This window comes from Hordeum vulgare, chromosome 5H (genome assembly GCF_904849725.1).
Source record: "Hordeum vulgare subsp. vulgare chromosome 5H, MorexV3_pseudomolecules_assembly, whole genome shotgun sequence".
Taxonomy (NCBI): Eukaryota; Viridiplantae; Streptophyta; class Magnoliopsida; order Poales; family Poaceae; genus Hordeum; species Hordeum vulgare.
This window is the reverse complement of record NC_058522.1, coordinates 550,755,345-550,827,433: the sequence shown is the minus strand read 5'-3', so window position 1 is coordinate 550,827,433 and position 72,089 is coordinate 550,755,345. Positions and strand designations below refer to the sequence as shown.

Sequence of the window (72,089 nt, the reverse complement as noted above, 5' to 3'; positions counted from 1 at the left end):
CCGTGAAGTAGGACCTGGGAAAACAAGCCAGTGGTGAACTGAGGAGAGGAACTTTACTAACCCACTCCGTTGGAGATGCAATACTCTCGGATACTGTATGGTAGGATGACTATTGTCTTAATGTGTTCTAAAGCTTATATGTAAGCAAGATGCTGTCCTACAGAGCGATCTTTGGAGGAACACACCTATATGAGCTTGACTGCTGGTCACACTCTATGAGATTTGGGTGATCTCTAGTAAACTCATGAATAGGCCAGGAGTGTGACTAATATGCTCCACCCGAGGGGTCACCTTCGGCAGCCTAGTACTAGTAAGACTTGTGGTGAAGCTCCTTTACGCCAAACTGACAATTCAAGGCATAGTCCATTGTTCAGTTGTAAAGGGGTGTAGCTACTTGCTCTAGGTGAAGCTCAACCTTAACAGGTCTTCACTGAAATGCTAGTATATTAAAACAGTGATTGGAACGAGGGAACACGATGTACCCTTGAGATCTAGTGGGGGATTGTTGAAATTGGTAGTGGGCTTTAGGCCCATTAGAGAATTTCAGAAAAATCTCCAAGGGCCCATGTAGGTGGTGGCATGACAAGTGGTGGGAAGTTTAGTCCCACCCCGCTAGTGGAGGAGAAGTTGGACCCCTTTATAAGGGTCTCTCTTCCACATGCTATTGGAGAGTGAGAAGAGAAGGTGCCCTCGTGCACTCCTTCGCCGCTCGCCTCGCCACGCCACGCCTCGTCATGACGCGCCGCGGGTTGCGGGAATGAGCCGAGCCGAGCTCATACCTACGCGCTTATTTTTGCCGGTCAGGAACGGAGAATACGTAACGGACACGGCACAATCCGAGACGTCGGATCGTGGGCTGTTACCGACTCGGACGTGGGTTCGGCCCACGTCTCTCCACCCAGCCGCCTTTATAAGCACGCGATCGCCTACCCTAGCCGTCGCGAGAATCAGATCACATCTGCCTCACGCGTTCGTTTCTTTTACTGCTGCTGCCGCCGGCGACTCCGTCCCGTTTACCGCATACACGGTCGACGGGAGAGCAGGCCTCCGAAACCTCGCCTCTCCGGTTCCTGTACGGGAGAGGGGCGATTAGGTTTTTGGGGAGCGATCACGCGACTGCTCGCCTCCGTCCGTCTGCTTCGTCTACGTCTGCGTCGCCCTCGTCATCGTCATGTCTTCACCAAGCGAAGCTGACCGTCTCCGCGAGAAGGCCGAAGCCGAGAAGAAGGCGGCAGAGGATACTGTCGCCGCCGCCGCTGCTGCTACGGCCAACTGGCCGGTCGGAGGGTATGATATGTTTATCTCTCTCCCGTTTCTGTCTGCACTAGTAATACTTCCTATATGCGTAGATGTTTCTGCTATATGTGTAGTACTTGCTAGTATACTCCGTGATCAGTATGTCATGAACCTAGTCAATGCCATGCTAGTAATTATTTCATGGATTAATCTACTCGGAAAATTGCCTATTTTCTCAACACTACTACTCCTAATAAGAAACTTAACCGCGATCGGGATCACAAATAGCTGTAGTACATGACACAGACGACCAGTCTTATGAGCGGTACATACTCTAGATGTGGACGTGATGCAAGCACATCGTGTGTACCGTGTACCGTGTCACTCAGTGTAATGCCCCAAGTGTAGAACATTCCCTATGTGGAACCTATTGCATGTGGGACCACCTTGTCAGAGGTCATGATGTTAAGTTGGTTCCATGAGTTCATGTGTATTCCTTACTATTTCCTTCTCATGCATGCATGCATAGCATATCATTGCATGTCCTTTTCTTATGTTGTTGCACTATGATTTCTTGTGGTGTTAGTAATAAATGTAGGTGGTGATCTTGTGGTTAGCTACCTTGTGATTTCATGTGTGATGTCATGTGATGATGGTGTGTGGAGTGTAGGAGTGATTGCTTGGGATTTTCAAAGCTCATTGAAAATTTCAAACCCTTTTCCTCTCCTATTTTCTCATGTTCAAATTCCATCGTCACAAGAGCTGTTTAAAATGTCTTGTATTTAGAGGTTATTGTGGGGATGATGATGTGATGATGTGGAGTTTTATTTTGGTCTTGAGGGTGTATATAAATCACAAAACAGTATAATTAATTGCTGTTTTGTATTTATTTAAATGCCCCATAAAATTCCTTTTGCATTATATTTTAAAAGCTTAGGTACTTTTAGGCCCAGGGACATTTTTGTTTGGTTTTTATAATCAGCAGTAGTTCTGAGGGTTTCTTTTCTTTCTCTGTTTTTTTTACCTAAATAGAAATAATCTCCAGGGTGGTTTTCTTTTCTTCCTTCTCTGGTGGGCTCCCTCCCACCCAGAGAGGCCCAGTATCTCCTCCGTGGCCCAACCTCTTCGCACAGGAGCACAGCCCGCGGCCTCCCTCCTCCACCTGCAAACGTCGCCGTTCCCCCTCGCTGCACCTTTCCGTCAGAACGAGAGAGAGAGGAAGTTGACGCCGTGCACAGACGTCGAGGTCCCCCCATATAAGCTGGGCGTCCGAGCCTTCCCCTCGGCCTAGGGTTCCTCTCCTTCCCTATCCCGCCGCCGCTACCTCTCTTCTCCCCCTCCATCTCTCTTCTCCCTCCTTTCCTGGTAAGTTTCTGTAGGGTAGCAGAGAGAACAGAGAGCTCCACGCCGCGTCTACCCCTGCGTGCACCGTCGAGCGGCAAGGCCGCCATGTCCGGGGGCTCGGGGTGGTTCCCCGCGACCCATACCCGGCGGTAGAAGCCCCGGGGAGCGACCCCACCGTCGAGCTCGTCCTCGTCAACGGCGCGAACCTGGTGTTCTGCCTCCTCTACTTCGGTCTACGGCAGGATGTACCTCGGCACGCCTTCTTCCCCTCCGGTCCGGCTTCCTCCCCGTCAGATCGGGACCCCCTTCCTTCCCAAGGTGAGGCTGCATCTCCCCCTTCCTTTCTCCTCCGTAGCTCAGCTCGGATCCGGCCTGTGGCGCATGCGTGCTCTCTGTTCGAGCAGCAGTAGTAGCAGGTGGCTGTGGTAGTGGTAGGATCTGCATGAGGTAGTGCATGTGGGTGTGTTGCGCAGAGGGGGCTTCCTCCCCCCTCGTGCTAGCAGCGCCGCGGCCAGGGAACTTTTCCCCGTCGACGTTGGGCGTGGGCAGTCTGGTCTGTGTTGCCGTCTCTGTCTCACGCGAGCAGGGTAGATCAAGTAGCAGATAAGCACGGGAGAGACCCTTCATCTACTTTCTTGCGCGTATTAGTTCAGTAGCCATTCGTAGCGCAGTGGTAGAGAGCCCCGTGATTTATCAAGAGGTGCAGGGATCGAGTCCCAAGTGGTGCACCTCCTTCCTTTTTGGGTTTTCTTTCTCTGGTTGATAGTAGCAGCAGGGAGGGGTTAACCTGCTCTGTTCCTCTTTCTGTGTCAAAACAATGCCAACAGAAGAGTGGTAGAATGCAGTGTGGTGTACCAGGAGGTACTGGGTTCGATTCCCAGGAGCCTGATGCATATTTTTGTTTTTTTACTGTCCTTTTATTTTGTTCTTCCTCTTTCTTATGCATAGACAGCAAGGTGTCCTATGTATTTTTTTCCCTGCTAGTGTAGATGGGTTAAGATTATATTGTGTGTGTGTTTTGCACACTAGTATAGTGTTAGTTCATGTTGGTGGCTTAAGTGATATGTGTGTGCATGTGGTCTTGTTAGTTCATGTGGTTGGTGTGTTTGCAAATAGGCATTTGGGCCTAGATGTTGTAGGTGAAGTTGATGGTGTAGGATGGAGTTGTGTTTGTTGTGAGTTCACACCACTTGTGGTTCCTACTAAAATGTTTGAGAGGTGATGCTTCCAAGTTACTTGCTTAGTATTTTTCCCCCTCATGTTGTTCTTGGGTTTAAGAGCATGATGTTGTTGTGAATGATGAGGAATATATGTGTGTGTGGAACTTCCCCACCTTTGCAAAATTTATGCACCTTCACATGTCTATATGTGAGAGGGCATGGTGTTTGTGTGTGGGGATAGTTAGTAGATGTGCTTGTGATGTTGATGTGCATGACACAAACATGGGGTTCAAACCCCCATGTCACTTTGTCATTGTGCACATGAACTCAACCTTTAGTTGTTGTCTTAGTAGGATACTTTATGGAGTTGCATATTCAGTTTTGTTGCAAGTTTGATCTTTGATTCCATGGAATAGGTGGAGCCCAAGGGCATGAGCTTCTGTGTGATAGTAGTAAGGGTTTTGCTTTACACCATAGTGGTGTCAATTATCTCTTGGTGTTATGTGTGTGCAAACTATGCCTAGACAAAGTGGGCATGTGGCTGAAAAAATTCCAGATTAGTGAACTCTGAAATTTCACTAAGTCTGGGATTCTGGAAACATTTTCTTCCCCTATAGATGAGGATGTGCTGGTCATTCTGTTGAGAACTGGCCTTAGTTCAGTGCTAAGAGTTTGAACCTGATATGTTTGTGAAGCTTCCTGTCAATTTTAAAATCATTTGGAGTCCAGTAGGTTGTGTTTTGATTGCTGTCAAAAAGCTTCAGAACAGAAACAGAAACTCAGGTGCAGGAATTTTCACTAAGTCCCTGAGATCTGATGGTTTTGGGAAAGTTTGTGGCATTGTATCTTCTAGAGTTTAATTCCTTTTGCTGTCATTCTTGCTGGTGCTTGTAGTGTACTTGGTTGGCAACAGCCACATATATTATTTGTCATGTTTGAAGACCTGTAGCTATGTTGCATGTAGCTCCCAAATAGCTAAGATGCGGATTATGTAGTTTTGTCATTTTGATAAAAGTGTGTGCTTAATTGGTGTTGTGGTGTTCTACCTTGCTCCAATTCATTCATGTTGGGTTGTTACATGTCTTGGCAACCTGGGAATATCAAATTTGTGCCAATTGTGAGTGTGGCGTTGATTCTTCCACGTAGAGCTTCATATCTTGTTCCGTTGATTCCCGTTGATCCGTAGCTCCGTTTGCAATGTTCTTTAGATGGTTTTGCATCATTTTCACGAGACGCATCTGTTCATGTCATTCTCATGCATGTAAAAATAGCTTAGTGTACAGTTCTGTCCAGAAACTTGCAGTAGTTTATTTTGCTTGTGCTAGTGATAGAAATAGTGGTGCATGCTCAAATTTCATCTCATGCATCATGTGATTGTTGCATCTTGTGGTGCTGCTGTTAATTGGCTGTTATTCTTATGTTGGGTAGCACCGGGATCGGAGAACGAATACGTGGAGTCAGGAGAGTACGTGCAGGACGATCCAGAACCATTCCAAGCAGAGGATATCACAGGCAAGATGATATGACCTTGATTCCATCTCTAGACTTGTTATGTTAGTTTCGTTTCCATGTCATATTGCTCGCTGCCTACCACTGAAATTAAATTGCCTCTTCATATGCCATGAGCCCAAACACCGTACTCCTTCCTAGCAAACTTGTGTGGCTAAGTAGGCTTGCTCAGCTACTAATGTTAGCATTGCTAGTTGCAGGTGTTTAAAACTCATGTGATGACATGAGCTTGATATCATTATATTAAATTTTGTTATTTATTTAATGCACCTATATACTTGGTAAATGACGGGAGGCCTAGCCTTTTGCCGGGTGCTTCGTTCCGTTATTGCCGCCTTAGTTACCGGTTACCGGTGTTTGATTCCATAATGATCGCTCCTAACACGTTCGGGGTTGTTATGGGGACCCCCTTGATAAATCGCGTAGTGCTAAGGCTTGTCCGGCAGGACCCAACTTTGGTTTTAATCTGCTAATCACATAATAATCTGCATAGGGAATAGCTACCCCGAGGAATTTAATCAACAACCCGGGCCAGTGCTCCTCATGAGTGTTGGCCCCACCTGAGCGATGTCCGGGGCCCCACTGGTCACCCAGAGGTTTAGCCATCCCGACGTCTAGCTCATCTGTCGTGTCCTGAGACTGAGATACGCGGCTCTTATCAGGGTCGTCGACACGACGGGAGGTCCTGCTAGCCTTGTCTTACCTTAGCGGTATATCTTGCGTATAGGAATCCCAGTGAAGCTTTGGTTTCCCCCAGAGTTGAGGTTTTCCTCTAAGGAATCCGACGAGATCACGAGATTCGTGATAGAGGATGCCTTTGCGGCCTGTGTTCGTTTGTGATGGACTAGTTGGAGCACCCCTGCAGGGTTTAATCTTTCGGAAAGCCGTGCCCGCGGTTATCTGGCAACTTGGAATATTTTCTTAACATCCGGTATTAGAGAACTTAAACATAAACTAATAAAACTGCCAACTGTGTGCGTAACCGTGACTGTCCCTTTGAAGATATCTCTTCGATCGGGAACACAGTGGGGTTATGAATGCCGTAGGTAGGTGTTCAGGATCACTTACTGATCAAGTAATCCCGACCGTTAGCGTAGACCACCTTCACTTATCTTTTGCGTAAGTTAGCCACTTATTCAAACATAGGATGCAACAGCCTGATACACTTCTCCCTTCCCTACCAGATAACATGACTAGTTCTGGCACCAAGGTCTTAGATTGCTGAGTCCCCGTGGCTCACGGATTCCTCCGAAACTCCCGGCAGGTACAGGTACCCCCGAGACAGATGATCCCGGTGGCACCCAGCTGGCGTGGCAGTACGACGAGGAGACAGACTGCCTCTACGTGAACTATCGAGAGGACTGAGCCGTGGTCGTGATCGTGGGCCTGCAGCAGGGTAGCATAGCATTTTCCATGTTTTGTAGTCCGTACCGGAACTACCTTGTTTGTATCTGTGTTGTACTCTGAGTTATTAATAAGAAGACAGTTAAATCCCGAATTGTCTACTTGTATTATTATTTTGTGCTATGTTACTTGCTTGCGAAACGCTTAGATGCGCTTCTTTCCTATTCGGGGGCCTCGACCCCCAGATCGGAAAGGACCGCATCTTGGTCGTTACACTCAGCCTCTGTGCACACCAGGCCGATGGACCAGCCACTGGCCGTCAACTCTATCACATCCCGTATAAATCGGATCTGTATCGCGTTTTTACTATTTAAGAAAAGGTAAACGTTTTCCGCCAGCGCGTCGGCCGAAATGTTCGGTCGGTCGCGTGGCTGGCGTTGGATCGACGCGCGTGCCCACCGCCTCCTCCTTTCCTCTCCCCCTTCCTCCATCTCCTTCCTCCCCCTCCTCCTCCTTCTCCCTTCTTCTTTCCCCCTTCCCCCTGCAACCTCAGGCGTTCTCGGCGAGCGTTGCGGCTTCTTCACCGGCAGCCGTTGTGCTTGACGGCGGGGATCTCGCGTGTCCACCGCCTCCTCCTTTCCTCTCTCCCTTCCTCCATCTCCTTCCTCCTCCTCCTCCTTCTACCCCCCTCCTCTCCCTTTTTCCTCCCTGCAACCTCAGGCGTTGTCGGTGAGCGCTGCGGCTTCTCCACCGGCAGCCGTTGCGCCTGACGGCGGTGACCGAAGGTGAACCACGCGAGATGCTGCAGCGGGGCGACGGTTGAAACTTTTATAATATAAGGTTGAAGCTTTTTCTCTCAACGATTGCAACTTTTTTCCTCGTGAAGTATTTTGGTTGAAGCTTTTTTTTAACGGTTGAAACTTTTCTATACACGGTTGAAACTTTTTGAGGAGTGACCACGCGAGATGCTGCAGTCGGAGCGGCATTTGAAACTTTTTTCATACACGGTTGAAGCTTTTTCTGTCAACGTTTGCAACTTTCACTCGTTGAAGTTTTTGGTTGAAGCTGTTTTTCTTAACGGTTGAAGATTTTTCTACACACGGTTGAAAATTTTTATCCAGCGTTTGCAACACAGGGGGTGAGATGCGACGAGGTGAAGACCGACATGCTGCATCCATGGTGCTTTCGACGGGCGGCCGAGGCGGCGACCGACGGCGACCGACGGCGAGGAGGCGAGGCGAGGCGGTCGGCGCGTGCTGGGGCGTCGGCGCAGGCGAGGACGGTTGGCGCGTGCTGGAGCGTCGGCGCGGGCGATGCGCGTGCTGGGATGGCGGCTCGCGCGAGGATGGCGGGCGGGTGGGGGCTCCGCGCGACCAGATCTGACGGCAGGGGGCCCTGATCTGACGGCTGCTGCACGACCAGCGCGAGCCCTCGGGCCGGCGCGCCGGCGCTTTGCACTGCCCTTACGAAAAACGGTTTTTATGGATTGACGAAATATAGGCTGATATACTGTGATACCTGGTCGGTCCTGTGCATTCTGGTAGATGTCACGATCACGCAGACGAACGCACTGCATACTATTTGGGTGACGAAAATGATACAGAGTATCAGCAAAGGTTAGAGCAACTCTAACGGATTCATTGTATAAGTGGTCAAACCCGTAGAAAATAGGGTTTTCATTTTTTCGGTGTCAAAAAACATATCCTCGGTGCTATGCATACAACGATGAGCAAGAGTGAGTTCCTTGGACTCACCCATTAGCGAGAAAGGAGAAACGCTTAAGGATATAATAGTATCGCATGTTTCCCTCATTAATAAACGAATCAGCAATATCATTCGGTTTAGTGAGATGTCCAACAACAGTTTGAATTTCAATCCTTCTACTACAGGGATTAACTCAGGATAAATAGAGAATTCATAATCCTTATTAGTAACAAGTACTCCCTCCATTCCTAAATATAAGTCTTTTAAGAGATTTTAGTAAAAGACTACATACGAAGCAAAAAAATGAATCTACACTCTAAAATATGTCTATATACATTCATATGTAGTTTCCTAATGAAACCTCTAGAAAGACTTATATTTAGAACGGGGGAGTATAGGAGAAGTGGCAAATTTAGGATCACATTTCGTTTTCTCCATCATAGATTTTTATTTTAGTTCGCATAGTAGTTTAAATAATCTATATCATTACAAGCAAGAAAGTCTTTAGAAATCTCCCCATCCATAACATAACCCTCAGATACATCATGCAATTCATATCTATTAGGAGATCTAGGTATAATAGGTGATTCAAAATCTTCATCAGTTTCTGCAATTTCAAATTCTCTAGCCTTAGGAATGTGAGCATAAAGTAATTCATTTAGTGGTACGGTTTCACTTTCATCAAGTATGATAGTAATATCATCATTAATTTCAGAAGTAGCATCATCAAGTTCATGCGACATATCAGGACGAGCAACATGCAGTAGTGTTATAAGCTGATTCCAAATAGTAGGTGAATCAAAAGCAGAGCTAAATGGCAGTTCCTTACCTCCTCTCGTATGAGAGGGAACGATCTTGGTTCGAGTGTCTTCCAGATTCTTCATAGTGGCAATTGGATATCTTCAAGTGAACACAATAAATAGAGCTATGCTCCCCGGCAAGGGTGCCAGAAAATAGTCTTGATAACCCACAAGTGTAGGGGATCGCAACAGTCTTCGCGGGTAGTATTACACCCCAATTTATTGATTCAATACAAGGGGGGCCAAAGAATATTTGTTGGTCTTAGCAGTTGAGTTGTCAGTTCAACCACGCCTGGGATATCATTCTGCAGCAAAGATTTCAGTAGCACGGCAAAATAGTAGTAGTGACAGTAGCATCAACAATTTTGTAGTAGTTGTAATAATAGCAACAACAACAGTAACTTAGGAAAATTAAGTATGTGTAAAGCGTAGGTCATGGATCAGTGATGGATAGATACGAATGACATCAATCATGTAACAGTTACACAGTAAAGCGAGACGGGGTAGCTCCAATTCATCAACATAATGTAGGCATAATTTTATATATATTCATACGTGCTTGCGATAAGGACTTGCATGGCATATTTTGTCCTACCCTTCCGTGGAAGCGGGGTCCTAATGGAAACTAAGGGGTATTAAGGCCTCAAACTCCTCAAACTACGGCAATCACCGGAAAGAATTCCAATTATTGTCACTTTAGGGTATGTGGATCAAGACACGTAATAGGTGCATACAGATTGCAATATAGGATCCAAATCACTCTTATATTCATGAAAACATAATAGGTCTAGATCTGAAATCATGGCACTCGGGCCCTAGTGACAAGTCATAGCAACATCAATCTTAGAACATAACGGATACTAGGGATCAAGCCCTATCAAAATAACTCGATTACATGATTAATCTCATCCAATTCCATCACCGTCCAGCAAGCCTACGAAGGAATTACTCACTCCCGGTAGTGAACATCATGGAATTGTTGATGAAGCAGGGTTGTTGATGACAACGACAATGAATCCCCCTTTCCGAAGCCCCAAAAGGACTCCAAATCAGCCCTCCCGATGAAAAACAGGAGAAGGCGGTGGCTCCGTCTCGTAAAACATAATGAAATATTCTCTCTGATTTTTTTTCTTTGAAGATTTGAATTTATAGGACTGGAATTGGGGTCAGGGGAGCCACCTCGGTCCCACAAGCTCACAGGGCGCGCCTTGTTTGCTTGTGGACCACACACAACCCCCGCCATCAGTTCTTTGCTCCATATTTCTACATATATTCCATAAATAATTCACAAAACGTTTTGTCCAATTTCGAGAACTTTTATTTCTGCACAAAAATAACACGACAGTAGTTCCGTTGAAAAGTGCGTCAGTCGTGGTTAGTTTTATTTAAATCTTGTAAATTATAGGCCAAAACTAGAGCATAAATGTTTGGAAAAGTAGAGACGTTTGAGACGTATCAAGTCTCGATGCACATCTTGCAATAGCGGCCGTTCTAAGTGGCTATGTGATCGATTAATATTGAATACCATGATCGACATCTTAGCTATGGTACTACGGCTAAATGATCTGTTCATATAGCTTTGGCAATGGGATCTTGGTGGGATGTGGCCTCTAAATGATCTGTTCCGAGAGACCACCCTCTCCCTCATGTCGCCTCCTATGAGGCGGCTCGAGGGCCAACCCTAGGTCGCCATTGCGCTCTCCCCTCCTCTTCCCCTCCCCCTGTCGCCATCAAAGGTGCTCATCTGCACGAGCGCATGACATCAAGGAAGGTGGCGGCGGGGATCTGGTGGTGCGGTGACGGTTGTGACGGGTGACGGGTGGTGGAGTTGTTGGTGGTGTGGTGACGGGTGTGACGACCTCGTCTCCTTTGCGGCAGCCTGTGCGGTCCCTTCGTGCGGATGGTCTCTACCAGTAGTGCCATGCGAGGGCATCAGTGTCTCCTAGTCCGACAAGGTTGGTACCCTGCTTGGTGGGAGTCTCGGACTTTGATGATTCCAACCCATGACCAGTGCCAGGTTTGGCCCCTCTTCGGCCTTCTCTGCGGTCTACCGTCTTCGATCGACGAGTCTCTACTGATGCCCTGCCTTGCCACTGCCGACGTTGGTCTTCTAGTGGTCGGTCTCTGCTGCGTGTGGGTCTGTTGTTGCTGTGTTTCATGGCAGCTTGGGCTTCCTGGTCTAGATTCTATGGAGACTCTCTGCCATTCGTCGGTGTGGCACCTGTCGAGCCTAGGTGAAAGGGTAGTGGCCCTTTGCAGCGGCGGAACATACCTTGTGATTGCTCTTGCTTGGCCCTTTGGCCGCAGTCACCGGCACGATACTTGCTCGGTGTTGCCCTCCATCTCTCTGTGTATAATTTCTTTATGTATCTTGTTCCGCATTGCTTTCATTTATCTGTGTGTAATTTTTTTGTAAACCTGACCGGTTGATGGTTTTGTTAATTCAAATTGGGCTAAGTTCGATCCTTTTCTTGGGCCCGGCCAATGCATTTGCTTTGAAAAATGATCTGTTCCATACTACTTTTAAGAAACTTGTCTTCTATCTGAATCATCACTAGTAGTTGTACTTCCTCCGTTTCTAAATATAGATCTTTTTAGAATCTTCACTACAAATTACATACAAAAAAATAAAAAATAAATACAGTAAAATATGTCTATATACATTTATATGTACTATGTAGTGAAATTTAAATGACTTATATTTAGAAAACGGAGGAAGTACATGGCACAGACGACCATTCTGATGAGCGGTACGTACTCTAGACGTGTACCTGTTGCAAGCAAATGGTGTGGTAAAATTAACAAATTTGATCCAGAAGCGAAGGTATTTTACAAACTGAACTACGTTTGTAAAAAAATTCACCCGCCTGACCTTTTATGTGGCGTCCGATAGTTAGGCGGCACACTATACTGTGTGACGTCGTTGTCTTAGGCGCCACACAGTGTAGTGTGATGTATATGCCTTAGGCGTCACACTAGGTCTCAGGCGTCACACAACGTAGTGTCAAACGCTACACAGTGTAGTGTGGCGTCTAAGACAAAGACGTCACATAAAAGGATCAGCTGGATGGATTTTTTTCAAACGTAGTTCAGTTTGTAAAATACTTTTGGGTCAATTTTTTCCACTTTGCCACCTGGTGTGTACCGTGTCACTCAGTCTCTGTGCAAACCAGGCTGATGGACCAGCCACTGGCTGCTCATGCTCTAAGCGTGCCTCGTAGGCTCGAAACGTATGTGCCGTGCCGTGCCGAGCCGACAGACCGACTGCTGGGCTGGCTCACGGACGCGTCTGTCTCGGCGGGAAAGCGCATGGGGCCGGGCATTCGTCTTCTTCCCCGCGTCCTGTCGAGAGTTGGGTCTGACCTCGACTCTCTCCGATTCCGATCGATCGGTCCGGTCGACTAACTCGTGCCGACCTCCACATGACATTGACAACAAGGAAACAAAGCTCGCCGCCCGATTGATTCAAACGGTCGCTCCTGCTACTACTACTAACTAAGCACATGCGTATACGTACGTATAGCTGGCTGACGAGGCCTTTCGCATTGACATCCACCAAAACTATCTGGATCCACTTTCTTGTTTGTTAAATTGCTTGTTCCTACGAGAAGCTTCGCGAGTAAGAATTCGCCTTGATACGGGTGCGATCGATTAGACACGGCCAACAAGCTGACAAAGGATGATGCCATTTTAGGTGGGCGGGACTGTCAGGTGCGAAAGAAAACCCTAGTAATGGTGCATGTTGAATGGCCGATGCATGATCAGTTAACCTGCTTTTGCTGGGGCGGCTTTCGTCGTCACCTGAAAAAAACCAAATACAGCAGTGCACGCGTTTGTCACCGAGACTTGTTGCGTGCCACGGTGCCAGGATCAACTTTACATTTGGGAAAACAAATAAATTGAGAAAGATCGATTTTCCACATGGACCATGCACCTCTGTTCTGGACCCTTTTTTTTTGTGTGTGTGTGTCTCCGGCACGAGGGCGCGGAGGTCAAACCTCTTCATCTTGTTTTTGCCGAATGGGGAATATCTAGCCTGCGTGGTGTAATGCAGGTAGAGTTGGGCCGGGCAACGCGTCACTAGTCCACGTAGAGTACCATGGACAGGTGTACGAGACGGGTTCCACGATCGGAAGCCTCCGGGGGGTCGTCATGTACGTACGTAAATCAGGACTGAGTTCGTGGTTCCGTCAAACAACTGCCGTCCAGCCAAAGTCCTGCCTCTATAACAAACGTCACAACACTTTAATCATAGCCAGCTATTGGCAACCTGTCTTTCATTACCATCACGAGTGTATACGGGGCACAAGGCAGGCTTAAACACTTGGTAGCACGCAACATGTCCAATCCAATCCAATCATGCACAAAACACATCAGCGTCAAAATCGAATGCCATCGACCCCATAAAGACGGCCCAAATTCAGGTAAAAACGGGTGTAGGCAAACTACATCTGTATAATGATCCTCCTCGTCTCCTCATCAATCATTGCTATCCTTTCCATAGCTGGAGCTCGCCCAAGCGCGCACGCACACGAAACGCCGTCACAGCCACATGAACGAAACCTCCTACGTCACTATTAGGAAAAAACATGCGATTTCCTGCAAAAAGGAAGGAAAACATAACGTGGCCAGGCAAACCACAACCTTTTTTACAGGAAACATCCAAACCCAAACCCACAAGAGACATGAACGATGGCAACTCTTCAACGCGGAAAGCATGTCCAGGACAAAAAACATGCCACCGCTGAAACACGATATCACACGCGACACGACACATCGCTCACAAGAAATATAGCTAGGCCCCTGATCATACACATCCTTGTCTACATCAGTCTTTAGCGTTCATATAAGACGATAGTTGAAAGCCTGCTCATCGTTGAGATTATAAATAGATAGAGAACTTTGGGCAGTGAGAAGATCGACGAAAAGAGGTTAGTCGCTGTCTCACAGGTAGAAGCTGGGGAAAGGGAAAAGAAATCATGGTAGCACTACAAGCAAAATCGTACCCTCACCGAAGGGTTGAAGGGTTTGCGGAGAGGTTCTTGGCCAACTTCAGCTTCGGAGAAGCTGGTGATCTATGTCTGTCCATGTCGATCCCGCTTAGTTAACTAGCCTTGGTTTTGTTCACGCCGTGCTGCAGAAATTTGGAACGGTACTGCTCCGCCAGCGATTTATCCACGCCTCCCGCCCCGCTCGCGTCTTTCCTCACCCTTTTCATGGCCTTATCTCTCTTCTGCTCGCTGTCGTTTCTGTTCCTCCTTTTTCTCCGCGCATCCGCCTGAGCATGTACCGTGGATGGCCCCTGATGAATCAAATGGAACAGAAGTGACAGCATTAGATTAACTTCACTGCATCTAAATGGGGTACTGCTGCAACATAAATTCGGTACTAACACTCGGCGCAGCACTCGGGGCTGCATCTGTTTGATTTCCATCTGACGCATTGGAGGTTCCCTTATTTGACTGCCGTGCTCGTTTTGCAGGCCTTTGAGATTGCCTTTTGTCTCCCTGTGTGCTTTCCACAGTGCTAGGACCTCCAGGAACTGACAGACCATCTGAAGGTCCTTTGCCAGAGTCGGATAATTTAGATGGTATATCTTGCGATTCTCGCTTGATCCCTTTTCCAAAAGGTCTCTTCTTATTTGCTGGACGAGGGGCATCAGTTGTAGACTGACCTCCCAGAGCCCTCCGCTCTTGTGCAGCCTCTTTTGCCCTATCATTGCGTTCTTTCCGAATCTTCTGGAGACGCATTTTTTCAACATCCTCAAGTGCAAACTCCACAATTGGACGACGTTCTGTACCAAAAGTTCCTGCAAAGACGTAAAGAATGATAAGTGATAAGTGATAACACAGACCAAACCATTCTGCGTTCGGCATTAAACATTCAACAGAATAGGCAATAAGAAAGGAGCACCAACAGGCAACATGTTGTTGGTTACAAATGAATATCAGAGATACAAATAGTCTGTTTTGATATTTTCATAACCAAATGGCATCACCAAATATTATCCCATAAAAATGTGAAACTATCAGGAGCAAACAATACCCCTGTCATTATGTACAAAAGAATATCAAACAGCGGTATGAAAATGCAAGACAGTCCATGGGTGTTAAAGTATGAGTGAAGATAGGCAACGCTGACAAACAGCACCAGTAAATAAGATGAAGACAGCAATGATGCACATTATTTCATAAATGTTTGCATGCAACCCAGCCCCAATGTGTTATGCAGCAAATATAGAAGTGTAGGTGCAATCAAAGGATGATACGTTACGTAAGCAAAATCAACTCACTGTAAAATGTTTTTGATATAAACATGCTGCATCACGAAGTAGAAACACAGGGCAGAACAATTGGCACAACATTGGCAGGTGCGAAAAAAAAGTTACCAGGGTTGTTGTTTAGAACCCTCAGAGCTACAAGAGCATGCTCATGTTCTTGAAAGTCAACAAAGGCTACCCCTCGTGAATGCTTCTGTGCAGCACCCTGACCTTTCTTTTCATTGTTTAGGATATTTACCTGCTCAAGACAAATGCATACACATAAGCTTCACAAAGATACCTAAAAAATAGCACAGAGAAACTTGGATGGTAAACCACAATTAAACCTTCCGGATGACAGGATTTTGCTTGGTAGCACGAGAAATTACTGCTTCTCGGCAAAGCTTCTTTACATCATTAATGGTCAAAGTCTTCGGCAAATTGTAAATGATAAGCCTTGTTCTAGAGACGTGGAATTTTGGAGATACAAGCATTTCTGCTTTTCTTTTAGCCAACCTACAAGATAAAATAGCAACCATTTCTTATGCACTGTTGACGAAATAACAGAAGGCAGATAACAAGAGAAAACAAGGTTCTGATCTATGTAATCAAGACATTTCCCTGCAAGCAAGGAGGCATAGATATGTAAAAAATTGTAAATGCAAGTGAAGAGAAGGCACTGCCATTACGGAAAAAGAGACTGAGAATGAATTCCCACAAATTCATCAAATTATGTAAAAATAACAGGTAGAAATTTTAAATTAGCATAACAAAATCGACACATTGAATTTATTGATACTACTTAATACGGATGAACTACGAAACAAGAGTTAAGAGCAACTCTTACCAACTACGTTTATTCATGTCAACATCTGATACACCTTCAGCAGCGGGCGTTCCAGGGAGTATTTCACCTTCCTGTTTCAACACTGACCTTTCAGGGACAGAAAATAATAGAAGTATAGAATGGAGTGCAGATAAAAGAGGTAACTGTTAAACTTGCCTTTGACAAGTACAGGTTGCGTCGATCCTCAATCTCATTCTTTCCCTTTTCCAGTTCCTTTTTGTGAGCTGACTCCTTGTCCAGCGCTTTCTTAACATTAAGTGGTCTGCTTTTTACAAAAATTCCTAATCCAGGAGCAGCATTAGCAGCAGAAACTGCTGCATCGGCTGCCTCTGCTGTAGAAAACTTGAGAAAACCAGTCCCTCTAGGTCTCCTGCACAGACAGTGCAAAAACTGTTGGAGTCAATGAATGCATTAAGTAAAGGTTCTGTGGTCGATACAACTGGTGAAGAATGGACACGATTAAATATTCCTGGTCAGATGGTTAAACATACTTTGTGAGTTTATGCAGAACTGGGAAGAAAGACTGAACCTTCCCAAACACTGAGAACCGCTCTGTTACCTCCTCATTGCTAATATCAAAAGGAAGGTTGCTTATGAATATTGTCCTATCCAGGCCAGTGTCTTCTTTATTAGGTTTCAAAGAAGGAACAGTGCTTTCTGTCTCTGCTACAAGTTTAGGTTCTGCCAACATGACAGCTGCAGGTTTCGAAGCAGGAATGATACTTTCTGCCTTTGTTACATCCTTAGATTCTGCCAACTTGACAGCTGCAGGTGACTGGGGTTGCTTCTTTTTTGGTGTGTCATTTTCTGTTTCAGAATCTGTATCAATATCAGAACTCTTTTCTGGTGTGTCATTTTCTGTTTCAGAATCTGTATCAATATCAGAACTCTCAACACCAGACCGCTCAGACTTCTCCGATGACTTGATCAAATTTTCAAGAACTTTTCTAGAAATGTCCGCTTCACTTTTGAAATCATCCTCAGGAAGACGATTCGAAGTCTCCTGATCAAGTTCACAGTTATCATCGCTGTCATCTCCTCCAACAAGATTATCTTCAGAGGATTCCTCGTCACTGCCCTTGTCAGATATATCTTCCAACTCTGAAAGTACATGCAGGTCTCAGAATCACAATAGTAACTCAAAGAACTCAAAGCATTGATTGACGACCTTATGAGAAGGCACGCAGTGTACTAATTAAATACTCCCCCCGTTCCAGAATATAAGGTGCATCAATTTTCAGGAAAGTCAAATGTTTGTATGTTTGACCAAGATTATAGAATCAAAACACGTACAATACATAATATACTCCCTCCGTTCCTAAATATAAGTCGTTTTAGCGTTTTCACTAGTGGACTATATACAAAGCAAAATGAGTAAATCTACACTTTAAAATATGTCTATATACATCCGTATGTAGTCTTCTAGTGCAACCTTTAAAAAGACTTATATTTAGAAATGGAGGGAGTATTAAATATGAAAATACTTTTCATGATGGATCAAATGATATAGATTTGTTATTGCAGATATTATTATATTTTTTCTAAAAACTTGGTCAAACCTACACATATTTGATTTTGAAAGAACTTATACACCTTATATTTTGGAACAGAGGGAGTAGTTGGACAATCATGGTACCATCGTGGTTTAGCTTTAGAAAACAAAATATACTCCTGTTTCCTGAGGAACTATATCAAGGAACCAGCATGGTCTTTAATCAAGTATCAAAAATGAGTGATTTCCAATCTAACACCGTATTGGTTTATTATATCATTCAGATTCAGGCAAGTGTAAATTTTGGATTAACTGTAGAGAAAACTATAGCCTTATGAGAAGTCTCTGAATGAACGAAAGTATAAACACTGGTATAAGAGTTTATATTTACCATCGCCCTTAGCATCCGACTTTGCAGCAACAGCATATACATTCTTTGGAACGGCCCAATCAACAGCTACTGTTCTTTTTGCAATAACTTTTCCATTAACATTTTTTATAGCCTGGTTCAGAGAAATCATGGCAAGTTAGGACTTCCTATGAATATTTACTCTTACTGCATAAAGTACCGACGACCATACATTTTCTGCATCCTGTTTGCGTGTGAAAGACAGAAAAGCAAAGCCTTTTGACTTCCTGTAAAAAGAACAAATGCAACAGAGTTATCACATATTACGAGTTGCTTGACTAACCAAGGGAATATAGGATTAATGAAAAACATTACCCATCATCAGATTTTTGTGGAATGGAGACATCCCAGACAAATGCTTCACAACTAAATATGTCCATGATCTCCTTTATAGTAACCTGTGAGAATGAAACATCCATGTATAGTTTCTCTTTCATATGGTCTAGAAAATAATTTTGGAAGGGACGAATTTGCATTCAGACAAGCACCTTGAATGGCAGGTTCCTGACTATCACTCTCCATTTCCTGATCTTTGAACCCTGAATAGCAACAAACAAGTTTCAGACACTGCAAGTAAATGAGCGAACTATAGAAATACAATTGAACTAATCGAACAGAAACATAATGAAATGGTTTTTCAGATAAACAAATGTGTATCTCTTTTTTTTTAGAGAGAACCACATGTTTCATTAATCGAAAAACAAGTTACAATAAGCAACACACGTGGAAACTAAAAGACAAACCGGGATAAAATGATTATCCTGAATTTGCAGATAAAAACCTAAAAGATCGAGAAATACAAAACGATCCCTATGGTTTCCTGCAACCACCATAGCGAACGGCCGCCGCCCAACTCCAGCGCCGCCGAGGCGAACGCCGGAAGAGACGCCAAGCCTCCACCATCCCAAGGTCAGAGAAAGCACCATCGCCAACGAGGCTTTGTGAGTCGATGAACAGGCCCGCTGCACGCAGCAAGGCACATGTCGCTGTGGCACGTCGACCGGGGGACGTCCCCGTGCTGTCTTGGACCAAGATTTGTCGCCTCCCATCAACAAAGTTGGAGAGGAACGGTAGATCCACCACCTTCGGACCGACATCCTCGCTCCAGAAGAACCACCTCGCCCTGGCCGCCAGCGCCGTCGCGAATAACCACGAACGCCAGCGACAGACCGAGAAACTGATCTCGCCAGATTTGAAGAACGTCGAGAAGACCAAGCCGTCGATCTGAAGGACCGAGCAGCACGCATTGCCATCAACTCCAAGACGCCGCCCTGAAGGTCGCCGCCAGTGTGGGAATAGAGTTGAGGCAGATTTATTTGCCCGGACGCCGCTCCCACCACCCCAACGGCGTCCCAAGAAAACACTAGACCAACTCTAACTACAAGCCGGCGTTGCAGCGCCGTCGCAGCGCCGTGGTCCCCACCTCCTCACGTCGCCGGAGTGGGCAACGAAGGAGGCAGGGACCGGTGGCGACCGGTGTTGCTGGGGCAGTTCCTCGCGATCGCCTTCTAGCGGGAGCGGTTCGGCGTCTGCCTGGAGAGTTTTGTGCCTCCGCGCTAACAAATGTGTATCTCTTGTGCAAAAGGGGGAAACACTCATTAACCAAGAATTGGATTTTATACAAAAATCATGGCACCGTCCACTTGGACAATAGCACCAATAGTCATTGTGATAAAATATTATACAAAAAAGAAACCAGACATTCAAAGAATTATAGACTTTGGCTCTCACTGGATTGTCGGTTTTTGGGCCAAAATCCCCCGTAAAGTAATACCCCTGCAAAAGAAAAACGGCTGGTCCGCGAATGCGTGATTGGTTGGCCGTTTCTGGGTTGTAAAAAATACACGCGTTTCCCAGATTAAACCCGTAATCAGCGGGGTTTTGTCATAGACCTCCGCCCACCGGTATGACTTACAACTGTATTTTCCGCATTTTTGTCAGTGGCAAGTAAATTACAGGTGTATATCAAATATGACCTGTGTTGGAAAAGGCAGCGCCTAGGTGGCACTTAGGCACGCTTAGGCGCTAGGCTACAACCAAACACCTCGCCTAGGGCATAAGCAGAAGCCTAGGTAGTGAAAACAATAAATTGTCCACTAGAGCGAGAACTCATGCCATATTGCATTGATGACCCAAATGGGCCATATTTCAATGGACATTGTATGATAGTTTAATCACTTACATGCTCTAAATTAATGCATGTGTGCATATAATATTCCAAACATGCCCTAATAGTCAAAACTATATGACTGCCTAGGCCACGCCTAGTACGCTTAAGCCTGCCTAGGCGCTAGGCAAAGGCCAGCCGCCTCGCTTATGAGTTTAAAATTATCAGGTGCTCCCAAGCAGGGCCTGAGGGAATCTCCTAAACTAAAAGTGGGAGAAACCATGATCTGGTTTCAGTTAGCTACAATTGAGGACGATTACTTCATGGTCCAAAATTCAGCTTTAGTTCAACCATTTCACAGACAGTAGCCAATGCCTGATAGAAGCTTCAGCTTGGCCCCAAAACAACACAGCAATGAGAATTCAGAAAATCCTCTTTCTGTAGCAGGAGTGGGGATGGGGGTAAGACAAGTAAGGGACAAGTCTTGTTAATATACGATAATAGTAGTCATACAAAGGCACTGTTATTTACAAGAAAAATGTGGGATAACTCAGCCACCACCGAATGACAGCGTAAACATGCTGATCCTGATTACAAGGCACTTAGGACATGATAACATATATACCTCCAGGGGAACTCTCAAACTGCAACTAAGTCATCTGATAAAAAAATTGTAGCCAAGAAGACTTACAAGTTTGAGGTGTTAAGGCACCCTGGAAGGCATAGCAGAACATAGATATGAGAATTCAAGATAAGAAAGGTTTGAAACCACTTTTAGTTACCGCACGTTCACTCATTTTTTAATTACCACACACCCTCCAATCTTTAATTACCATACCAAGGTGTAATATATCACTGAAGTAAAACCGAATGCTAAAGTATGTAGTACGTAGTAAAGAAAAACAGGTGGCAAAAGAAAATGATTTCAATTTTGTTTAGTTGCAGAAAAGGAACGAGACAATCAAACTAGATAATTAAGCAATGGCAGGATATTAAGATAAATACAGCACAAAAAGACAGCCGACCTCCCCACCAAGTTGACGAGCCCAAACAATTGCTCCTTTTATCTCCTTGTGATGCAAGAGGACAACAGCCTCCCAAGCTGATTTCACACTTGAAAAGAGTACTGCTGCCGCATCCGATGTGCACCCATCGCGTGCAAGCCCTGGAGGGGATGAATGCCATATTCTACTGTTAACATTTTTTTAACTTTGCATGCCAGTTATGCTAAATGAGCTAACTGTATGGTGAAGTACATAAAGATTCAAACATGTCTGAATTCATTCTATTTTCTTATTAAAATGCCACAACAATTATGACGTGGCCTTTTGTGATGCCTTACTTTTCTGTCATCTTAAGCCGACAAAGAAACCTTGACGGCACAACCTTCTCTGCCGTGCTCTTGTTTTCAGTCAAACAAATGAAATAAATAATACCGATGTCCTCCATTTAGCCAACCATGATCGAGAGGATGGTTAAGTTTAAACATTCTTCTCCAGTGAGGAATAAATTAATGAGAATGTAATGAAAAAAGGAGTAAGGAATAGAGAATGAGAACTCAATGGACAAACAACACATGTGTGCACGGATAGGAGAATAAAAAACAATAATGTTCTTTTTACCAAGCAAAAAGCACATGCAGCTGGAACTAGAATTGTGAACTAAGAAATTAAGCACCGCAAAAATAATCATGTTTAACAATTCAAGTTCAATAAAAAATATGCTAGCAACGTGCAAATACCAAATATGGACAATCCTCATGTGTTACGTGCACAGGGTACAAGTCATGTAGAGCTAACAGTTCAAAGCATAAGCATCATCTTCATCAGAAAACATGCATGCAGTCAATTGATGAGCATAAGAATGGGTCATTTGACGTGCAACTTTAAATAAGATTCAAATCTATCATAATCATTTGAAGATTCATATCAACAATAATGCCATTGAAGTTACCACGTGTTATGAATAACAGGCTTCCTTTTCACTCTCCCTGGCCCTGGGTGTGGTTGCTAGCAAGGTGCTGCTGCACCACTTGAGTCGAGGTAGTACCTGACTAGACCTAAGGGCCCCTATCTTAACTCATTACATAACAAACATGACATTTTAAAAGCAATGTGATATCTGTCACAATAGATTGGAATTACTTTTTTTAGACAAGAGATTGGAATTACTGTTGTAGCATGAACTCAAAGAACTATCACACCAGAACAATTATTGTGTTGACAGCATAATATACAATTAAAATTAAGGAAAACTAGGTGTGGGGTGCATGGGAAGTGAAAATAGAGCATGAATAGATCATACCATGGAGATCCATTTCCTCTTTTGGAAGTGGATAATTTACTGACACTACCGTGCCAATCTCTCCTGCCAGGCGGAAAACTTCACTAGCCATAGAGAAATCTTGAAGGCCACCAAATATAACAGTTTTGGCAATCCTAATCATTAGGAGATAAATAATTACAAGTCAAATTGAGTTGAACTGAAACAGATAAAAAATGCTACAATATTATATCTTCAACCAAAATAACTAAGAAATAGTACTTGAAGAGGCAGATTTAAAACAAGGGGAGAACAAATTTCAGCAACAATATGGCATGCCACATTTTGCGTAATGTGGTATTGTCCACTAAATATAGAAGTGTCCCAGTTCACACCTTTGCTTTTCAGAACTTTTCGTTTTATCAGTAGCATTAATGCTAACTTCCTTTGCTACTTTGGTATCCTTGGCCGGTAACTGTGGTGGTCCTGGTTCAACACAATATCTTGCATCAGAAAATTTTGAAGTACCAGCAAAACTGAACAAGAGAAAAGGTGCATAAAGTTAAACAGCTTCCAAATAAAACCTGTATCTGTTTTATGAGAGGTTTCCTTCAGTTTTACAGGAGCAGGAGTAGGATTATCTTCTTCTTCATCTTTTGCACTGGAGTCATCAGCTTGCACTGCTTACAGACAAAAACAGCAGGATCATCAGAAACTCAATCTATTGGGCAGTTTCATAATCAACAAATTATTGATATTTACCGCTCTCTTTCTTTTGCAAACGCTCCTTCAATGGAGCACGTTGTATTGCGAGCTTAACTCTGATTTTCCTACCAGCAACAGCAAAGCCATTCTTTTGTTGAATAGCTCGCTCAGCATCTTGAACAGTGGCACTGATATAATACAAACACATTTAAGTCAACTATGCTAAAAGGGTCAAGGTCATTTTTATGCACAGGTAATTCCGTAATTGTCAGCAGAAACATACTCTTCTTTGAAGAAATACACTTGTACAGTTGTACCAGCACATGAACCAAGCTTTATCTATCAACCAAGCTTAAATGATTTGGCCTATCTCATATCCGAGTTTCAAGGAATGATTTCTTTTCTTTCAAGCAACCCATAGAACTGACTGACCATCCAATTTGAATTAAAATGAAAGAGAAGTATGATCAAGTGGAGGCCAAGAACTCAGTGAACATGTAACATACTTCTAATGAGAATAAGAATTGCTACAACCGAGGCTAACTGTTATGATGTGGTTGACAATGCTAACTAGGCTAACCACGACATTACACGACAAGAATGATGAGTACTGGAAAACTTTAACAAGTCAAGTTCAGAACTCACAATTGTACAAACCCAAATCCTTTACTCGTCTCGGACCCTGCATAACAAAAACAGCCACAGAAGAAGTTGTTGGTCACAAGCAACGGGAAATTAACCCCTGATAAACACCATATAGAGCCATCAAATCTCTCAACCGTCAGCTGATGAGCTCACCTTTCGACGCGACCATGAAGCAGCGCCTCACCGGCCCGACCTCGCTGAACACCGTCTCGAGCTGCACAGCAACAGCACAAGCGGAAAATCACACCAGGAGCCTCAAAACACCCAACACTGAGTAAACGCGCAGATTAGTAGAGGGAGGAGCGCCACGACTACGAGCTCGCCCTTACATCGGAGGACTTGTAGGTGTACGGCAGGTTGGAGACGAAGACGGTGGAGGGGCTGTGGCCCCCGCCGGCGGCGCCGGCGCCTCCGGCGACTGCAGCGTCGCCTTCCGCGGCGGGTTCTCCTCCGGCTCCGGCTCCGGCTCCGTCGCCGCGGGCGCGGACGCGCTGCTTCCCCTTCCCCATCGCCGGCGTGCGCTGCAGGGGACGGCCGTGGGAGCTGGGTGGGGTTGTTCGCGGTTGGCGATGGGGCGAGAGGTTTTGGTGGGCTAGGGTTTATACGCTGGACGGAGAATGGGTCGGTCCTCGCTTTTGGGTGGACCGAAACTGGGCTGGCCCGTAACCGTAGCCCGGGTCTGTTGGTGCTGGACCAAAGGTGAGGGAAGTCCTAATCAGCGCTGCAGGCGCCGGTTTTGCCTGCTGGCGCACACTACAGATCCGGCTGGGCCGAGGCCCATTGTTTTTTCCTTGCTCGAGCGTTGACGATGAAAGTTGCGCATGTGGCATCGCTCTCCTGTAGCATGGATCATACTTCACATTTTTCGGGGGCAAAAGTCAGGAAAATGTGAAAGCAGAATTTCATCGCATGGGAAAAAGTGAGTAAAAACGAAGGAGATGGAAAAAACTGAGTACGACTAAGGAACCAGGGACATAAGAATAAAAATCCCTTTATTTTTTGTGATGATGCTTCAGTGATGAAGTGTGTGACGATCATAAACTGCCACTAGCGCATTTTTATGGCAAAAAAGGGTTTTACGTGACATAAGTGGCTCGTCACAAAAAATGTTGATTTAGTAGCGATGAGCTGCTTGAGGGGCTACTTGGACAGTCTGGTTAAAGAGAGAAGTGAGATGTAGAAGAACATAAGAGTCTAGAGTATTTCTAGATGAGAGTTTTATATGAGTGAAAGTAGCGAACTTGAACCCACCTTGTATATTCCAAGAAACTGTAAGTATTTTGTTGTTAGTAAGAACAAAATAGCAACTCAGTATTATGGAGATGGATTTTTTGGGTTCAAAATATGCAATTTTCGACCAAAGATTGAGTTTGTAAGGTGAATCTTTGAACCATGATACGTTCTTCTACATATAGACACATAGTATATTTTTCGATCTTTTGAAACAATTTACCACATGGAATTAAATTAGCCGTTGGCATGTTCTAAGAGTAACCATTTACGCATCACTTACAATCTAAGGAAAAAAACTTTATCCTACAATTACATTTATCATGTCTTTGTAGGTGTTTCCAAATTATGTAAGAATGTATCAACCACAACAACTTCTTTTCCACCGGGAAAGAACTTCATGCACATTGGTGGTTGTATACTGAACATAGTGAGTAGTACTGATGGCAATGCAAATAGTCCCTCTCCACATATAAGGCCTGCTGCAACTGCCGATGACAACAAATTTGCACTTCTACTATTCATTTTAGTCCATAGATACAACACCGCGGTACCTAGGCACATATCTATGGGGAAATCAGGCCCTGCAAAGAATGGTAGTGCTACCACTGTCATATTAGGAAGATACTTGTGTAATTTCCAACCTTTTCCTTGAGATACCAATGAAAGTACATCTGTGAGAATTGTGATGCAAAATGCAGCAAAGCACATCGTAAGACAATACTTAGGTAGCTCATTCACTCCTCCAATACCAATCACACCAATGGCACGAAAGAGTCCAGCAAAAGGACAAGGGTAATGTGATTGAGCAGATCCAATAGTAACCCCGGGCTTATCACTTTTTTGAAAGGCAAGAAATATACATGGGCTAACAATAGAGCCAATAACTACACCAACAATTTGTCCAATGACCATAGCTCTTTCTGAGGTGAGTGTCATGTAACCTGTCTTGATGTCTTGTGTAGCTTGTGAAGAAATGTGTAGAGCTGCTATGACTATTCCACAAGCTACAAGGCCAGCAACAATTGCACCCGGTTTCACAATCCATGCTGCGAAAACAAATATTGTAAACTTCCCATATGTATAACCAACTGACCAATCTGTAAGTCCATTTGCATATGTGTTTGCAAACGCAATGACCGGCATGATGATATATAATGTGGCAACATGATAGAATTTAATCTGATCAAACAACCATGGGATAACAACTGCTGAGATTGTTGCACTTGCGATGTATCCTCCCACTGATATAGTCAAGGGGATTTTATTTTGAAGAAATACCTCAATCCTCTTACGATCATCGTAGTTAAGGCTAGGGTGTTTTTTCATGTAATTACTCAACCCTGAATCATCATCTTGCCGCTTGTGCTTAATGTCAATACAAGATGCAATAATGACTGTAAGAAAGTTGAATATTCCATCTGTGATGATAATTGTTATGCAAATGAAGACCTGTAGTGCAATTCAAAATAATTAGTCCCATAATTTTCTCGCTAGTCATGTAATCTTTTACAATAACAAAGAAAACTTGGAAGAAATGGTTTAGTATTAGTTTTTTGCCACGGAGGAGTGTTAGTATTCTCAAATGGATCTTACGATTAAAGTGGATTGTAACAATCCCAACATTAAATCTTTACATGGAATGTACTCTATAATATGGTTTCAAAAGGTTATTCTTGAGATACTTAACAAGATGGGCAATAATCTGTTGAACTTCGATTCATTTTTATCAATTGTCGAGCAAGCCTACTTATATCCTCTTTATTGACCCCTTGTCATATGCTAGTTTATGTTTGGAGTTTGTATTTGACTTGTGGTCTTAGATTGACCACCTCACACCATGCCTAGAGCAATGTGTGAACAAGCATGTGATTAACTATGAAATTCGATAAAAAGGCAACAAGGAAGATGGGAGGACTTCGAAGGACTATGAGTAGTGGTCATAGAGGATATAAATCTATGGAAGATTAGGATTCACAAAATTAACAAAGTGATTACATAGTTGTTGTAAGATAACAAGGAGGGGAAAAGAGTTGATGGATCAACATGGCGATGAGTGGCGCTGTTAGTGAGCATGAGGATGAAGTCGGTTGTAGGGAATATATATGGGTGGGGTTTGAAAAATTAATGGAAGTGACCGCACAGAAGGTACATGTTACTTGAAGATCTAGTGGTTTACTATTTTTTTAACTCAAACAGATTAACTATGTTTCAACTACACCAATTTCATAAGAGGATAATATAATTATCTCAAGCCTCGCCTCCTTCTCATCTTTATCACCTTATTAGCACATATCCATGTTTTATTATATCAACCTATCCAAGATATATACACCTAAATACAAACATCCCGCCTCTTCACCACCCATGAATAGCACTACATAAAATCAACGTTTGATATCACTAGCATCTTACCACACCTACTTGTTGAGTGAAGGCCCTTTAGTGTTTGCCATTTTAATAGGTCATTTTGGAGGAACTTAGTCTGAAGAATGTTTTCTATAAGCCCCCTCCAGGTCATAATATTGGAGTTAATTTATTTAGGAATGACTTGCATTCAAAGAAAGACAAACATGAGCTCAGACCATGTTTTAGTGCGCTTGAAGTCTAATGCATTATCTTTGTTCCTCTCCAATCTCTCTGGTCATTCCATCAACAATATTGATTCATTCTCTAGGAATTATCCAACTAAATCACTTGTAAAATTCAAGAGTTTTCAAACATAGAGAATAAATAATGTGTGGCATGTAAGCCACATGGTTTTCCGAATCACAAATTATCCAATTCATGTGATCTAGAAAGGCTAACCATTTAGAATATGTTCTGGTTCATGTGTTCGTGCACACGCGCACACACATGTATTGTTCTAAACTAACATAAGTAGCATTGATCAAATTTGCCTTTTGTCATTCTATCTGAGAGTATCCATTGGGTCAATACCCAGATGCTTCTAGTATGACTTTCTATAGAATCCTAGCTTTTTTAAGTTGCTCAATGACCCCTCTACGTAATTCTTTTGAATTTTGAATAGCAGTCAAGATCCATTGTTTTTATTATCAAACAATTTTTTTAATGAAAATAGATTATTTTGTAACCTTGCAACTTTTATGATCTCCTTCTGAACCAAGCAGGAATATTTGAATTCATTTGGCGCTCACGCTCCATAGGGAACGAGAACTTTATATAACACTTTCAGGGGTTTACAACCATTTGTGGTTACATGTAGTAAGACATGAGGCACACCTCTCACGATTTCTATATCATCCCAAGCCGTCACATGCGCTCCAGTTTCTTGAGCAGAAGCATTGCTCGTTCTAGCAGGTTTCCATATACTCCTGTGTAAAGAAATATAAGAGTGTTTAGATCGTGATCCAAACACTTTTATATTTTTTAGCAGGGAGTATATATATAGTTTTGCATGTATCAATGGTGTGCAGAGAATGTATAAGGATCATTAAGGTTTTAACGATTTAAAAGTTAACAGTTCTTTTAATTTATATTTCTTAAAAGTATCCTTACTAGCCTAACCTTAATTTAGTAGAGAGGAGGGAATTCTCAAAAGAAGTAAGGAGACTCCTGGCTCCCTTCTATCGCCGCGAGAAACAGCCCCCGCATCTCTGGCCACCCTCACGAGCACCAACATCATATCGACAGCAACAAATTGGGCTTCTCAAACACCGTGAAGGTCTGGATGGAGCAGAGGAACGCCGCCGAGTGATCTTGCTCGGACACGGTGACCCTCCAACCCTGTTGACGCTATTGTCCAATGGTCGTGTCTTATGTTTTTTTCTTGACATGGTACATACACAGACAAACATATAAACGCAGATACATGCACCCATATGAATGCATACACGTGCATCGTATCCCTATGGTCACTCTAGAGAGACTGAGTCAACACATCATCTCGAGATCGATGAGGTCACCACAGACACCTAGTATTTTGGCGGAAATGTCTCCGCCAACTGAACTAAAATCGCCAGAAAGTTTGAAATAAATTCATGAAAATGCGAACAACAGTGTCAAGTATAGGATTTGAACCATGACCCCATATCAATCTCACCCACCAACCACAAAACACACCCCTAGCCTTCACCAACCCACTCCGCCATGACCTCCCATTGTTGCCCCGTGTCGCCACAAAGACAACTTCCCCGAGGCTCCCCCCCCCCCGCCACACCTTGGTGTTTGGCACCACAACTCCCTAGACTCACCATAACGGCCACCAACCACCCTCCACGCAATACACTCTGATGGTACAACATAGTTTCTTGTCTATGCAGTTCACATGTTGACTTGAGATCCATTAAAAGAAATGCAACTCGAGACTGACATTTTTCTCAAAACTGCTCTTAAACCTAAATGAATTAGGAAAAATATTGTAAATGAAAAAGTTTCACCTTTCCGACATTTTTTCAATAGTGACCATTCCGAGAAGTAGACTAGAAAATTCCATGAAAATACTCTATGTGTCACCAGACAAGTATTGCACCATATTCGAACCGGTCTTAAACTGTAACGAATCTTGTAAAGTGTTCTACATGAAAAGTTTTGCGTAATCTATATATTTCCAATGGTGTATCACATGTATCCTCGTGACAAATGATTGAAACATTGTCTTGAAAATAGTATAAAAATCATGCAAAGTTTACAAGTTTCCATTACCGCAGTTTCACGATCTCTCTGTTGTAGTTCAAAAGTGATTGTAGAATAGTTATGCTACAACTTGTTGTGGAATTGATGAGATGTACATATATGTGCATCCTTATATTCCTTTATTATTGCTATAGCTTTGTATGTAATGTATGTGTTATTTATTTTCTCACCTGATTTCTAAATTATGGTAGTTCGAGAGGATGGACTAGAGAGTCTCTTGACAAACAATGACGAATCATGCCATCAATCTACTTTATTCTCATGTAATTTGATAAAAAATATTCTTCGAGCAATAAAGGAAGATGTTGATCTTGTCAACAATATACCATTTTATTTTGTCTCTCAATCCTAACTCACCACAGCCAGTCTTTAATTGTGCATGATCCAACTGTGAATGTGACAACAAGATCCTCATGGAGTACAATATATATTTAGAGACTTTAGACTCAAGTGATATAGGAAAATAATCTAATTATGGTAATGGAGGAATATAGTTTAGAGAATTATATGATAGTCATGTTTATCACCTCAAAGATATTCCCGATACGGATACATAATCAAAGAGCATATTTTCTAGGAAACATGACAATATTAGTTATTCATATTAAGTGACATAACTAATGATGAAATAATTTTAGTGTAGGAAAATCATCAAGGAATCTCATGACATTATTTCTTTTTGTCCAAGTTGACAAACATATTTATGAATAATGGGGACAATAATTTTTTCAAACAAATACAAAGGTTACTAGAATGTTCATATGAAGTTCAGATCATATATTTTTACGAGAGACAAATTTTTCAAAATATAAATGGCAACATTATTTTACCTTATACCTTTAGTAGTAAGTGTACCTAAATTTGAATATTAAATTTGGTGTGATTTTACTTTGTATTGTTATCACCCACTTGAGTAACACTTATGTATGAATTCTCAAGGGACTAAATGTGGTAAGTGAGGTGCAATGTTAAATGTATGACTTAAAGTAGTCGATCACATTTGGTATACTCAACTAAGAGAAGATGGAAGTAAGGATTAATGTCGAGAAATAAATGCACTATAATTTTCACCATGTTAGCTGGTACGTGTTGGTGAAATAACCACCAATGGAACTAGAGAATTTATGTATGTGGTCTATACTCAATGGCGGAGTTTGAGTTATTATGGAATTATTTATGTCATCCTAAGTGTTAAGATAATTAATTTTCATAAGGAACATGTATCTTTTGGCATATTTGTACACTAAAACACCTACTAGAGGCAAAGTCATCTAGAATTTTACCAAAACACAACTCATTATCAAAAAACCACTGCCATTAGCATATGATCGTGTACCAATTAATATGGACACATGGAGAGAAACTTGATGTGTTGAGGGCTCACCATAATGGTGTGACATGGCAGTTTGGTTTGGACCGACACAATCATTGTACTATAGTGACTTTAGGAATTCTCAGTTATCTTAATGTGTGATTTGTCATGGAACCTTTCCCACTGAAAGGTGGTAGATGAACTTATCTAGCTGCTTGATAGTAATGTTTTGGAACACAACGATGCCATATAAGAAAATAAATATGTTTTTGTGACGAACTCTGCCATGGAGATCTATTAAACACGCATGCACGCACGACCACACACACACACACATACACATGTCAGCTGATGAACCTTGAAAAATCACATGGTAGGTAGAAATCCTTAATTTGTATGATTTAGGACATTAATTCATCATGTCCAATATCCTTTAGTGTGGACATCCATAGAGGGCCCACTCCTCACTAGAAAGTGCATGTGAGTTCTATTGGGCATGTGAATAATAGGTGTAACTTTTTGAGTGTATACACATAGAATGTTTATGCACACTACTCTGTAGTGAGGTATGTTGTACCTCCTCCCCCTCTCTAAATTTTGTACGAATAGGTTTCCTTAAGATGTGTTATTTAATCAGGAAACGATTGTAATAGTAATTAGAAAGTAGTTTATGTTCTTCAGTAGGTCATGAATTTGAATGAACCAACATACGAATTTATTTTTATAATATGTGGCATTAGAAAGTATTCAAGACCCGGTGTTTCCTGAGTAAATTAAAACAGTTGGTCATTTACAAACAGTAAAACTAGGAGACCTATGAGCCTCCCATAATGCTTTTACATTGCTAGTCGGATGATTGCCTCGATCACATGCCATGTGGATGTCTTCACATGTCTCGTGGGTAGCTTCTTCGTGGAACTATCTAGGCCTTCTATGGTTTATCAAATCGTGTTGTTTATTGGATTAGTGGACTGGCTTCACCCAATAAAGCATAAAATATATACGCCCAAAAAGTACATAGATGTATGTGTTCCCATCACAACGTGCTTTCATCCCTGTTGCGTCGACATACCCCACGTGCGCGTGGGAGTGACGACGAGGTCTAGCAGCATGGAAATCAAGAGGTGATAAATGATTAAATCGGTCATGGCAGTATGATAGATACGGTCGGGATCTCTCGAGGTGATGGTTTCATCCTTCGTTAAACTAGAATCAAACCACCTTGCTTCTTGTATGCACAACTAGGTTACAATCTGCAGTCAGCTCATGTATCCCCTTTTTATGCAAGTATTGGAAAAATTGTGATATCTATAAATTCAATAACTGAAAGATTGTAAGTGCTTGCTATTTCAGAATAAAAAAAATCTCCAGCTCTATTCCTGGTAACTTATGTAGGCTAGGGATGATATATGTGCTTGGTATGTGAGTGAGTCATCATAGTGAGAGCATCCCAAGTTTAGATGGCAACCTCAAGAGCCTCAGTCTCAACCCTATGTAAGATTTATTTCACTTGTTCTTGATCGATGATCCTTCTTGATTATACAACAACTATCATGATTTCTTCTTGTTTTGTCGTCGAGTGAAATTGCACAACAACTTATCTAGAGTTTTATTCCATCAAAGATACTTATCTTGTCATTCTGGACTATCATTTATATGTTTGGAACCCCTTTTACTTATTCAAGTTTTTTGTCACCCTGTTAGTGTATTGCAATAAGCCGCTTGAATTAGCATCTTCCATAGAAATCTTTGATTTAGTAATCTGAGCAATCCCCTATCCCCTGGCAAATTCTAATCCTCGTGACAAGAATTATTTACTATCATATTGTTTTTATCGTTGTCCAATATATGGGCTAGTTCATGCAAATTTAACTTATATATTTTAAGTTTATGTGATATTTGATCATTTATTGGATAAATAGGAGGTCGTAGTGCCGCATACCATCATGGTATAGTTTCTCCTAGAAAACACATGTGGTCCTACATCTCTATGGTTCCCCTATAACATAATCCCTCCATTCCAATGAATATGGTGCACGCACTTCCCAAAACCAACCTTTGACCGTAAATGCGATTAATAATAATAATTTTGTGACTTATAAATTATACCATTGACAACTTATTTTTAATACATATTAAATGCTCTAATTATTATCACATATAATCCATATTTGGTTGGTCAAACTGATGGTCAAAGCTAAATTTTGGGAAGCATGCATGCCTTATTCACTTGAATGGAGGGAGTAGGAAAAATTCAAGCTTTTGCATGCATGCACGCATATCTCCAATTATTGAATGGCATGAAAACGATACTGCAAGGATTGTATATATATTGCCTTTATTGTTCTATCTACTTTATGGTATTGATCTCATGTGTGTAATTGCATTCAGTGGTTCATTACAGGTTCAACGATGACTCACGCATATTAGCCAACAATTTCGAATAAACGTATAATGACATTTTAATATAGTAGCTCAAAACCAAGCAATGTGTTAGTGTTTAGAACGTTAAGAAATACCATGTTCAAGATGTTATTAAATGAAGAAACAAAAATATATGAATTCGAGTTAAGAAATATGTACTTAATTTTTCATACATACCTTGTATCCGTTCATTCCCGTAAGACTTGAAGGACTACCAGTGTGATACCATTGCCCATGTTTTGATTCAAGAAAAGGGTATAGCAATCCCCAAGATATGATTCCTCCGAAGAGTAACGCAAAATTTACTACATGTGGACAAATCATTCCAACACCAACAAATGTTGGGGAAAAATCAAATTTGAATCTGCACACGCAACATCATATCTCAGTTCTGAACTAATGGTTCATATGAAAATATTAGTTCAATCAATGATTCATACACATCATTTTACAAATTATTTATCAAAAAATACACATTTAATTAAGAACCAACATGTGTATGTAATCCAAAGGGAAGTCATTATAGTGCATGGAGATGCGCATGTGCATGCATCAATGTGACCTAAATGCCATTTCATGATATGGTAAACTTATTGCACACGTGGTCATGTGAATATGTGTCAAGGCACTAATGAAATCTTAATACACCAAATTATTGCTTAAACAGAAAAGTGTGTCTCTCAAAGCAATACCATGATGCACATGAACTTAGCCTCTTGTACGCATTGATCAATCAAAGGAAGAAGACATATACATCGGCGACACAATATTCATGATCTGATAGGTTGATTACTCTAGACCATTATAATTATATATTTTTTACACATGCATGTACCATTTTGTTCTAGAAGAATTGAGGATTACCACTATAAGAGAAAGGCAAAATCAAAGAGAAAACAATCTACTGCAGGTACATGAGATTCTACGCTATGTAAATAACACTGGTTAAAGTACCGAGTCAAATAAATGCTTAAGTAATCTTGGTAGCAAATCCATTTTGTTGGTGATTTTTGGTGCTTATACACAGTTTGCGAGTTTCAAGGTGTTTATGTTCGTTTTGGAGGATAGGGAATTCATGCTAAATGAAATAAAGAGAAAATAAGAAAATATGTGTTACTTATATTCTTAGGGTCAGATTATCTATAACCTTATAGATCAGGTTAATGATAATAATAATATATATGTAATGTTTATCTTGGTAGATAAGATTATAATGGTCTAAATGATCTTATTTTGGACAAAGGAGAGAAATGTTTACAAAGCTTATTCACTTTACGGAAATAAAATATCGTCGAACCGGAAATACAACACGCGGTGCAAAAATTCCACCTGTGTAGTAATGTTACTAATGTTGTTATATAATAGTGAGTTATCCATGGAAACTTTATATTGGTGACACAATCTTCATCTTTAATTCATCAACATGAGCAAAAATGACTCCTAGTAAAACTTGACATTGTTAGGGCTTTTCATTTGGTAAATATCATTTTCTTTGAGGTTCTTAGATATAGGGATTTTGGCCCTTGATGGTCCAAATGGGTCGCTTCTACCTAGTCATCTACCTCAATGCACATCCTCCTCAAGGCATTCCAAGCCCTCGTTCCACCATATGGCATCTAGCAAAGGTGTGTTTTTGTAATACCTTTTTATGTTTTTAGAATTATCGAGTAAAACATAGGCACATGCATGCACACACGCACAAACGCCATCACCACCACCAAAATGTAGGCACTCACACAACATCTGCTGAAAATCACAAAAAATGCCTCACTGTCAAACATAGGCGCAACATGTACTCACATTGAAATAATATCCATCGTAGTGATACAAGTAGAGCATCGAACTTAGGGTTTGACCCTCATTGGGATGGGGGGTACAAAAATCCTCCTACTCATTAAACTACACACTATCCTCCTTTTATTTTTACCATTTCGGTGGACATTCCATACATCATGTTGCATAGGGTAAGTCTTGGGGACAATTTTTTGTTTATTTTGGCATTGAATATGATAAAGGTAAGAAACTTGAGGGGGCACCAAGTTGTCCAACCCCTTTTAGGTGATTTCGGTCGAACTAAAATAAAAGCAGCAGAGCCAATAATAGGGTTAGGGTTGAAAATGTAGACCCGGGTAAGTTGATCAATAGGGGCATGAGTGGATATGAGGAAAACAATAGGGATAAAATTAAACATCTCTTCCTTACTATTGTAGAAACAACTTTCATGCAATTGATAGTGTATGCATGGAAGATTCTTCTATATTTTAACTTGGAAGTACCATACTGGAGAACACCACGAGATGCTCTTTCTCTATCTCTAGTTTGGATAGGTTCTCAAGGACAACCATTTCCGCTAACAAAGTTACGTTCAAATCCAACTTTCTGAATTTTATCGTGACATGTGGTTCTTTTATTATTATATTTTCAATACCACCTTCTCACCCTCACACTTTGATGATAATGACAAATCCCTCACCAACATATCTTTTGTAGTGAGAAACCCCTCCTAGTCTAGCATCTAGGCGTTCCCCTTTATATCATGATACATATGAAGGAGGACTTCAATTAGTTGTTATACAAATTGAGGGCTTGTATGTCGTGATGGAAGATAGAGCTGCTCAACCATTTGAGTTATAGCTCACTCTATTGTGTTTTATTTACCACTCCATCCACCAGCTAATGAATCTAAATCCACCGGTGTGGGATTTATTTTGTGTGCTTTCTTATGGATGAGAACATAAGTTGTCTAACCAATTAGGCAATCTCATGTAGCCAAGAACAAAGGAGGTGATGTAAATTCTACAAGACTGCTGCTCAAAATTGGGTGGTTATGCCTAAAACAAGACACAATTTATCCTTCCTCTTCCTGGGCTTAAATGTCCATTTATTTACATCATGTTTTCCATCTTCAAGGCAGCGTCACATGTGCATACTACCATTCTAAAAATCATGTTTTGGAGGGATCGATGGTTAAACAGAGTTTAACCTCACAATCATGGCACTTGAGTTTTTTTATTAGTTCATCATTAAACCTGAGGCACATGCATATTCGTGGAGTCCCTCCTTGGGTACGGCTTCATCTATCAAGTCATTAGATAAGACGGGGAGGTCACATGAGTTTAAATTGATCATCGACATGTGTCAAAGTATAAATGCATGGTGTTCCCTTCTCCACTTGTTTAAACTTTTGGGTTGATTAGCTACTTGTTGGGATTCTATCGAATATGTGTACCAGGTTGTAGTTGTAATTAATAGGGATTAGGTGCACAAGCAACTCATACCTAATATGAGGCCATGCACTAACATAGGCTAAGTGTTTGAGGCAGCAACAATGCACCATGTGTGGGCTCTTACAATTAGGCCCCAAATATGCGCGTTGAGGCAAGAGCTTATAGAGTTTGGGCTTAGATAGTTTGTGGAGAGGGACTAAGGCGAAGAGGATGGTGATGTGTGCATAGCGCTTAGAAAGTTTGGGCTTAGATAGTGTGGCAGATCAACATGAGGTTGGCCAAAACAAAACAAAATAAGATTTTGAGATAGGCTACAATGATATAATGTTGTAGTGATCATGATGATGGTGTAATGATGATGATAATGGTGTTTTCTTTGTGCCATTGCTACACATGACACCAACCTACAGGTTTGTCAGATTCGATGTGTTAATAATGATATAAGATTCAAGATAGTGCACACATAGGATCTTGAAGTCAATGAACTCAAAGCGTGATCAACCACCATGATATGTGTTGAAGGAGTAGATAGAGTATGGCATAATATTCGACTCAGTTGATGGAGGGCACTGACGTAAGAGCTTGCAAAGTCAGGGCCTATTTTCGTGGCATGAGGAAGTTAACCCAGGCTTAATATCATTGGTCATAATCCTAGAACGCATCATCAGTTGGTTATGATAGGTGGTTATCCATGGTGGGCGTTGAGAAGGTGTAGCCAAGTGAAAGTGCAATCATGCCCTTAATCTTATTTTGATATTAATGAAAAAATACATATAGGGGGCTAATTATGTTTGCTAAGTGTATACATAGGATTAGGTTGGAAAAATTGTGTAGAGATCATGGACACATCAAACGAGATACGACTCAAGCATGACGATAACGAGAAATGAAGTGTATGCTTTTTCATTTCTTAAGTTATATGGATCCTCCACTATTAAGAGGGGGTCGAAGGGGTTCGTTCAAGATTTGCTCAACTTATCTTCATGTCACTATCATCCTACACATACACATCCACATATAAGTTCTTAACAAGTTTCCCACTTCTTTACACTCACAAAAACCACTTAGCCAAAACCCAAGTCCAAATATTCATCTCCATGGTCTCTTTGCCGGATCGTCTCAACATAGTCACGAATCATCTGGACTCCATCACGGATCGTCCGGCTAGAGGACCGAGAGACAACAGAAGGGCTGAGCTGAAGTCGGATCACCTGGACAAGCAGACAGATCGTCTGGGCATTGCCCGGATCATCCGATTCCATATCTAGATCATTTGGCTGCTGTCCGGATGGTGTTCCTGGATGACTACATAGAGAGACATTTTGGCCAAGTTTGCTTGGATGGCTTACCCGAATGACCTAATAGATAGGGTTTCAATCCGGCTTCGCCCAGATCATCCGGATCCCTTTCCAGGCAGAAATGCCTATATTATTTCTATCCCGAGTGCCCTCCCGGCCATCCAAACTCATTGGCGTAGTTGTGTTGTGTTAACCTGAATGGATCATCTAAATCCCTTGTCGAATCATACGAAATTTGCTAGGATCATCCACGTAGACATCACGATCATCCGGGTAGGTTACTTACTGCAGCAAACATCACTTTTTGTGGGAACTATAAATACCCATCTTCCACTCTCGGAGAGGGTTGACCACTACACTCATATTTTCCCCAAGAACACAAGTGCTCCCTCTCATACTCTGCCACGCTAAATCTTAGATCCTGGGGCGATATGTCAGAGTTCTTGAGAGTTGTTCCAATAAAAATAAAGATCTACCCCCTCTCCTTTTTGTGACCAAAGCAAATCCTGATTTGAGCAAGTCTTGACCTTTTCCAGTTTTCCTCCTAGATCTTGTTACTCTTGGAGGTTGGAGACCCCCAGATGGTATGAGTTCTTCGGAGAGGAATCGTTCATTGTGATTACCCCTATAAAGTTTGTAAGAGTTTGAAGAACACCCCAAGGTCTACCACTAGTGCTTGATTAATGCCTTCATGGTGTTGTCTAAAGAGGAGAATAGGATGACCCTTCATGTAATTGGTGTGCCTTCATGATAATACCCATCCCTCCAACGATGAATAGCTTCCCTACAAGGAAGTGAACATCAACATACATTCATGTCTCCCAGAGTTGCGCTTGTCCTAACCCTAACTCTTTACTTGTGGTTATTTGTCTCTTAGTCCTTATTTACAGTATATTGTGCTTGTTCATCTTACTACTTGTTATTGTTGAATATACTGCTTAGCACTAGATTCACGTTTGCAATTGTTAGACACACTTTCATATTCTGCATTATTTTCTAAAATTTTAAGGGACAATTAAATTTGTAATTGTACCTATTCACCCCCTCTAGGCCCATATCGATCCTTTCAACTAGCTACCCAGGAGACTCACCAAGATACTAGAGCCCTGGCAAGGTTATAAGGGTGAGGCGTTCGTCCATTAGGAAGTTTTGAGGCATGTGTGTGTATAACACGGCTATCAAGAAAAAAAGGTGATGGAACTGTGAATTTAACTTGGGCTCACTAAAAGGAAATGATGAAGTTTTTGAAGCTTCATATAGTAATTCAACAAGAGTGAAGATGTTGGATTCACGAAATCATTATATGTGTTACTCGTATGTGAGTTGTTCACTTTCACACAACTTAGGAAAGAGACCACCAGGATGACGCTGCAATAGTATTTTCATATATGATGACTTTATGGTTGACATGGGATGAGTTATTTACCCAAATCCAACACATTTAGGGCTAGGGTAACATGTTAGTACCACTTTTCGGTCAAGGGACGAGGAACCATTTTTGCCCCTACGACTAACACAATAGGAAATTTCTCTGTTAAGGCCGTGAAAACAAAGAAACTAACATATTGACCCCACATGTCAGGATTACATGGCATGCCTACATGGATAATTTGTTGAGGTGGCGAAAGGCCACACCCGTCAAAATCTCATATAATTCCACTCTTCTCCTTCCCCCCCCCTCTCTCCCAAATCCCCCCTCTCTCTGTGTCTCTACTTGCCCCATGGCGGTGTTGTCGTATGACAGGTCCTTTGTCGGCGAGTTGTAGGAGGGAGCATGAGGTTCTCACTCTGCTCATCCCACTAACTCCCCCGGCTTTGGCAAATGTGGTTTCGTGCTGCTACGGTGAGAGGCGCTAGCCACTTGGCTAGAAGTAGATATGGGAGCTCGCTGGTGTGACTAGTGTGGCTTCTAGAGGTGGCGCTCGGTGACATCAAGGCTCGCATGCAAGGCCATGCAAGGGAATGAACATAGGCGTGTGTGGGTGCGTCCGTGTGGCCGAGGTCAACCATAGCCAATGGCTAGCTCGAGGAGGGGCTCGACTGCCATGGCCATGATGGCCATGGATCTCTCGTCTCGCACGGGCACAAATGGCTCGGGCATCACCACGACCATAGTGCTCGCCAATGCCTGTGGTTGCGAGAGTCTAGCAACCCATAAGATGCTCGATGTAATTTCCAACAGAAAGAGATATGGGATGAAGATGATCATGTAATCACTAACAGGCGAGGTCCGCATCTCATTTTCGACCTCTGTTGGTCAAAGTTTTTATGTGCTTGGTCTTTGCGACATCAGCCCGACAGGTAGGCCCAAATAGTCAGTTTCGCTGTGTCCGCAAGCTTATGAGAAAAGCACTGCAATGTGTTAGTCATTAAGCAAAAAAAATTGGTGGTTCCTTGTGACCTGACCAAGAATTGGTACTAACCTATTACCCTAGCCCACAACATGGTAGTTTTGGGTAAATATCTCACATGTGATTGTGTTGAACGGATACTCCGTGAAGTTGGAAACACAAACAAGGATGGATACAATTCAATTTTCCAGGAGCAAGTTTATGACCAAAATACATAAATTATAGTTGAATTTGGAGTCATGTGAAGTCTAGGAAGTAGTAATCAAACTCGTAATAATAATCTAGTCCAAGGTATATGATGGTTCATGCATGACGACTTCTAGATGGTGAAGTAGGTGTTCGCCAAGGTGAAGTTTCTTGGAACTGTGTCAAATATCTGTGACAGTTCGAGTTACAATTGAACTTGTAATTGGTAGAGGGTAAAGTGTTTGAGACAAAGGTGTTTAAGTTGGTCATAATAAAGGCACCATGCGTAGTCAAATTAGAGAAAATGAAGTTGGTAATCTAGAAATGGATCACGTGAGGGATGGTCCAGGCTCTCTCGTGCCCGAAGCAACCGGATTGGCCGTCGTGTGGTGGTCAAAGATGTTATTTGACAACCTTGGTGGATTTTGCCATTGGTATACTATGTTTATTTAGTACATGGGATGGAGTGCCTTGGAGGCATTTCCTCAAGTATTAGAATCTAAGCATTTTCGTCGGGTCCTCACAATGGTACTAGAGCGAGTACGTGAAATTTGTAGTTCACGGCGTGATGCCGGCACACTAGTAGATCTTGAACATAAGTAATGGAAGACACAATTTACCCAGGTTCGACACCTAGGGTGGGTAAACCCCTTCTTCCTTTCTTGCTATTTTCTTATATATGAAGAATATCAAGTATTACAATTTTGGTTGGGAGGTAGCTGAAGAGCCAGGTAAACTCGGTGAGTTGTGGTGTGATACATAGCCAACATATCTATATTTTTGTATGTTTAAATCCATTATATTCTAATTTACACATGATTTTAGCATAATTTTATTTAAATTTTATTGGGCTAACATATTAATTCGGTGCCAAGCCGAGTTCCTGTTTTTAGTGTTGCAGAGATAGTTTCTGAGCAGAAAGAAACATACTAAAGAAACATTTATGTAACTCCAACCAAGGCACATCGAAACCTAACTTGGCGCCGGTGTTTTTGAACCGACCTGCTTTTTCGTGATTTTAGCCTTCCTGCATATCACATGCCAAATTAAATGGTGACGTGACTCAGATTTTAGCGAACCACAAACATTCATGGCCATCTGAGGGGAGGCTCTCATTCTCCACAACCATGTTCACCAAAGACCAGAGAAAAAAAAACATTCATAGGGGGGCAAGGAAGGAGCAGAAGGAGGGGGCTCTCTGCACCCCTTTCGGTGGCGCTAGAGCTCTGTCGGAGGAACCAACATCGCCGCCATCACCGACATTGTTTCCAACGGCCTCACCATCGTCTCCACCACCATCGAGGTTCTTAATCCCTAAACCTATGCAATCCTTTGGAAAATATTGATATCTTGTTGTATGAATTATTTCTCCATGGTTTATCGCATCATAATTGATGATTGAGTAGTGAATTATTCTATGCCATTGGTGAAACGATATAATCATGGATTAAGCTTTTATATTTTTGTTGCTATGCAATCTTATTTGTCTTGTTATGAGTTCACATGTGCATAGGGGGGAGACTTTAGTTGCTGCAATGTGTTATGACGAGTGTAGGATGGGAGGCCGAAGTGACAAAAAAATGTTCTCTAAGTACATGAACCATAGCATAGGAGATAAAAGGGGGCCCTAGAGGAAATTATGGCTATAATTGGGTATTTTTCGACCTTAATTACTCTTGTAATTGTGTTACTTACTAAGGGTACAATTATAAGAAGATGTGAGACCATGGTTTGGCAGCATGCTAGCTTAGGCTCCTCCCCAAAAAAATCACCCTTATTGAGGGAAGTATGAAGTCCATCTTACAATGTAGTGCCATGTTTGCCACGCGGTGAGGTAACTTCCAAGGGACACTAAAGGTAATCACTTAAGTTGTGAGATAACTTTCAAAATTGTATGAAGGTCAATTTCCTAGGTGAGCATTGAGACCCACCTTTGGATCATTATTATACTTATTCTCAAGATAAGATACCAACCTTGAATATAAAAAATAGGCAATTGTAAGGAACATTTGCTCCCATTGGATACCACTACATTATTCTAAAACCCTGGTAAGTGCCACATGTGTAGTTATGCAAGAATGGAATTTTAGTTGTTAAGGATGACAACTTCCTTTTCAGATGGCAAGTTTAGTTTTTTTTTCAGATGGAAACTTTAGATTTAAAAAATGTTAGGGCCGGAGTGTTTCGTGCTACACGTGTGGCACTTATTATTTGGGTTATTCTAAGCATGAGCATAGAGTAGTAGTAAAACTATATACAAAATGTAGTAGAGTTGTGTACAAAAAGTAGTCATTCTTAAATAAAATGTTTGTATCAAAGTTGTTATTTTACTACATCATTGTAAAATTACTATAGTATGTACACTGTTACTATATTTTGCACTTTTTACTAGGGGCGGAGCATAAACTAATTTTATGTACTTCTACAAGTATGGACTCACACATTCGGTATACCTCTTATATGTATCTATTATACCTCTTTATCATTCTCAGTATATCTTATTTAGTATTCTAATGTACCTCATTACAAGTGGTATGAAAACATATCACAACAATGTTGAGTTTATGTGATATCTTATCTTTCTGTACAAAAAGTAGTATATGTGCAAAAAAATGAAATGCATGGTCTCAAATGGAATTTTCATATTTAGAACTCACTTTGATGTATGTAGTAATTACTAATAAAGTATATCGAATTAAAAAAGATGTGTATTGGACTCATCTATGTCGTATATGGGGAGCGGAAGTACATAGTCCATGAAGTACATAATCATTATAATGACAAGAGCAAATAAGTGGATCGGATTCCTACCTGTGCTTGTATAATTCTAGTCCAAACAATGGAAAGTTAGAAAATCCACAATCATTGCCTGCTGTATAGAGCCATGAGAATACAGTCCAAGAAAAGCTACCCAGAAAAAATTTGAATATAGTTGCAACCTGCAACCTAAATAAATGAAGGATATTAGTTTAAAGAATAATTAAAATGAGTGTATGTGTTCTGTAGCTATAATTTTTGCATCAAAGGAAGATATAATTTGTTTTACTTTGCTACAAGAGCTCCTTGAGGGGTGTGAAAACTATTAATAAGGTGAGCTTGAACAGTTCCTGTTGGGAATAGTAACATGTAGTCAACGATCATGACCTATATCAAGAAGGAAACATATCAGTGAAGACATATTATGCATTAGAAGAATATCGTTTTTTATTATTTGTACTACCTATGTAGGTCTATGTTTTGCATTCCATATTTCCTATGACACTAAAGAAACATATACTTTTCTACCAGTGTCCAAGAACACAAGACCACATGTGATCTTTCAGAGATATACATCTACAAGGTATTGTTAACACATTGACAAAGTGCCCTTTGCACAAGTTCTCTGTAGTTATTACATGGAAATGTTAGTAAAACATTAAAGTCACCATAACATGATTGTTTTCAGAAATAATTATAAATATGATTTCCCCCAAAATAGAGGGTTGGAGGCTTGGAGCAACAAAGAAATTCGGATGAGTCCACATGTCTAGGAAAGTAGAAGTGAAAGATGTTGAAATATATTGCCCGCCTCCCTCCATCAGTTCGGACTTTTGGATGAGTTGGCTGGAGTATGAATTCAATATGGTATCCTAGCCAAGAGGTCTTGAGTTCAAGACCCTGCCAACATAGTCTTAAAAACAAAAGATTCTGCGGCCTATATCAATCACACGTCTAAGGACTAAAATAGCCTAGACGCGAGGGGGAATGTTGAAATATATTGCCCGCCTCCCTCCATCAGTTCGGACTTTTGGATGAGTTGGTTGAAGCATGAATTCAATAAAAGAGGCATAAGATAAGACTCATGGATGATACCATAGGATTTTTTATTGATTATGCACAGTATAGCAAAGCGAATAACGACAAAAGGAACATCACAATGAGTTATTTCCCTATAAATAAAATGTGCCTATCTCCTTGTAAACGCTATGGTTCAATTCCCACAGAAATAATACTATTAAAAGGTGTATGTTGTCTCTTGGAAAGCTTTGCTAGTTTGTGCAATTCATTTTATGTTCTCTTTGAAACTCATATTTGGATAGGAACAACTGCACTTAATTCATCAAACACCAACACTTTTTTTGTCAATAGAGTCATAGAGGCAGTACGTGATGCTCATCCAGCCAACAGGCTATCTGAGCAAACATGGCCCTTTTAGCTAATTCATGAGCCCCATAGTTGGCTTCTCTATGGAAGAAAACAAAGATAACCGGCACAAGATCATGAGCTAGTTTCCTACACTCATCAAAGATAGTCGTTGTTGGCCCATAGGAGAGGTCATCACTATTCACTAGCAATAAAACTGATAAATTTCATGAGCGAGTCTCCTACACTTATCAAAGATAATCGTTGTTGATCCATAGGAGATATCATCACTACTCATTAGTAAGAAAACCGATACAAGATCATGGACTGGTCTCACGGAGGTGGTTTCCACCAAAAACATTTCAAATGCCACTAATAGCCTAAGGGAGGCAGTTTATTTATGTTAGCGAACGCATAGTAGTAGTTACAGAAGCAAAACCACCTGTAATTATTAGTAGGGGTGGTCCAGAATTCTTGACTATCTCTAATAATTCAAGTCCATGGTTAGTTTTTCGGATGACCGCCTCAAATACTTGTCGCCAATACCCTTTTATCCCCTGAACTTTAGCTGTTGCTCCAAACAAAACCATAGCACAACCTGCTCCGCTCTCCTCTCTTGTCAATTTTGGCGCATTTGCCCACTCCGCTACCTTCCTCTGCCATCTTACACTCTCGATGCATGCTGCCACATTCCCCAATCCCATCACCATGCTGCCACCTCCCTTCTTGTATCCACACCATATCTCACCGCACGTATGGTGCACTGCCTCCAAACATTTCTCGCATGCCTTTCGTGGTGGAGTCTCCGCTCGGCCTCCAACGATGCACCCCGTCCACTCGTTGTCATTTCCCAACCGTCAGGTAGCTCCTTGATACGTCTCCAATGTATCTATAATTTTTGATGGTTTCATGCTATTATCTTGTCAAACTTTGGATGTTTTGTATGCCTTTTATATCTTTTTTGAGACTAACTTATTAACTCAGTGCCAAGTGCCAGTTCCTGTTTTTTCCATGTTTTTGACCCTTTCGGAGGAGGGTTTTAAACGGAGTCCAAACGGAACGAAACTGCCAAAAAGATTTTTTCCGAAACAGAAAAAGATCGGGAAGGCTGAGAACACTACAACAAAAGTGATAATGTGTGACGCTCATTCCATGATGATTCAATGACAAAACGTCACCGTTTATGAAATTAAGATGATTCCCTGATGTTTTTTCACTGAATCGTCACAGAATGTGCGTCACAGATTACCACGTTTCTTGTAGGGCAGGAGGCCACGAGGGACCCCACAAGCCCCCTAGCGGCGACCAGGGGGCCCGCGCCTCCCAGGCTTGTGGGCTCCCCAGGCCTCCTCTGCCCTAGGTCTTTCGCCTATAAATTCCCTAAAATCCCAGAAAAAAATCAGGAGATCATTGAAAGTACTTTTCCGCCGCCGCAAGCTTCTGTCTCCGCAAGATCCCATTTGGGGCACGTTTTGGTGCCCTGCCGGAGGGGGGATCCGAATACGGAGGGCTTCTTCATCAACACCATGACCTCCCCGATGATGCGTGAGTAGTTCACCATAGACCTACGGGTCCATAGCTAGTAGCTAGATGGCTTCTTCTCTCTCTTGGATCTTCAATACAAAGTTCTCCATGATCTTCATGGAGATCTATCCGATGTAATCTTCTTTTGCGGTGTGTTTGTCGAGATCCGATGAATTGTGGATTTATGATCAGATTATTTATGAATCTTATTCGAGTTTCTTCTGATCTCTCTTATGCATGATTTCATATCCTTGTAATTCTCTTCGAGTTGTGGGTTTTGTTTGGCGAACTAGATCTATGATTCTTGCAATGGGAGAAGTGCTTGGTTTTGGGTTCATACCGTGCGGTGACCTCACCCAGTGACAGAAGGGGTAGCGAGGCATGCATCGTGTTGTTGCCATCAAGGGTAAAAAGATGGGGTTTTCATCATTGGTTTGAGTTTATCCCTCTACATCATGTCATCTTGCTTAAGGCGTTACTCTGTTCGTCATGAACTCAATACACTAGATGCATGCTGGATAGCGGTCGATGTGTGGAGTAATAGTAGTAGATGCAGAAAGTATCGGTCTACTTGTCTCGGACGTGATGCCTATATGTATGATCATTGCCTTAGATATTGTCATGACTTTGCGCGGTTCTATCAATTGCTCGACAGTAATTTGTTCACCCATCGTGATATTTGCTATTTTGAGAGAAGCCTCTAGTAAACACTATGGCCCCCGGGTCTACTCCACACCATATTTTGAGCCTTACACTTTTTCTTCGTTGCACTTTCCGCCTTCAGATCTCACTTTGCAATCAATCTTGAAGGGATTGACAACCCCGTTATAGCATTGGGTGCAAGCTCTTTTGTTTGTGCGGGTACTCTGGACTTGACGAGATTCTCCTACTGGATTGATACCTTGGTTCTCAAACTGAGAGAAATACTTACTGCTGCTATGCTACATCACCCTTTCCTCTTCAAGGGAAAACCAACACAAGCTCAAGAGACGACATAAGGTTTCTGTCGACGTAGCACTCCTCCTCTGCCTAGAATTCCAAGGCACCGGAGTTGGAGTACATGGATGGGTGAGGACCCATAGGACGCGACATTGGAGGAGGCGGAGAGTGAGGACAAGGTGGCCCAACGCATGCTCCTGGATTCCATCCTTTACGCACAAGTTGACGATGAGGCAACTTTTGCTTGCATGACAAATATAATCACGAGGGAGTTGCACACATGGCGAGAAGTCGGTGCAATGAACTCCTTTGATGATGATTATGTTGTCGAGGCCTCGAGCTCCGGCAAGGGCAAGGACGTCGTCGACATCTCCTTCGATGACACCAAGGATTAAGTTTCTTAATTAAGCCCGTGATCTAATTTAATTAAGTTGTATGAGATGTTTTGGCCTTTTGGACACCAAAATTTGTTTATGTTTTTTGCATTAGTGTATGTGACAAATGAGTAACGTAACTTAGATATAGTAGGAAAATTAATGTATGTCGAGAAAATACAATGCTTATAAATCTTCTTCTCACGATAATTGTTTCAAAAGAATAATCACAGGACAATTTACAGAACATATAGACAGATAGTTGGACCTGCCTTTTTCATGTTATGTTACTATGATAAGTAAGAGTTTTGTATGTCCGCTTCGCAACCAGAACCAATAGAGGAGCTAGAAATTCTTCTATATCTCCCTCATCAAAGTTTCACATACCTTTCCCCCTCTAATCCCTAAATTAATTAATTAATTTCCCTCATTGATCAAACTTGATAAAATGTGTTTCACATACCAACCCCATTTTACTCGCATGGCAAAAAATGGGGTTACATATTTTATGTATTGTGATAGAGCTTTTGTCATAACAAGCATCAATGAAACCAACATAGTTTGTAGGGTTTGCCTCCACCTCCCGCTTCTTGGTGATGCTGGGAGAATCACCATGCTTTTTTTCTTGGAGAAGTTGGGACTGCATCCAAAGATGAAATGACAATGTCTAGTGTGTACCAGATCTCTGCTCGAGAAATGGTGAACATGACCTCAACAAACTTGGAGTGATGTTTGTCCTCAACATTAAACTACCAAGTGACGTATGATCTTTTTAAGTAGATGCAAATTTTATCATATGAATCAATGTGTATATCACAAGGTTGTCTTACGTTTTAGTTGCACTGTACACAAAAAGACGCCACTGTCATTACAAACTTACTAGAATGGGGTTAGTATAAACAACTTCATCAGCGTTGGTTGCACTGGTGATCAGAGTTTAGATTCAGCTAGTGTGTGTCAATTTCAGTTTATGTTTAACTGTTACTTGAGTTTGATCATATTTGATTTCCAATGAGCTGGCCATATTTTCTACATGTTGATCGATTTTAGTTGCACTGCAAAAAAAAGAACTAGATTTACTCAACATATGTACATTCATGTTTGTATACTAAGTGAAAATTATTCTGAACAGGAAAAATCTATGATCCCCATGAAGAAGATATCTCATGGCAATGAGTCCAAAAGTTCAACATGAAGAGTTGACATGGGTAGACGAATCGAGCCAAAAGTCAAAAGGAAGAGGCGGGATGTGTAGACTACTCGACATGAAAAGACAACCTGAAAAGGTGCGGTGGGCAGAGTACTCGAAATGACGTGGAGTATACAAATCTTTGGATACAACTTTGGTTTGTATGAACCACATGATGTATGTGAATGTATTATGAAATGCAGTGGACTTATGCAATCAATGAGAATGTGTATGATTGTGTACAATGTGTATGTGAGAATATTCTCTTTGCATTTAAATTGTAGGGCTGGCTAAAAGTAATTAAAATACCATGTATGAATAAGAAATGGGAGTGGTTCTAAAGTAGAAACCACTTCAAATGATTAAGTATTCTGGGTGGTTCCAATTAGAATGATTAATATTCTGGGTGGTTCCACTTTGAATGATAAAGTATTCTGGATGGTTCAGTGATAGAACCACTTAGAATATAAAACATTAAAAGTAGTTCTATTTAGGGAATCACATGCGACCATAAGGCATTGCAGACTATTGTAAAACAACCTCTGATAGTTTGGGTATTAGCAGCCTAGTGGCAAAATGCAAAACCACCTCAGATCCATGGATGAAAACGGCCTCAAAAGCCTGTTATGTACTTGTGCATCCTGCTGCGATGTAGAGATTTCTACCATACACTCAAAGTTAGCAATGATCCTATTGCAACCCATATTTTGCACAAGGATAAGACCATGAATAATAACATAAGCTTCAGTCGTGTCAACATCATATACTTGACCAATTAACTGGGTTGTTACGGCAATATAAAATCCGCAACAATCAAGAAGGATAGCTCTACAAGCTCCATGTTTCATGTCCTCGCATCCACATTAAGTTTGACATAATATTCTAGCGGCCTTTGCCAGCCATGATGTCAGACGCTACAAGATCTAGTTGAATCTCTCTCATAGTTCAAACCAAAATAATGATGGACATGCCTGATGACTTGGGGTTTGAACATGTTCCCCGGTGATAGCTTGTCACATTTACCACCACACGTACCAAGGAGCAACCATGATCATGATGTTAAGATCAGCATGACCAATCATTGGGGAACGATTGCATTCAGACATATGAGGTGCTCCATGCAAACTAGACGTCGATCCATCGTGCATGCTTCAACGATAACATCTTGGAGTCCTAAATCTTTCCAAGCTGATTACTCATGAACTCGAGTGAGCAAGGCAAGTTTAATATCATCTGCCCCTCTGAGACAAACATAGCCCGAGCGCTCACCTTGACATGATGGTTAGATAGAATTGACCTACACGTTAGTGTGTTGCGTATAGCTTTCCACATTATTTTTTTATTTTATTATTTTTGGTATTTTTATATCCCAAAGCTTCCACTAGACCAAGCCGATGACAAATTTCTCTGTGTCCATGATCCTTCACAACTTCTTCCCGTGGTGATGCTCCCACTCAGCATAATATGCCAACCATATACAAAAGATCTCCGGATTTCTAAACTTCCATGCCACAAAATCCTCAATGTCCAACTATGGTATGGAGAATATTTTGTGCATCGATTGGCCAAACAATATCATGGATCAACTTTTCATCCCACCACTCGGACCGTGGGTTAACGAGATAATTGACATGTGTCAAAACAACATTCTCTTCTAGTTATTAGACGCTTAGAAGGGCCATCAGGAATCCATGGATTCTCCCAAAACCTAACATTTGATCCATCCCCTATATGTAAAATACAATTTCTCTTAAAGGTTTGAAAACAATCTCACGGTTCCGCTCCAACATGATAGGTAGCCTCAAACATGTATCAGATAGAGATTTTGTGAAAATGTCCAAAGTAGCACAAATTTGTGTTGGGCTAAGTCCCTCCACATGGAGGTGTGTTGGCAGCCCAACATCAGCCCATAAGTCCAACACATGTCAGCCGTTGATTCTCGCTGCATCCAACGGTTGAGAGTGCTTTCAAGGGAAGGGAAGCAAGAAGAAAACCCTAGCCACTCCACCCCTGCCTGTGGTAGCTGCCATTCTGAGAGTGAGAGAGAGCACACAAGAGAAAACACAACCTGTGTGAGAGAGGAAGGAGAAGAAGTGGAGGTTCTGTCCAGATTTGGTACATCTGACTAGACAGTGTTCAAGCTAGTGATTGGAGGTTCAAACGTGCTTAGATTGACCCCAAACTTGGTGAGATCGTTCCTTAATTTGAGTACTTTGATCTGGTTAGCTGGTTTGAGGATTGGGTGAGTGGAGCATCAGATTTGAGAGTGGTTTTGTCAGCTCTGACTACTGCAGTTTCAGAACAGAGTAGTATTGGGAGACGAACAGTTTGGGTAGGCACACGGTGTCCGATTGAGCTGAAATTTTGAGGGGATCTCAGGAACTCGTGTATCTACTTGTCTGCCAAGTTTGGTGTTGTTTGGTTCAGCGATTTAAGAGCAGTTTGCAAAATTCTGAAGGGGACAGAAGTTGTGTGTACTCTGCTTTGCTGATTTCTTGCCTCTTGTGGTTGTCGTTGTTGTTGCCGGTTGGAAATGTGGAGAGTGTGTTGTAACTCTCTCTAGAGGTTTTGGATAAGACTTTGTACTCATCATTCTCATAATGAAGTTGTGTGGACCCGTCGGTCCACAACCGTGGTTTTTTACTCCTCAACTTGAGGGAGGTTTTTCCACGTTAAATCATGTGTCATATGTGCATGTTGTTTGTGTTATTCCACTGCTTACTTGTTGGTTGAAGTTGTCATCAAAGTTCATCACAAGAGAAGGGGGTTGTGTAGTGTGCATATTTGTCGTGTAGGTGAATTTGTGCAGACCATTGTTGTTGTCCTGCCCCAACGAAGTGGCATCAGAGCCTTGGTTTGCTTGTGCAAATTGCTGAATTTTTGTGGTGAAAGATGGAAGTGAATACCACCAGGATGATATCTTTGAATGGTACAAATTACCAAGCATGGAAGGGCAAGATGGAGGACTTGTTATATGTGAAAGAAAACTAGAAGCCAGTGTTCTCCATTGAGATGACGGAGGGCATTGAGGAAGGTCAGTGGAAGGTACTTCATCGTCAAGCTTGTGGGTTTATTCGACAATGGGTTGATGACAATTTTTTGAACCATATCATTGATGAGACACATGCACACACCTCATGGCAGAAATTGGAAGAGTTGTTTGCCCGAAAAGAAGGTACAAACAAGATGTTCTTGATCAAACAATTGATGTGTTTGAGGTACAAAGAGGACACTCTAATTACAGATCATGTGAATACATTCCAAGGCATTATAAATCAGCTTTCTTCAATGGGAATAACATTTGAAGATGAAGTAAGATCCTTGCTGCTGCTAGGCTCATTACCGGACACCTGGGAGACCTTTAAGGTCACGGTTTGCAATTCAACACCTAATGGAGTTGTCACTTGGAATCTTGTGAAAACCAGGGTACTAAATGAAGAATCCAGAAAGGTGGTTGAACCTAGTTCTTCCTCACATTTAGAGGTGTTGGTCACTCAGTCCAGGGGGAGAAGCAAGAGCAGAGGTGCGGGTAAAGGGGCAGAAAGAGGTAGGAGCAAATCAAGAGGCAAGTATGCTGATTATGAGTGTCATCATTGCCATCAGAAGGGCCACATTAAGTGGCAATGTGGCAAGTGGAAGGAAGACAAAAAGAAAAAGAAGAAGCAAGATCAGAAGCAAGCTGACAGTGATAGTGACACGGAGGGCAATTGAGTTACTCCAGTAGAATAGGACATCATGCTTGTTATGCATGAAGAAAATAAGGGCGGATTTTGTTCCACTCTTGAGGAGAAGATCATTATTGTTTCTGATGAAATCGTCAACCTTGAGGATGGTGACGAGATGATTTGGATACCGGAAAGCGGTGCTACCATTCATGCTACATCTCGTAGAGAGCTCTTCACAAACTATATATCATTGGAAAAGGAGATGTGCATTTGGAGACCGCAAATGGTACAAGGTTAGTCCTCAAGTCTGTGAGGCATGTTGAGACACTTCTTATCAATATTATCTCAGTTGGTTTGCTTGATGGAGATGATTACTTGAGCAGTTTTGGAAAAGGACAGTACAAGCTCACCAAAGGCAACATGATTGTTGCAAGAGGTAAAATGGTCTCAGTTTTGTATCATATTCATACTAAGCTCTTTAGTGCTTCTGTCAATGCACTAGAGAAGGATGATCATTGTGCTCTATGGCACAAGAGACTTGAGCACATGAGTGAGAAGGGGATGATAGTGCTAGTGAAGAAAAATTTGTTGAAGGGTGTGAAAGGAGTTCACATTAAGAAATGTTCAGATTGTCTAGAGGGAAGCAACACAATGTTTCCTTCAAGACTCTACCCCCTCACAAGAAACCTGAGAAGCTCGACTTGATACATTCCGATGTTTGTAAAATGTCGGTAAGATCTCTTGGTGGTGCAAAGTACTTTGTGACTTTTATTGTTGACTTTTCCATGAAAGTTTGGGCCTTCACTTTGAGGACAACATATCAAGTACTAGGTGTATTCAAGCAACCCCAAGCCTCAGTTGAGAGAGAAACTGAGAAGAAGATCAAGTGCATTCGCACTGATAATGCAGGAGAGCATATTGGGACATTTGATGCATATTGCAAGCAACAAGGTATTAGGCATCAATTTACGCCCTCGAAGACACCACGACTGAGTGGTCTTGCTGAGAGGATGAACATGACAAATGTGGAGAGAGTTAGATGTTTGTTGTCAAGTGCAAAGCTACGTGAACACTTTTGGGGTGAGGCTTTGATGACCGCAATTTAACTTATTAATCTCTCACCAAGTTATCCTTTGCAGGGAGATGTTCCTAACAGGGTTTGGTGTGACAATGACATCTCATACGACCACCTAAAAGTTTTTGGGTGCAAGGCCTTTGTTCATAGTCCTCAAGATGAAATGTCAAAGCTTGATTCGAAGACACGACAGTGCATCTTTCTTGGCTATGGAGGTGATGAGTTTGGCTACAAGCTCTTTGACCCTATAGCAAGGAAAGTTGTGAGAAGCCGTGATGTTGTGTTTGTAGAATACCAAACAATTGAGGATAATGTGAAGACAAAAGGGCAGGTTCCTTCTCAGCAGCAGCAAGACATGATTGATTATGACCCAGTTCCTGCAGCTCCAGCTCCGGTGCAAGTTGAAGCAGATGCAGAAGATGTACAAGATGATGTACATGGTGGTGCAGGTGAAGAAGATGCTCCCCAACGGCAGCAAGAGTATGATGCTGAAGTTGATGATCCGGATCAGCGGGAAGCACCAGCACCAGAAAGTCCACTAGCTGCTCCACTCAGAAGATCCAACAGGGGTTGAATTCCTTCTAGTAGGTATCCCTCAGATCAATACATGGTGTTATTATCTGACATTCAGAACCTAAATGCTTTGCAGACGCAATGGAAGATGAGCACAAGGAGGAGTGGAAAAATGCTTTGCAAGAAGAGATGGATTCCTTGAATAAGAATCATACTTATGAGTTGGTGAAGTTGCCCAAAGGCAAGAAAATTTTGAAGAACAAGTGGGTCTACAAAATCAAGCAAGAAGAACACACATCACATCCAAGGTACAAGGCCAGACTAGTTGTAAAAGGATTCGGCCAGAGAAAAGCATTGACTATGATGAGATTTTTTCTCCAGTTGTGAAGATGACATCCATTAGAGTAATCCTTGGCATGGCAGCAAGCCTCAACTTGGAGGTTGAGCAAATGGATGTGAAGATTGCATTCCTTCATGGTGAGTTGGAGGAAGAAATATAAATGGAGCAACCTGAGGGTTTTCTTGTGAAAGGAAAAGAAGATTATGTGTGCAAGCTGAAGAAAAGTCTCTGTGGCCTAAAACAAGCACCGAGACAATGGTACATAAAGTTTGAAACTGTCATGGGGGAGCAATGCTACAAGAAGTGTAGCTCAGACCATTGTGTGTTTATTCAGAGGTTCTCAGGTGATGTTTTTATCATATTATTGCTCTATGTTGATGATATCCTGATTGTTGGCAAGAATGTCTCTAGGATTGCTAAGTTGAAGAAGGAGTTGAGCAAATGTTTTGCCATGAAATACTTAGGTCTAGCAAAGAACATTTTCGGAATGAGAATTGAGCGAGACAGAAATTGCAACAAGTTGTACTTGTCTCAAGAGAAGTATATTGAGAAGGTACTTCAGAAGTTCAGGATAGAGAATGCTAAGGTTGCGAGTTGTCCACTAGGAGCCCATTTCAAGTTAAGAAAAAGGCAATGTCCTACCACTAATGAGAAGAAAAAGGAAATGAAAAATATTCCTTATGCTTCAGCGATTGGGAGTTTGATGTATGCTACGGTGTGTACAAGGCCTGACATTGCTCATGCGGTTAGTACTGTGAGCAGATTTATGTCTAATCCAGGAAGACCTCCTTGGGAAGCCGTGAAGTGGATTTTGAGATATCTCCGGGGTAGCACAAATCTGAAGCTTTGCTTTGGTAGTGGTGAGGCCAGGATGATTGCTTTTTCAGATTCAGACATGGCTGGAGATGTTGACAGAAGGAAGTCTACTTCAGGTTACTTGGTTACCTATGCAGGGGGTAGTGTCATGGCAAAGCAGGCTGCAAAAGTGTGTGGCACTGAATACAACCGAAGCTGAATTCATCACGGTAACAGAGGCGAGCAAAGAGCTATTGTGGCTGAAACGGTTGGCTTGTGAGCTTGATTTTAAGCAAGACAAGTATGTGTTGTTTTGTGACAACCAAAGTGCTATCCACTTGAGTAAGAATGCAAGTTTTCATTCAAGGTCTAAGCATATATAAGTCCACTATCATTGGATTCGAGATGTGTTGTATTCCAAGCAAATGCAACTTTAGAAGGTTCACACCGATGACAATGGGACTGATATGTTGATTAAAGTGGTGACCAGGAAGAAGCTCGAAGTATGCCGCCGGTTCGCTGGCATGGCTGTCGGAAGGCAGTGAGACCCTCCATGATGTCGGGAGGGGGAGTTTGTTGGGCTAAGTCCCTCCACATGGAGGTGTGTTGGCAGCCCAACATCAACCCATAAGTCCAACACATGTCAGCCATTGATCCTCGCTGCATCCAACGATTGAGAGTGCTTTCAAGGGAAGGGAAGCAAGAAGAAAATCCTAGCCACTCCACCCCTGCCCGTGGTGGCTGCCATTCTGAGAGTGGGAGAGAGCACACAAGAGAAAACACAACCTGTGTGAGAGAGGAAGCAGAAGAAGTGGAGGTTCTGTCCAGATTTGGTGCATCTGACTAGACAGTGTTCAAGCTAGTGATTGGAGATTCAAACATGCTTGGATCGACCCCAAACTTGGTGACCTTGTTCCGTACTTTGAGTACTTTGATCTGGTTAGCTGGTTTGAGGATTGGGTGAGTGGAGCATCAGATTTGAGAGTGGTTTATCAGCTCTGACTGCTGCAGTTTCAGAACAGAGTAGTATTGGGAGACAAATAGTTTGGGTAGGCACACGGTGTCCGATTGAGCTGAAATTTTGAGGGGATCTCAGGAACTCGTGTGTCTACCTGTCTGACAAAATTGGTGTTGTTTGGTTCAGCGATTTAAGAGCAGTTTGCAAAATACTGAAGGGGACAGAAGTTGTGTGTACTATGCTTTGTTGATTTCTTGCCTCGTGTGGTTGTTGTTGTTGTTGCCGATTGGCAATGTGGAGAGTTTTTTGTAACTCTATCTAGAGGTTCTAGAGAAGACTTTGTACTCATCATTCTCATAGTGAAGTTGTGTGAACCGGTCGGTCCACAACCGTGGTTTTTTACTCCTCAACTTGAGGAGGTTTTTCCACGTTAAATCCTGTGTCACATGTGCATGTAGTTTGTGTTATTTCGCTGCTTACTTGTTGGTTGAAGCTGTCCTCAAAGTTCATCACAAGAGAAGGGAGCTGTGTAGTGTGCATATTTGTCGTATAGGTGAATTTGTGCAGTTCATTGTTTCTGTCCTGCCCCAACAATTTGCTCCCTTGTCTCCACCATTGTATTCAGGCTACAGAAAATACATGATTTTTTGCACGCTTACAAGCTACCGTACCCATGTACTGTAACTTTTGGCAAGATTTAAGGTTGTTGGAAGAATTGCATGTTGCTGTGCAGATATCCATAATAAAGGATATTGAGGACAAGATGCTTCGGGGTGGGTCAGAGCAAGTATGTTGATCCCAGAGGTGGTTCACAAATAGATGACAAGGTGTGTGTGTACCTGATTGGTGTTGCCATTGAATGCAACATGATTTCTGCGAGGGTTTGAAGGCTGATGCTGATAAAAAAAATGCACAACCTCGTCAACAAGAACGGTTAAAGACGAGGTCATTAAAGGATGATTTGCTTGTTGACCAAAAAGACAACTTATTAAAGACCCTAATATGGTTCATGAGGGGAATGGTGGAATCCAATGCCAATCCAGAGAGCTCGCCTCTTCAGGAATATGCTTCAACACATGATCTCAGTTGAAATCATTCATAGGTCACAAGTCAAAACATCTCGATGTCTATAGATTATAACCCCTTAGGGCAAGATCAGAGACTGAATCTATACTGGCAGTTTTTTATATGTACAAATACAAAATATTCTAAAAAGATGACTCGGAAAAGTGTCCGGAATAAAGCTGGAAAGAAACTAGTGTTGGAGAGAAACACGTTGCTTCATCTTCTTGCAAGGAGAAGGTGGTTAAGGAGTCACAATGAGTGATAGGGAGGAAAGGGGCTGGGGAGAGTATCAATTTACCGCTACTAGCTAATTGTCCGTGCATTGCAACATGACAAACATATTCTAGTGATCCTTCCGTCCAACGCTCGATGATACTTTCTATAATTAACGTGATCCTTCCGTCCAAAGAATGATACTCTTCATAAGTAATGTGATCCACCCGTTCAAAGAGTGATACTCATCATAATTAACATGATCCTTCCATCCAAAGAATGATACTCTTCATAATTAACATGAAATTAACAAATGTAGGAAGCCAAACCAAACCACGGCATACCATCACGAACGTAGGCTCCCCTTCAGTAGTAGAGAGGATGACACATACTTATGATTTAGTACAATCATTTAATAAATGTGACTACTGTTATTCCATGACAAAGCACGTGCATTCAGTTAGTTATATATGTAAAAGATGGATCACCTGGTTGAGTGGCACGCTAGCTGTTACTCCCACCATACCAATCAAGAAAAGGAACAACATCCATCGCCCAGTCGGTATATTGTCAACAATATCTCTTGGATTCGGATTTTCTCCCAGTGATTTGGCTACACCTGAAGTCATTCCAACTACATAATTTGCAAAGCCACCTGTAGAATAAAGGTAAAGTCAAAATAAAGTGTGATTGCCAATCATGATCGTTGGGTTAAAGTGCCTTGGGGGTAATAAAGATTTAGTTCCTCGGATATGTACGTACAAACTCACTTATTTAGTGCACCAAAATTCCCGATTCACTTATTTTGCCCGCCTCCGACGAGGAAGGGAGGGGCGATAACAGCGACGCGTCTTCGGCTCGCTTCAGTGCTTATAGTCGTCGTTAGATGGTCTACGGATCTAGATGTAATTTTTATTATTTTTAGAGTTCTTTGTATCGCCGTGATTAAAAATGAACAGATGAGAAGTTTTCCAACCAAAAAAAGAAAAGTCCTAACTCCACATTTGATTTATTCGTTGAAAGGGTGGAGACGTGGAGTATTATATGCGTGCATTCTCTACATGGAAATGGAACAAAGAAAAGGTTGCAGCTTCTCCTTGTAAGAGTCACCAAGGTGTCTACGATCCTTACCGCATATTGCCGTGTTAAGGCAGGTGGTGACGGTGGTGAGGATGAGGACGTTCTCCTGGCGCGAGAAGGGCAGCGTGGTGAAGCCCGCGGCCCGCTGGAGGTTGATGAGCCACTTGAGGAAGAAGAAGCTGAGGACGTTGATGGGCAGGTTGAGCGCCTGGATGATGCCGGCCTTCATCATGATGCGCAGGCCGACGAAGCCGAACACGGTGCCGAGGACCACCGAGATGGCCATGGACCGCAGCGTCACCTGGCCCCATGTCCCCGGCAGCGGCGGCTGGCTCTCGAAGACCCGCTCCACCGACGACGCCACGCTCACGTCTCCGATCGTCGCGTCCATGGCCGAGGGTGCCGGAGCTCTGGCGAGTTCTGTTGGGGGCGGCTTTGTGTGTGTGTGTGTGTGGACGGAGGAGTGGTGGTATGATCTTCTTGGTCGGTTTCTCAAGTAGCGACGCATGCGGGTGGAAGGAAGCGGTGAAAGGTGGGGAGGGAGTGTAGCGAGGGAGGAGCAAAAAATAGGATGCATGAGAAGAGATAGCCGCGTCCCGCAAAAAAAAAAAAAAAAAAAAAAAAAAAAAAAAAGAGAGAGAAGAGATAGCCGCAGTAGTTGTGACCTGTGACACGTAGTAGTGCTCGTCTTTATGGTGTGGTTGTGAGAGGGAGCAGATCTATGGAAGAAAGAAAGTGAGGCCCACGGATGTGTATCGATCCAAATTAGCCGTTTGGAGGAAACAAATGCTAACTCGGTTTTCTGCCAGTTTTCCTATTAACTCTGTCGATTCTCTTCTTGTGTACAATGTTGAAAAGACAGTCCCTACTAGTTAGAATTGCACTTGGACTGGAGGAACCGGAATTGCAAGTGAGTAATGTTTGGAAGACAAATGAAAGAAAAATAAACTTCAGAACCAGTTCTGCGCACACTTCTCTACGTAACTAAATATGTCAAAAAAACGTCTTACAATAACTTATAGAGAGGTAGTATTTATTACGGAGGGAGTATAATATTAATTGATTTATACTATATAATAAATTGGTAATCTCAACCTATAACTTGGTGTTTGTTTGTCTCCATCCTCCTTGTTTTGGTCACATAATAATCTAGTGCGCAAGCAGGATGTAACCTTTTAGTCAGATTAAGATGATTAAAATGCTACTTACACGACTTTTTGTCAGGGTTGTTGTCTCTTTTTCTTTTGTAACCAAAAGCATAAAGCTCGACAGAGCAACTATGGTCTTAAGCACAACAGATAAATATATAGTTCTAAATTCAATGACTTCATCACTATAAATTAATCAAAACACCCGTCTGATAAATATAAATATGTACTCCGAGTGTCCACCTAAAATTCACACGCTTTGCGAAATAACTAGAAGAAAAAGGAATATACAACAATGGCACTCCGGTACACAAGTATCCTGTACAGACCTGAGCTTCCCAAAGAGTACAGCTTATTACCACCTGATCGACTGTAGTAAGTAACCCAAACATTGTAGCTAAAGGGTGGACATGCACCGATTTGAGCATGAGATTCAGAAACCACAAACTTTGCAAACATTTTCTGGTCGGAGGCAGCTGAAACCATTAGGTTGTGTTTTTACTCAACACGTCACCAAAAAAATGGGCTTGCTTTCTCTCTGCCAGCCAAAATGGAAACTCCTTGTCGCAATGCCCTACTTGTCTCGAGTTACGAAGCTTTTATCTGTTCATACTTTTCTCCTATGCTTCCACCTTTCTGCTTCTGGAATTCGATGTATCGTAGAGTGCTTGCAAAGAAAGCTTCGGCAGATGGATCAGATGCACTGCTGTCATTTTGCTTCTCTGTCCTGATCAGTTCGATCAAATCTTGGATGACAGTGTTCGTGATTTGTGGAATTCCTTTCTCAAAGAAGTACAGATACCTGAAGATAATACAAGTATGAGAACTACAATTGCAGCAATTAATCATATAAGCACCAGAGAAGATATCAGGTATAAGTGTTTACTTGTTCAAAATTTCAATAAATAGAATGACAGATCCGCTGCTTCCCTTTGATACATTAGCCATTTGTTGAGCAGCATTTGCAATTCGCAAAGCACGCTTTAAGCAAAGGAGGACCCTGTAACAAAATTTTGATCAAGCAAAAGAGGTACTTCAGATATGATTCAACAGCTGGCCCAAAGTTACTGCCTAAACTTGACTATAGCTGGCGCAAAAGGATTAGAGACATAGTAGCCCGAGAGATATCATGCAATTAGGACCGACCACAAATCTGTGATGGAGAATTTTCTTTCATTGTCTCAGGAAGCAATGTCTTGCCACTTTTTTGCAAAATGAACAAAAATTAAAATGAGTATCTCAATAGGTTCACCTTTCACCATCCATGATTCCATCTTGGTCATCAGTCCAGAAAAGGTGTGAACATGCATAGACTGCCCGGCATTGATCAGGCTTCTTTAGAAGTTTTGCTGAGTACTGCACAAAACAGAAATGATGCCATTTAAAATGTGTACTAGGAGCAATAGCTTTGGGCCATAACAGAATCCAAGAATGCAACAACAAAGCAAGGAACAATTACCCCTGTTGTCTTATGAGTGAGGGTGTCTCTATTTTCCACCCCAAATATATTCATCCGCTGAAGGGTTCCAATTATTAGGTGAAGTGCAGTAATTTGGGCCTTAGAATCCTGCTTGTGCCACATAGTCGTTAAGGCAAAAATATAATAACAGAAGTATAAAAGCACTTCAATGTCTTCATAAAAGCATGGCACATGACATTTATGATATGGTCCAGATCAGGCAAAGAGGAAGGGGGTGGGGGTTCATACCGCTATTTCTTCTTCATATAAGATGAATGCTTGAGTAAAGAACTCATAAGCAACCGGTTCCAAATCACAATCATTGGCAGCCTGAACAAGAAATACTGTCACACAATAGGAAGAAGTGTAAAAAGAATCAATCAGTTGTTCCAACAATACCTCTGCGCATTGTAGATATAGTCTGAGAGACAATTCTGGACAAGGAATACATTGGAGTGCTTCAATAGTCTGAAAAATGAAAAATGATGAGAACATTGAAGAGTTAACAATGGAAAATTCTGGAGAAGTTAAAATGTATGAGAATAAAAACCTGATGCAAGATCTGAAATATCTTCTTAGGAGTTGCGGGAACTTCCTCCCCAGTGACATCTCCATCTTGACCTTGTAATCGTCTGACCAACTGCAGGCAAGAAAAAACATCAAGTGTGACTCAACTGTTAGAATTGGTAAGCCAAAACAAAGCAAATCACCTACCCCAGTATTATCATGCCTACTACAAAGCAGGATGTGCAACTATCAGTTCATGTTTTTTGACAACATTGTGTACGAATACATCAAGAAATATGTAAGCTTCTTATTTCAGGACACTGTTCACTATAACTGAAACAGTTAAACATACCTTGAGAGCGGAGAATACTAAGGACGGCACAGTGAAAGGTAGACGCTTGGGACCTCCCTGAAGTATATGCTTCTGAACAGTACATAAGATCTGAAAGATTGACAAGTATTTCCTATCAGCATTTTCAAAATGGGAAAATGACAAGACAAGTACCCAGATTAAATGCTGCCAAGTAACCAAAACTCAAGAGCAGGTACTTGGTTTGTCAATGTTTGTCAATCTAGCATGGAAAAAGATAACTGGCCCTAGTTTCATTCATAATCAAATACTACCAGAGCATGGTTCATTACCTATTGTAGGCTCTACAAATTAGATTTAACAAAATGATGGTTCAGAGTAAGCAAGTCGGTATGAGAATAGTGTCTATAGGTGCTAACTTGCGACATCAATTTCCTATAAACTGAAGTTCAATTGCTTATTATGTAACCTTATTAGGAGGGCAAACACTAGCTCAAAACTCCACCTGCCCATCACTAGTGTAAAATGGACATATAACAGACATATAATGGAGGCTGTAACGAGAACTGAAGTAAAGGAGGAAAATGTAACGAAGACTAAAGAAAGTTCACAAGCTCTCAGCAAATTCAGTGTATCAACAAATGTACCTTCAACATCTCGTCGTGATCATCATTGTGCAACATGTGAATAAGGCGTGCTACAGAATTCTGCTCCTCTTTAAAATCCTCTTCATCAAGCTAATGCAACAAAATTTAACATGTTATAACAGTGTGAGTAAGCTTGATGAGGAACTAGAATATTCCGTGACTGATCAAACAGCAGCATAAAAAAGAATACAAACAAGTTGAAAAGAGTCGAAAAATGAAGTGTGTGATCTTACCTCGTCATCTTGAGCCCCATCCATATCTTTTATAAGGCCCTTAATTAAATCAAAAAGAGCCTCGATCTGCAAGAAATAGCGACAGAATCTCATGGTGTGATTTAAGTAGTAGTAATAGATACATAAACAGTGTAAAGTGAAATATTACCTTGTCGGAAGTAGAAATGCAGGTTGTGTTCTTCATTATGCTTTGAATTATTACCAGAGCCATCACTTTTGTTGTAGCATTATCCAGGTAATCCATAACCCGGGGATAATTTGAAAGCTCCAATGCAGTAACAATATTACTATATTTCTCCAGGGGAGCACTAAGAAGTGCAACAATTTGCTTTGTTGCTCTGCTATCTTCAAGTTTTTCCTTGCCAGAAAGTTTCTTCACGCATGCACCCTGTACAATATTAGACATAACGTGAGCTAGAACGTACATCAACATCAACTATCGAACTAAAAGGGTGATAGCATATCTCTTTGTCAAAGTAAGACTTACCAGCACTTGGTCAACATAATCAAGCCGATCTGGATGCACACGGAGAGTAAATGTGAGGAGCGATACATATAAAGTTACTGCTCCAACAACCGGCATGTCAACTTGAGCTTCTATCACCTGTCAACAAACCAGGTGTCAGTTGTTTCAGTTTTACCTGCACAATAGCAGCAAACAGCTATTTAACTAGAAAAAGGAATAAATAAATAAAAGGTGCATGTATTTCTAAGGTTATTCCCATGCACATTGGTACACTTATGTACTTCCTCCGTCCCAAATTAAGTGACTCAAAAATGACTCAGTTTTATACTAACTTTAGTACAAAGTTGAGTCACTTTTGAGTCACTTATTTTGGGACAGAGGGAGTACATAGTAACCGTGGAAACTGTCGTTTAGATCAAATGCATATTCATGGTATCGCCAATTGATGGGTACACAAAAAAAATAGGGGGGTGGGGGCAGAAGAGAAGAACACAGTGGACATGTATGACCTATGTGATTGCATATTTCTAATTAGTGATAAGCGGCAATTTAAGTGTTACCTTTCCAATAGCATTGCTGAACTTCGCAAAAGCTTCGACTTGCAAAAACTCTGGCAGTACCTGCACAATTCATTAATGTAAAAGCATATATGGATTTCATCTGATGGAGTGGTCTAGGGGATGCTCACTTCAGGACTTGTGGCTGCATAGTTTGACAATCTGTCCATGAGTTGAGAAAGCACCGTTTTGATATCAACACTTGGCTGCAAGAGAAGTTTTGTGATGACTTGCTTCATAGTAAAATAAAACAGAAACTGCATATCAGTTAATAACATCGATCGAGATTCGTAGTACTAGAACTCTACTTGATTGTACTTGCATTGTCAAGCTTTACCATGTTATACCCTGAATTTACGAAAGTACAGGTTCATCATCTAACTATGGCACCACAATAAAAATAACACGCCACAGCTATATAATAGTGTGCTTTGCCCTCAAAAGTCCCTTGGCTAACATGATAATTTTCAATCAAGTGAAGACAAGAAAGTGTGCCTAACCTATATGTTAATCCTTTCTTTAAGTGGTGAAGCACAGGAGAAAATAACACTATTCAGTTTTCAAGATAATAAAATCAGGTAAACCAACCAAGTCGATCAAAGGCATGAGGATCACTTGCAAGTTGAGTCTTTGATTGACAGAATTAACGTCTGTTATGAAATTATCTGCATGGAGCAGCATAAACTGGGAAACTACAGCAGGGAAGCAAGCTAGAAAAGGTGAGGTTGCCAACCTGTAGCTGGGGAAAGGCGCTCAACAATGTTTCCAATGTCTGTAGATGGTATTCGTCTGGGAAGACTTGGATTATGCAGTCCATCAGGTAGAACTGTGCAAGATCGTCCTTACAATTAACTACCTGCCAATATATTTCAGCTTCAGTTTCAACAACATCATGGATGTACATTGTCATTTTATATCAATATATTTAACTTCAAACCTGTTCTGATATCCTTGGAAGAACATTCTCTTTGTACATTTCAAGGTCAACACCTTCGATTTGGCTTAGAACGTGAAGGTTTTTGCCTACCTGGAAAGTTCAAAAGAACTTGTGTCATTAAAATGACTCCAAATAACGGTCAAGGAGAATCTGTAGATGATAATTAATTTACCAGATCACGCAGTTCATTTCTTTCCTTCCCCCGCTTGTCCTTCTCCCGAACAGGCCCCTGCAAACCAGGGTCATCATTTTCGGGTTTCAGCTCAGGAGCATCTAAACATGTCAATGTCTTATAATCACCAAGTTCTGTAAATGTCCAGAACTAAGATTCCGAATGACTGTATATGTTGTAAATGATCTTTTTCTGTGCAACATATGTGACTTGGTATGGATGTAGAGCAGCTGAACATGGTAAATGCATGATAATAAAGGAAAGGAAACAAATAAAGTTGTGTCTTAAGGTTAAAAAGATAGCAAACAAACCTGATGCTGCATCCGGACCCAGAGTTTGTTCATTTCTATAAAATTCTGAAGAACAAATTCAACTGCATCATTAATGCTATCAGCATCCCTGCGTGATGAAAGTTGAAAAAAATAAAGATGGAATATAAGGAAATTGTTGAAGAAAAATAATTACAAAGGAAATGGCAATACACTATCCGGACAACTCACTTCCAATGTCCAACAACCAACTATAATGAGCTAAACTAACTACAGATCATTTCAACATAAACCAAAATCAAGTGAGGTCACTGGTAAGAGTTAGCATTTGGAGTGTATAGTAATACAATTGCATGCAACTAAGATTGATTAAATCCTATATTAACTAATGACAAAGCAGGGTTGATGACGAAGTACCAGCAAATAATGAATATCAAGTCCCGGCACCCAAGTGATTATTAATATTGCAGGAGCTGTACAAGATGAAGAGAAAAGGGAACTAGTAACACTAGTTACTAGCACATCATGTAAAGTTGTAAAATATGGTCTAGGTTGCTAACCAAGACATCATGTTTACATGAAAGATTAGCTTGTTTCAGTTTCAGTACTAGGTATCACGTTATACAAAGTCAATGACTCAATGTAACGTGATTATTTTGTAATTATAACACATTCCACATTTTCAGGAGAAATTTGTAGCACATTTTCACAAGAAATTTGTAGTACATACTTATGTAACAGAATTGGAGAATAAGCTAATTCTTAGTGTCTTAAAGTTAGTGTTTTATTTGTGAGCTCGAAATTGCCATTGGTACATGCATATTAATGAAAGCAAAAAAAACTGAAATTAGTTAAAGTTTAGAATGATGCACAATACCCTTCATACTCTGAACCAATATCAGGTAGCTTGTCTCGGCTTATCTGAGAGAGGTAACTTCTTAGGAAAAGTCCACGCAGAGGATGTTGAATGCCTCGACACATTTCAACAAGGTCTTTCAGAACATCTTTAGCGGGAGCCTCTTTCGATTTAATGTACACAGATCCTACTGTGCAGAGCAGATAACTAACACATGAACAACATAAGATCAGATAATACTATTCGGAAGTTCTTTAAACTGAAAGAAATTACAGTGTTGTACAGATGGCATGATGAACAACTAGGTTGGTGTTTACATGTATTAATTTTACACGGGTCAGTAACAATAAAATAGATAATATAAGAACAGAATAACTATGGGAACTGGCAGTCGGGATCTAAGCAGAACTCTGTACTTGATCAGGGACGCACCATCTTTATTTATACAACGTTCCAAGCTAACAAACAATTATCATGTTCTAAAAACACAGTAATAAGCAGTAACATAAATTAACGGCTGAGCGCCAGGGCCAAACATACAGGCAAGTGTTGAGTGAAGTTGAAACTTAACCTGACATTAAATCCAAAGGACGACAGTTTAAAGTTACATAAAATTTATAGGGGGTTTCAGAAACTGCTTTATGTGAGTCAAAGTTCTATCATGCAAGGCTTGAACATCCGTGTAATTTTGCATTTTGCCCTAGTTCAAAGACAAGTCCATGCCAGAATATAAGCAGTCGCAATATTCCTGATAATAAACGCATTATGAGTTACGTGGACAAGAACTCAAATTAATTGGGTCTAAAAGCTGGAAGAAGCAGCAGGTTTGGCTAAAAGGTGGATCACAATTATGTGAAGTTTTGATTAAATGACCTTTAGACTTCATTTACAACTTAAGTTCCACAAAGATGAAATAATGCCTAGACTTAGTTCATGATTTATGTACAAACAAGTTTAGACAGAAATGTCATTGGAGAGTCTAGTCCTGACATATCATTCCACACTCTTTGCAAGCAACAGCGATGTGGTAAAGAATAAAGTTTCCTCGATTGTGTTCGAACTTAACAGACACAGCTAAAAGAATTGAGTGGTCCCACCACCAAGCAAACTATGAATACAATACTGATTATATTTTCCCAATGGTATTTGCAGGTGCGGTTGAGTTGATACAACCATACAAATCAGTACAGTAACTTCTAACTGATATGGTACTTCATGAATGACAGTACAATATGATATAGCACGTGTTGAATGGCATGAAATGTCTTTGTGAACCATAACAAATAATAAACTGTGTCCATTTTGCAATATTGGGAACTAATCTACAACACAACGAGACTGGTGGCAGAATGGAATTACATATCACTGTCTACTGTTCAAATGTGTGGAACTGCAGATGCAATAAGTCTTTCATTCCTATATGTCTCCATAGAATTTGCACTTCATTTAAACTAGTCTAATCAACACAATTCTCATTGTTGTTAATGTGGATATGGCATGTCATTTACTGACAATATCACACCGATTGGAATGGTACCCACTGCCAGTCTCTTCCGAGCAAGTAAAATCGAACTAGCATCAATCTCTGTAAGAGTTAAAAAGGGGGGCAATGAGGCTTACAGTCTCGGCAACACGTTGCCAGCATGCTGAACAAGCTCGTAGAGGTCAACCACGGAGCAGCTGCCCCGGCGGGTCTCCTCCCTGAAGAACATCTCCAGCTTCCGCATCTCGTCGAACGCCCTCATGTCTGCAGCAGGCCAACAAGCAAAATCCCGTCAAACCCCGGCTGAACCCCCACACAAACACGCACTCACGGAATTCGACGGCGCCAAGAGAACCCCCAACTCACATAGCTCGTAGTACTTGTGCGGGGAGAGCCTGGAGGTGCGCAGCTCCGAGAGCATCTGCGCCGAGTACTTGAGCGCGTCCTTGAGGTTGTTCGAGTCCTGCAATCCACCCACCAAATCGCCGATCGAGGCGAGGGGGTAAGCTAGCGGCCGGGGGGGCTAGGGTTCCGCGGGAGGAGGAGGGGGAGGGGAGGTGCGGGGCTTACGAGGGCGCGGTGCATGTAGAAGGCGTTCTGCTGGACGCCGGCGATGCCCTCGGCGAGCCAGCGCTCCTCGTCGTCGCCGCCGCCGTCGGGCAGCATCCTGGCGGCCGCCGTGTTGTCCGCCTCCGGGTGCGCGGCGGATCTGGCCGGCGGCTCTGGCTCGGGGGGTTGGGGATCTCGTCGCGCGTGGCTCCTGCCCCCTCGGGTTTGGCTGCGTGCGGGTGTCTGTGTTCTTCGCGTGTTTGTTTACATTCAGTTTATCTCTGCGCTTCGATTGATACCTTTTCCCCGGATCCCGAATGGTTTCGATCGGAACCGATGCATACAGTTGACCGGCTGGTCTGGCAGGGGCTGACTTACCCATCAAGTACTTATATCTCACGACTGGTCTATACTCCCTTCCTTCCTAAATATAGAGTATAAATCTTTGAAGAAGTTCTACCTTTTTTTTTCTTTTTGGTAAACGAAATATATTAATATCGTGAAGATATCAATAACACCCAACATCTGCACCAACAAAATATCCAAAAACATCAGGGATGCACAAAGCGAAGAATAAAATAAACAAGAGAGAAAATAAAAAACAAAGACCCCGTCGCGGTGTACAACACCTCGCAACAGAAACACTCTAACCGCCATCAAATACAACATCAGTACTACAACCTAGGCTCTCCAAATGCAACGCCTCCAAGAAGGAAACAATGCACAAGCGTTGTCGTCGCCCGATCGAAGATCTTGGGTTTTCACCCCCGAGAAAGACCGGGTTTCCAAAACAATGCATTCGACAAGGCCATTGCCAGGTACAACCAATGAATGCCACACCTTGGGTTTTCACCCAGGAAATCAAGGCTCGGTACTCGACGAGCACCACCAAAGATGCAGTCCATCTGTGTTGTCACCCCCGCTTGCCCAGGCTGTTGTTGCGAGTTGCCACGCATCCGGCACACAGGAAGAACATGTGTCGCGTTGTCATCAACACAACCAACCAACCACCAATCGTAGCCACCATGACTTTCTCTAACTCTGTCAGATCCATGGAGATCTATGTCCCATATCACCGAACGGTAGACGAAGCTTCACACCGCGCCCCGGAAGGGTGCGCACGACCGCATCGATTCCTCTCTAGATCTCTAGTAGCATCATGTGCCAGGCTACAGAGATCACCGAAAAGAAGACCGGAATTCGGCGGCGGCCAGATCAAGGTGGTCGACAGCCGTGTCAAAACTCCGCAGGGCCGGACCCCCTATAATCGATATGTGGCCAACAACCCCCACGCTATCGGCCATCACCGACCGCCCGTCCCACCGAAAGAGGTCGGTAGAACGAAGGTGACATGGCCGCCACGTCCGCAAGCGCCGCGACGAGCCACGCTGCGACGGAGACGAGCACGGGGCAACCACACGGGCGCCGCAACCGCGGCCTAGCTGGACCCAGACAACCGCCAACCGCGCCACCGTCCCGATCCGGCGCTCCACCATGGCAAGAATCCGCCGCCTCGCCGGATCGGACGTCATGCCAAACTGTGCGCGACGCATCAGCTCGTCCTCTCCGCGCGAAGAAGAAGAACGGAGGTGCGCCGTCCTCGCCCTCACCGCCTTCGACGACCAGGGTGCCGCCACCACTGGTGATGGCGGTGGCCAAGGAAGCCTGGTGGTTAGGGTTTTTTGGTGAAGGTGTGGTCGCCTCGGAGCCGCACGCACATGCGACCCGGAGCTTGAAGAGATTCTACTATGAACTACTCCCTCTGTTCTTAAATATAAAACGTTTTAGAGATTCTATTATGGACTACATACACAGTAAAATGAGTGAATTTATACTCTAGAATATATCTATATACATTTGTATGTTGCTCATGGTTGAATATCTAGAAGGTCTTATATTTAGGAATGGAGGAAGTACATACGGATATATATAGACATACTTTAGAGTATGTTTCCGTTCATTTTGCTTTGTATGTAGTTTGTGATGGAATCTTTAAAAAGATCTATATTTAAAAACGGAGGGAGTAATTTCTTCGAAATCGCACGTCCCGCAAACACGTTACATAAATGTTTTGTGGGATCTGTTGTGCGGGAGGCTCGTCGCACCATAAATTTTGCGTAACATTAAATAAATTACACATTTCAATCATGTAAACGGAATGGAATCTTAATGTAAATTCAACATACAAATATATAAATGGTCTCGAAAGCAACTCACAATACAACAATAGTCATCATTATAACAAATGTTTGAATTCAAATAATTACTACAACATCAAATTGCTCAAATGTCACACGAATAGAAATGCATATAAATAGGGATCTATCTCCCTCATAGAGTTGCCACCGATACTCAAAAAGATTATGCTAAAGTTGGTTGTGTGAATCACGGTTCTCGATTTTCAGGTAGGTCTCAAGAAATATATTATTCTCATATGCGCCCCTCACACGCTTCACACGACTACCAACATTATCACAGTTGTACTTCAAGTTCAAATCCCTTTCATCCTTAATGATCATGTTTTGTAAAATTACACAAGCAGTCATGATGTTTCGAAGGGATTTTTAGATATGCACTATCATCAATCAAACCGGGGGAATTCCTGCTGAAGATTTTGATCGAGAAGAAATTGCGATGGAATTGATATTCCTCATGAAGATACTGAAGATGAGGAATTTGGTGTGTCCTGAAGAAAATCAGTCCGAAGACTTTGAAGCGTGAAGATTTATTCTTTCTGTTTCATTTTCTTCACTCTTGAGTCATAGGAACACCGTACTGTTAAAGGGGGTCGAGGTAACACTACGGAATGAACTTCCTCATGATGTTCAACCCAAGCCTAATCCTACAAAAGCCTCAAGTGAGGAATATGAGAGACATGAGGACTCTCACAGTTGAGAGTTCCGACCGTTGCCGCGATTCGTACTGACGATTATAATATTTAAGGGCATTTATGTCAAATCATGTCGGGATGCTCCCAGGCTATAAATAGCCGCCCCCACAGCCACTAGCGGGTTGGCTGCTCCGCAAGAAACTGACACTTGTCATTTAGAGCAACCCAAATTCCTCAGAGTCTTCGAGAGTAAATCATCAGTGAGGAAATACCCCAAACACCAAACCACAAACCAAAAACCAATTGATTGACCATCACTGAAGAATTTGTTCTTGTGTGGGATTGAAGCCTTTTACCTTTGAGGATTGTGCATCCTCCAAACGGTTAGGCGTCATGGTCTAGAGCAATCCAGTAGTCAATTGTGGATCGTCGGGTGATCGAGTTTGTGAGGGTTTGGAAGTATGCCCTGAAGACTTACCACGAGCGTTGAGCGAGGACTGCGTGCCCTTAGCTCAAGGAGAATACGGTAGGGACTATGTGTCCCGGGGTTGTGTGTCCTTTGGTTTCAATACCAAGCCGCTCCAAACCAGACGTACGACTGTCACAACAGTTGGAACTGGGTCATCAACAATTGTTTTCACTGTGATACGGGTTCTATTTCTTCAACTCTTTCAATTCCTCAATATTGTATGTTGAAGACTTTCATTGTATCTATTTGAAGATTTTCTGAAGATTTTCTCTGAACTTCCTCAACCCAAATTATTCACACCCGTTAATCCTCACCTGCTTACTCTGTGCCCGCGTACTGTGCAAACTGTTTTTCATAATCCTCATCAAGAAAACTTCTGTTGTAGTCTTTGCACTTCTGATCCTTTGATGTTTTCGTTGCAAGTTATTCATCACTGAGGATTTTCCTCAAAAGGAATTTCCTCAGCGATGAAATTCTGAAAAACGACTATTAGCCCCCCTCTAGTCGATATAACGCACTTTCAGCAACGAAGGTGGCTGGAGTTGATAAAATATTATGACCTCAGTATTCAGTACCACCCCGGAAAGGCCAATGTGGTAGCAGATGCCTTGAGCAGAAATGTTTGTTACTTAAATGCTATGATCAAGGAAAGGCTACGTGCCTTGTATGAGGAACTTGAGAGTTTTGGGTTGGAGCTAGTCGCACTAGGATTTTTGGCCACCCTCGAAGCAAAGCCTACGCTGATGGATGGCATCAAGGATGCTCGGAAGGGACACGAGAGCATGGAAGGTATCAAGAAGAAGATCAAGGATAGCAAGGCCCTAGGATTCTCGGTGAA

The 72,089-nt window shown here is 42.0% G+C and overlaps 3 protein-coding genes across 3 annotated transcripts; all 3 read right to left on the bottom strand.

The window, feature by feature from the left end:
- Positions 1-13,873: 13,873 nt before the first annotated feature.
- Positions 13,874-24,459, bottom strand: LOC123452788 (RNA-binding protein 28). The gene is made up of 19 exons (XM_045129501.1): positions 24,153-24,459; positions 23,977-24,037; positions 23,824-23,860; positions 23,236-23,366; positions 23,058-23,153; positions 22,869-22,959; positions 22,516-22,649; positions 21,237-21,376; positions 18,593-18,643; positions 18,420-18,502; positions 18,277-18,331; positions 18,087-18,198; positions 16,695-17,304; positions 16,360-16,573; positions 16,204-16,274; positions 15,704-15,872; positions 15,486-15,615; positions 14,491-14,906; positions 13,874-14,399 (listed from the first exon to the last, which is right to left on the bottom strand). The coding sequence occupies exons 1-19, from the start codon at positions 24,330-24,332 to the stop codon at positions 14,202-14,204; spliced, it is 2,979 nt and encodes a 992-aa protein (XP_044985436.1). The 5' UTR covers positions 24,333-24,459; the 3' UTR covers positions 13,874-14,201.
- Positions 24,460-25,374: 915 nt separating this feature from the next.
- LOC123398937 (probable metal-nicotianamine transporter YSL3) lies at positions 25,375-58,943 on the bottom strand. The gene is made up of 6 exons (XM_045093380.1): positions 58,411-58,943; positions 57,768-57,934; positions 43,554-43,651; positions 43,319-43,453; positions 33,623-33,809; positions 25,375-26,505 (listed from the first exon to the last, which is right to left on the bottom strand). Exons 1-6 carry the CDS (start codon positions 58,934-58,936, stop codon positions 25,375-25,377), a joined length of 2,244 nt encoding a protein of 747 aa, XP_044949315.1. The 5' UTR covers positions 58,937-58,943.
- A 723-nt stretch (positions 58,944-59,666) lies between these two features.
- On the bottom strand, positions 59,667-68,224 carry LOC123452787 (vacuolar protein sorting-associated protein 35B-like). Its single transcript, XM_045129500.1, has 22 exons — positions 67,974-68,224; positions 67,770-67,866; positions 67,541-67,667; positions 65,942-66,127; positions 65,107-65,194; positions 64,796-64,852; positions 64,624-64,713; positions 64,420-64,542; positions 63,818-63,892; positions 63,690-63,749; positions 63,151-63,267; positions 62,812-63,051; positions 62,664-62,729; positions 62,431-62,520; positions 61,826-61,915; positions 61,517-61,606; positions 61,366-61,434; positions 61,216-61,296; positions 60,967-61,074; positions 60,760-60,863; positions 60,394-60,507; positions 59,667-60,309 (listed from the first exon to the last, which is right to left on the bottom strand). Exons 1-22 carry the CDS (start codon positions 68,067-68,069, stop codon positions 60,096-60,098), a joined length of 2,382 nt encoding a protein of 793 aa, XP_044985435.1. The 5' UTR covers positions 68,070-68,224; the 3' UTR covers positions 59,667-60,095.
- Positions 68,225-72,089: the final 3,865 nt, after the last annotated feature.

Coding starts and splice junctions, on each gene's coding strand:
- LOC123452787 (XM_045129500.1), bottom strand. CDS start 68,069: ATGCTGCCCGACGGCGGCGGCGACGACGAGGAGCGCTGGCTCGCCGAG. Junction 66,128..67,540: donor GGCAACGTGTTGCCGAGACT/GTAAGCCTCATT, acceptor TTCATGTGTTAG/TTATCTGCTCTGCACAGTAG. Junction 60,508..60,759: donor GGAATCATGGATGGTGAAAG/GTGAACCTATTG, acceptor ATTTTGTTACAG/GGTCCTCCTTTGCTTAAAGC.
- LOC123398937 (XM_045093380.1), bottom strand. CDS start 58,936: ATGCATCCTATTTTTTGCTCCTCCCTCGCTACACTCCCTCCCCACCTT. Junction 57,935..58,410: donor CCTTAACACGGCAATATGCG/GTAAGGATCGTA, acceptor TTTATTCTACAG/GTGGCTTTGCAAATTATGTA. Junction 43,454..43,553: donor CAAGGAGCTCTTGTAGCAAA/GTAAAACAAATT, acceptor TCATTTATTTAG/GTTGCAGGTTGCAACTATAT.
- LOC123452788 (XM_045129501.1), bottom strand. CDS start 24,332: ATGGGGAAGGGGAAGCAGCGCGTCCGCGCCCGCGGCGACGGAGCCGGA. Junction 24,038..24,152: donor ACACCTACAAGTCCTCCGAT/GTAAGGGCGAGC, acceptor GTTGCTGTGCAG/CTCGAGACGGTGTTCAGCGA. Junction 16,275..16,359: donor GCAACCTGTACTTGTCAAAG/GCAAGTTTAACA, acceptor GTGTTGAAACAG/GAAGGTGAAATACTCCCTGG.